The sequence below is a fragment of the Akebia trifoliata genome, chromosome 6, assembly GCF_017979445.1.
Source record: "Akebia trifoliata isolate Shusen 1 chromosome 6, ASM1797944v1, whole genome shotgun sequence".
NCBI lineage: Eukaryota > Viridiplantae > Streptophyta > Magnoliopsida > Ranunculales > Lardizabalaceae > Akebia > Akebia trifoliata.
In genome coordinates this window covers 23,352,517-23,424,605 of record NC_141380.1, presented here as the reverse complement: position 1 = coordinate 23,424,605, position 72,089 = coordinate 23,352,517, and the positions used below count along the sequence as shown (strand labels likewise).

The window sequence follows — 72,089 nt, the reverse complement described above, 5'->3', positions numbered from 1 at the left end:
TAGGTTTGTAGGCACTTCAAAAGCTTACTCATTCTATGATTCAAAAAGTTAGAGTCTCGTTTCTCGGACTCGAACTTAGGTTTATAGGCACTTCAAAAAGCCTATTCATTCTATGATTCAAAAAGTTGGAGTCTCGTTTCTCGGACTCGAACTTACTAAGTCACATTTCTCAGGCTTAGATTTATAGGAACTTAAACAATCCTATTAATTCATTCTTTGATTCAAAATCGAGCTCAAAGTTTGAAAGATCAGGCCTTTATTGACTTATCATGCATTTGGATTCGTAATTATCATTGGGCTTCGCCGGACTTTTAAGCTTTTGTATGATTTTCTTTTTATCATTGATGAGTGTCTCCAAACACTCAATTATAAGCACATTTTCCGGATATTTATCTTGATTTTTGTACCTATTTCTCTATATTAGGATAATAATCATGATAAGCCTCAAACCACCACGTTGCATGTTAATTAGGCTTAATTATATATAAATAAATTCATTTACTAGATAAATCTAATTACGTGTGTTTCTTGTGCAGAAAATCAACAATTTGGAATCAAAATCTCAAGGCAAAAGCATTTGGGCCCACTTTGGAATGCCCTAACACTTTGGAATGCCTTTTGGAATGCCCTAATCCTTTGGAATGCCCTAATCCTTAACTCATATTCTCCTCTTTTGTCTTTTTGTGCAAAGAAAAGTGGAGGCTACTTTTAGACTCTTCTACACACATTTTTCTCTATAAATAGAGCCTTCATTTCTAGAGAAAGGGTCCCATCTTGGTTCTCTTATCCAAGACTCCTTTAATCTAAGGCTCTTTGCCTATTCTCTTATTTTTTGTATTTTCATTTTCTAGTTATTTTCTTTTGGTTAACTAGTCTTGTAAGAAGTAGAAGAAGAAGAAGTTGTAATTTTCTCCATGAAATGAAGAAAAGTTCTTTCATCTCTTGTCTTCCCTCTCTTGCAATGACATTAGGCTAAGTTCCCCTCCATTGGAGAGTGGAAAAGCCTAGAGCAAGTTCTTGTGTTATTTCTAATTTTATGCCTTTCTTTTATTTAAAATGCTTATGAATTCTCTTTAAGTTTCTTGCACATTTTATTCTTAATATAGATACTTTATGCTTAGATTAGATCAAGATAAAGTATGCTTAAATTAGATAATTTGTAGTAAGAAGTTCTCAAGAAATTCTACTTTGTTTTTGTTCCTTTATTTCATTTTAATTGCAAAACTTTCCGATCTAAGGAGCTAACACCAAGCCCTTATGATTGAGTTATAAAAAGGCTAGAGACTAGAAATTGCTCATTAACATGTTTTAGGTAGATCCACCTCCAATGGTGTTTTAATTCATAAGTTTACTTGCTTTTAATTTCATTTACTTTAGTTTATTTTCTAGCAATTTTACATCTTCTTATAAGTTCAAAAATACAAAGAAAAACAGTTTTAATTCCTTTTAGTTAATTTGAATTTTATCTTCTTAGCTTAGCTCTATTCCTCCTTTCTCTTGGGTTCGATCCCCTACTTGCCCCACAAGTAAGGTAAAACTAAGATTATTATTAACTCCGGTGAGAAGAACAACGATAGTCTCATCAGAATTTTGGCGCCGCTGCCGGGGAAAGGTAAAGGTAGTAGTAGTAAGTTTTGATTTAAAATTTATTTTTTTTTTCATTTTTATTTTATTTTATTTTTTCTTTTGGTTTCTTTCTATAAGTTCAAGTGTTCTTGAGATTTTAAGAGAGAAGAAAGAAGAAAAAAAACATTAAAAAAAAAAAAAAGTCATTCTCGTTTTCTTTTTCACCCTTGACAGCAGAACTTAAACTGACTGTAACTTTCTACTCCGATCTCCGATTATCTATTAGTGTATATCGATTTGGGGTAGAACGAAATTTTCTATAAAATGTGACAAAGTCAGCAAGATAGCGGTAAGTCAGATTCTGTTTTTGAGTCCATTTACTATCATTTCTGCTAACATTTCTGTTTTGCTTCTTGTAGGTGAACATTTTTTTTTCTTTTTTTCTTCTTTTCTTTCAATTTCCTTTAATCTTTAGTTAGGTTTATTTTTCTGTTTTAGAAACTCTTGTATAGGATTTCTTGTAATTTTTATTAATTATCCAAGAAGGCTTGGATTGTAATAGACTAAGGAAGGACGACGGGTGGACAATACCGTCACGGCTCCTTAGGTTCGCACACCAAAATTGGAGTTGGTGGCCTAAGTCGACTCAAACGTCTTCACCCCGTCTAGCACGGGAGGTAATCCCGAAACACCCACGCCTCTCTTTGCTAGTGGGTTACTCCTTGCCTTTGTATGTTATTTTTCCAATTTGCACACACTTGGAATAGTTAATTAGGTAGTAAAGAGCACCCCTCTCCTAGGGATGGCATGATAAGATAAGGATTGGAAGTCATTACCAATTCCTTGCTCTAATTAGGATAATCAATTCACTAGTCATCCAATCAAATTAATTAAAATCAATTAGACTTGACTATAGGGCCCACGAGCTCAATAGGAGAAATTTCGCTTCAAGTTGTGCCAATTGCGCTTCTTGGTCATTTTTGTATCTAGTAAGATCTTGCCCTTTGAGGGGATAGACTCAGTCTATTCAAGAAAGGAAGGTATTTAAGCGTGCTCTTGCTTATGCATTATGCGCCTCCTCCGATCTGGAGATCCGAATGATTCAAACTTGATTTCATAGAACCGAGTTGGAAGGCTAGTTGCGCTATTTCTACCCAGTTAGGAGCTGTCTAGCTTTAGGCAACCTATCTAGGTCCAGTCTTTTCTTTTCGTGATTGTTTGATCGATTGTGTGATTTGTATGCTTGGTAGACGTTCACAAAATAACGTGTTAGAACCATTTGATCCTGAGATCGAACGTACCATCAGTAGGATACGCAAGACACCATCAGTAGTTATGATGGGTGATCGAGAGCGAACTCTCAATGAGCTCTTCGCTCCAGCTTCCGCATCTCCTCCCACATGCATTGTTTTACCATTGAACAATGCACCTCAGTTTGAAATTAGGGCTGCCACCATCAATATGCTCCCTAAGTTCCACGGTTTAGAGCGTGAACAACCTTACACCCATCTTAATCGATTCTTGACTATATGTCAAACTTTTAGAAATCAGAATCTAGATGAGGAGAGTATCAAGCTTATTCTGTTCCCGTTATCCTTGGAAGACCACGCAGCTGCGTGGTTGAACTCCCTAACACCCAATTCCATATCTACCTGGGATGTTCTATCCAAGAAATTTATGGCCAAATTCTACCCCGTGGCCAAAACTGAGAAAATGAAGGACTCTATTAGAAATTTTAGAGCCCGTCCTGATGATGAATTTTCCCAAACTTGGGAAAGATTCAATGATTTATTGGTCAAATGCCCACACCATGGCATTGACAAAGCACAGTTGGTGCAAAGTTTTTATAGAGGATTAACAATGAATCAACGTACCTTAGTTGAGTCAATGCATAAGGGTCAGTTCATGAACCAGACTCCCAACCAAGCGTATGATTTCCTCGTAGAGTTAGCTGAGAGTGCTCAAAATTGGAGCACTAACCAAGAAGAATTTGATAGAGACGATCCGGTTAGGAAGACAGGCATGTATGAGATGAAGGCAGACCCTGATCTCAAAAATGTCATGTGTAGTCTAGTAAGTGGGATGAATAATCTCACGAAGAAGTTAGATGCCTTTGCCATCTCAGCATCCAAACCTCACCTAGACCCTCGTACAATTTCGCAAGTGACTGTCGAACCGAGTTCTTTGTGTGTCATATGCGACGGCAACGACCATTTGGTCGAGTGTTGTCCCACCTTGCCTCAAATCAAAGCTGAACAAGCAAATGCGATTAATGGCTATAGTGCTTTTAGGAAGCCAACTCCAAACTCTTTTAGCCAAACGTATCACCCAGATAATAGGTTCCATCCTAATTTCTCATACAGACAGAATGAACCTATTCAATCTAGTGGTCCGTCAGGTTACAATAGGAGTTTTCCTAGGCAATCTGGTTCTTCCACAAACCAAGCTATTGTTCCTCAAGTCCCTTATCAACCCCAACAATCTACAGATTGCAGAGCCATCATACCAGATCCCATGACCAATTACCAGCAGCCTGCCCAACAACAGTCGTCCTTAGAATCTATGATTGCCGAGTTGATGAGACAGCAACAGCAGTTCATCCAAACTCAACAGCAAACCCATCAAAATCAAACTCAGATTAACCAGGTCACTGCGCAATCCATAGCTAAGATGGAAGTTCAGTTGGGGCAGTTAGCTCTCTCCTTGAGTGGGAGAGAGAAAGGTCAATTTCCTAGTCAGACTATCCCTAACCCTAGAGGTCAACCTTTGATTCCAAACGGATCGAAAGGTCAATACGAAGTAGGAAGCCATTCTGGAGCTCCACAAGACTCAGTCCAGGCTATCCACACCTTGCGTTCGGGAAAGAAGGTGGACAACAAGGTCCAACCTATTGACACGGGAGAAAAAGTCTTAGAAAAGGACAAAGTTCAAAAAGAAGCCATAGAGTCTCCAACAGAGAAGAAGAAAGATTTGGAAAATCCTCCTATCATTTTGCCAATTCCAAAAGCTCCATTTCCCCATCGCCTTAGAGATTCTAAAAAAGGTAAGCAGTTTGAGGGTGTCTTAGAAGTCTTCCAAAATGTGCATATCAATATCCCATTCCTAGATGCCATTAAGCAGATACCTTCTTATGCGAAATTCTTAAAGGATTTGACCACAGCTAAAAGGAAAACACCATTTCCTCGGGAAGCTATTATGGCAGCCCAAGCTTCGTCACTCATCCAACAAACGATTGCACCAAAATTTAAGGATCCTGGATGTCCGACAATTTCTATTCATATTGGAAATCAAGTGGTCGAAAAATGTCTCTTAGACTTAGGGGCCAGTGTGAACCTTTTACCATATTCGGTTTATAAACAATTAGGTTTGGGGGTTTTGAAACCCACAGATATCACGTTGAGTCTAGCCGATAGGTCCATAAAAATTCCAAAGGGTATAGTTGAGGACGTGATAGTTAAAGTCAAAGATTTCTATTTTCCTGTTGACTTTGTTGTCTTAGACACAGAGCCAGTCATCAATTCGAACAGTCATATTCCTATCATCTTAGGACGTCCATTCTTAGCCACGTCTGACGCAGTCATTCGTTGTAGAAACGGAATTATGACTTTAGCATTTGGGGATATGAAAGTGAAACTGAACGTCTTCCACAATTTCCAAGGAATTGATGTAGATGATGGTATGGAGGAAGTGAACATGATAGATACGCTAGTCAATCAAACGTATCAAGAATTAGGGTACTCTGATCCCCTAACGAAATGTTTGGCTCACTTTGGCCTTGACTTGGACGTAGAAGAGTCTATAAGCGAAGTCAATGCTTTGCTTGAATCCGTTCCACTCTTAGATTCTGTGCGGTGGCACGCAAAAGCTGAAAGTCTTCCTGTGCGCACATCCAATCTTGTTCCTTCTCATGTCGAGCCTCCAAAATTGAACTCAAGTCTCTTCCAGAGACCTTGAGATATGCATTTCTTGGCAAGAATCAAACCTTGCCTGTGATCATTTCCTCTCACCTCAATGAAGTCCAAGAGGGAAAGTTGTTAGGAGTATTAAGGGAACATCAAGAAGCTATTGGTTGGAGCATAGCTGACATCAAGGGAATTAGTCCATCTGTGGTGATGCACCACATTCGTTTAGAGGATTTTGCTAAACCTTCCTTAGAACCTCAGAGACGACTAAATCCTATCATGAAAGACGTGGTTCGGATGGAAGTGATGAAATTGCTAGATGCGGGTATTATCTATCCTATCTCTGACAGTCGTTGGGTGAGTCCTATACAAGTAGTTCCTAAGAAATCTGGTATCACTGTGGTAGTGAACCAAGACAATGAATTAATCCCCACTCGAGTCCAAAATGGATGGAGAGTGTGTATTGACTATAGGAAACTCAACTCGATGACTCCTAAGGATCATTTCCCCTTACCTTTCATTGATCAAATGTTAGAGCGTCTGGCAGGACATTCTTACTATTGCTTCTTAGATGGTTATTCCGGGTACAACCAGATACCGTTGCTCCAATCGATCAAGAGAAAACAACTTTCACCTGCCCTTTGGAACTTTCGCGTATCGTCGCATGCCTTTTGGATTGTGCAATGCACCCGCTACTTTTCAACGGTGCATGATGAGTATATTTTCCGACATGCTAGAAAAATATCTCGAAGTGTTCATGGACGATTTTTCAATTTTTGGATCAAGTTTTGAGGAATGTCTTCATCACTTGACTTTGGTCCTTGTACGTTGCAAAGAGGTCAATCTAGTCCTCAATTGGGAAAAATGCCATTTCATGGTAACATCGGGGATTGTGCTAGGGCACATTGTTTCTGCTAAGGGGATTGAGGTAGATAAGGCAAAGGTAGGTCTAATTGAAAAATTACCACCTCCTAGAACGGTCAAAGAAATTAGGTCATTCCTAGGCCATGCGGGTTTTTATCGTAGATTCATTAAAGATTTCGGGAAAATCTCGAAGCCTTTATGTGAGCTATTGGGAAAGGATGTTCCTTTCGACTTTTCAGAGTCATGTCTCTCTGCGTTCAACAAGCTCAAGTCCGAGTTAACCTCGGCACCCATTATTCAACCTCCAAACTGGAGCATTCCATTCGAAGTTATGTGCGACGCTTCAGATTATGCAATAGGCGCTGTTTTGGGTCAGCGAATTGAAAAACAACCTCATGTTATCCAATATGCTAGTAAAACCCTAAACGATGCTCAGCTTAATTACTCTACAACAGAGAAGGAAATGCTAGCAGTGGTCTATGCCATTGAAAAATTCCGCCCCTACCTCATAGGATCTAAAGTCGTGATCTACACAGACCACGCAGCATTGAAGTACCTTCTATCAAAGAAAGATGCTAAAGCAAGGTTAATCCGTTGGATTCTACTTCTACAAGAGTTTGATCTCGAGATCCGAGATAAAAAAGGGGCAGAAAATGTCGTAGCTGATCACTTGTCTAGGATAGTTAACAAGCCATCCGAGGAATCCTTACCCATCTCTGAATCCTTTCCCGATGAGCAACTTATGCAAATCTCTCAAGCCAATGTTCCATGGTATGCGGACATTGTCAACTACCTAGTTACAGGTCAATTCCCAATCGAAATGACTAGTCAAGAGAAACTTCGTCTTCTGTCAAAAACAAAATGGTATTTCTGGGATGAGCCATACTTATTTAAGTATTGTCCTGATCAAATCATTAGACGTTGTATTCCAACCTGTGAGCAAGTCAGTATCCTAGAGTTTTGCCATAATCATGCCTGCGGAGGGCACTTCAGTGGTAAGAAAACCGCCATGAAAATCCTACAATGCGGTTTTTTCTGGCCTAGTATTTTTCGTGATGCCCACGAGTTTAGCAAATCTTGTGATAGATGTCAGAGATTAGGAAAAATCTCTAAGAGAAATGAAATGCCTCAAAATCCTATACTGATCATCGAAATTTTTGACGTGTGGGGTATAGACTTCATGGGACCTTTTCCTATCTCCCAGGGTTATCAATACATCCTAGTTGCCGTTGACTATGTGTCAAAATGGGTCGAAGCTGTGGCATGTAGAACTAACGATCACAAGGTTGTGATAAAATTCATCAAGGAGACGATTTTTTCAAGATTTGGTACTCCGCGAGCTATCATAAGTGATGGTGGCTCGCATTTTTGCAACAAGATCTTTGCTGCGTTGATGAAGAAATACCTCATAACGCATAAGGTTGCCACACCTTACCACCCACAAACAAGTGGACAAGTGGAGATTTCTAACAGGGAAATAAAGACTATCTTAGAAAAAACAGTCAATCCTTCAAGGAAAGATTGGTCTTTGAGATTGAGTGATTCACTCTGGGCCTATAGGACTGCATTCAAGACACCCATAGGGATGTCTCCCTACCGGTTAGTTTTTGGCAAGGCCTGCCATCTCCCTGTAGAACTAGAACATCGTGCATATTGGGCGATCAAACGCCTCAACTTTGATTTTGATAAAGCCGGTGAGAAGCGAAAGTTACAACTAGACGAGTTAGAAGAGATTAGAAATGACTCGTATGATTGTGCCAAAAGGTACAAAGAGCGTACCAAATTCTTTCACGATAGGCACATTCTTAGGAGGAATTTCATTCCTAATCAAAAAGTTTTGTTGTATGATAATAGACTCCACCTTTTTCCTGGAAAACTTAAGTCTCGATGGACTGGCCCATATATTATCCAAACAGTTTACCCCCATGGTGCTGTTGAAGTCCTTAATCCTAAGGACGGATCCACTTTCAAAGTGAATGGCCAACGTCTCAAACCGTTTCTCGAGTATGTTCCGCAGGAGGAAGTTCTTTTTCTCGATGATCCCGTCTATCAAAATTAACTATGTTTTCGTCTAGCTAAAGACGTTAAACTTAGCGCTTCTGGGAGGCAATCCATGCACTTCAAGGGACATTGTGTTAAATATCAACAGGACTATAAGGTCTTTCTCAGGTGCTATCTAACCCACTTCATTTCATTTTGTCAATTTCAATTTTACCTTTGCATGTATTTGTTGAAATATTGAGGACAATATAATGTTTAAGTTTGGGGGTGTATGGGTTGGATTTCCACTTATTATTTTCTTCTTTTATACAAAAAAAAAAAAAAAAAAATTGAAAAATATTTGGTTGGCAACTTTGTTGTATTTTTCTCAAAGTCTTAGCTTGTATCTTTAAGCACTTAGTGAAAATATTTAATCAGTCTTTCATTGGAAGCTATGATCTGGAGTCCCCATTTATGTTTCTCTTAGGCAAAAATTAGAGCAAAGTTATCTTTTGGTTTATAGTCACTTCTAATAAGGTTACCAAGAGTCTAGATTGTATTAAAAGAGCTTGTTACCTTCTTTCTACCTAGAGTTTAAGGAAAAACTAGGTTTGATGAACTTTGACTTCCTTGTTCAATTGGTTGGTTGATTAGAAGAAAAACAGAACTGGATTGTATACACCTTGTACAGCAACCATTGAATTAGACTGGGTACCTTGAAAAGGGCTGCCTACTTTTCTTAGAAAAATAGTGAAGAAGTAATATAAAAAAAAAAAAAAAAAAAAAAAAAAAAAAGAAAAAAGTTAAAGATCCAAAAGTTTATGTAAAGTTTTAGTAGGGTGAAAGCCATCAAGTGTAAAAATGTGAGTATACTGGAATATCACAGATAAAGCCCCTTAGAGGTATTAAAGTGAATATCCACACTTCTCACTACCCCAGACAGGATGCTAAGTTTAGAATTAAACCCTAAGTTACTCCAGTTATTCTTGAGTAGTTAGAAGGTTGAAACTCATTTTGAGAAATCGAATCTCTTAAATTTCTAAGTTAGAATCACTATCGCTCAAAGGTCAATTTAAGTCTAAGTTTTGTCGTAGAGAAATAAGGGTTGGGACTCTATACCAAGCAGTACTTCTAATTGATTGACAAAATAAAATAAAAAAAAAGACTTGTGCTTTTCAATATAAGTTTTGATTTTGACTATTTTTACTTCAAAGTTGTTTTCAAATTTTGTGGGTATATTTTCTGCAAACCCTCACGAGTCAAACTCGTCCACTAGGGGTAACCTAGCGGTTCAAGGGCTTGCTGCATTCGCTAAATGCAGTCGAGGTGCCTGCGAAAGTGGCAATTTTATTTTCTAGGGACTAGAAAAAGTAAGTTTGGGGGTGTGATGAGTGTCTCCAAACACTCAATTATAAGCACATTTTCCGGATATTTATCTTGATTTTTGTACCTATTTCTCTATATTAGGATAATAATCATGATAAGCCTCAAACCACCACGTTGCATGTTAATTAGGCTTAATTATATATAAATAAATTCATTTACTAGATAAATCTAATTACGTGTGTTTCTTGTGCAGAAAATCAACAATTTGGAATCAAAATCTCAAGGCAAAAGCATTTGGGCCCACTTTGGAATGCCCTAACACTTTGGAATGCCCTAACACTTTGGAATGCCCTAATCCTTTGGAATGCCCTAATCCTTAACTCATATTCTCCTCTTTTGTCTTTTTGTGCAAAGAAAAGTGGAGGCTACTTTTAGACTCTTCTACACACATTTTTCTCTATAAATAGAGCCTTCATTTCTAGAGAAAGGGTCCCATCTTGGTTCTCTTATCCAAGACTCCTTTAATCTAAGGCTCTTTGCCTATTCTCTTATTTTTTGTATTTTCATTTTCTAGTTATTTTCTTTTGGTTAACTAGTCTTGTAAGAAGTAGAAGAAGAAGAAGTTGTAATTTTCTCCATGAAATGAAGAAAAGTTCTTTCATCTCTTGTCTTCCCTCTCTTGCAATGACATTAGGCTAAGTTCCCCTCCATTGGAGAGTGGAAAAGCCTAGAGCAAGTTCTTGTGTTATTTCTAATTTTATGCCTTTCTTTTATTTAAAATGCTTATGAATTCTCTTTAAGTTTCTTGCACATTTTATTCTTAATATAGATACTTTATGCTTAGATTAGATCAAGATAAAGTATGCTTAAATTAGATAATTTGTAGTAAGAAGTTCTCAAGAAATTCTACTTTGTTTTTGTTCTTTATTTCATTTTAATTGCAAAACTTTCCGATCTAAGGAGCTAACACCAAGCCCTTATGATTGAGTTATAAAAAGGCTAGAGACTAGAAATTGCTCATTAACATGTTTTAGGTAGATCCACCTCCAATGGTGTTTTAATTCATAAGTTTACTTGCTTTTAATTTCATTTACTTTAGTTTATTTTCTAGCAATTTTACATCTTCTTATAAGTTCAAAAATACAAAGAAAAACAGTTTTAATTCCTTTTAGTTAATTTGAATTTTATCTTCTTAGCTTAGCTCTATTCCTCCTTTCTCTTGGGTTCGATCCCCTACTTGCCCCACAAGTAAGGTACAACTAAGATTATTATTAACTCCGGTGAGAAGAACAACGATAGTCTCATCAATCATGTGATTAAGAACAAAAACTTTGGAATTAAATGACCTTAAATAATGTCCCTAAATTCAAGGTTGGCTTTAACTGGGACTTGACTACAAGATTGATGGAATGGATTAGACTTGAAAAATATGGACTCTGATGTATGATAGATAGAAAAACTGACATTCTCTTAAATTTAAGACTCTTAAGATTATCATATGTGCAATAAAGAATTGATCATTATTTTTGATAAATGCTTGAGCTGGACTTACAAAATCTTGATAAATATTAGAATAGAAGATCTTTCTCTTCAAAGTGGTTGATGATTCTACATCTTCCATTAACGAACACTTGAACAAGTAAACATACTTTTGAAGATCCTACAATATTCAAGATGATTTCTGATTTTTTTTTACTTCAACATTGTCTTCGTCGGATGTGAGCTCTTGGCTGAAAAACGAATATTATGACTTGAATGATTCTGTATTTTCTAGTTTCTGCACAAACTTCCTTTTGAATTTTTCTTCTTGATGGGACATTTCCTCCCGTTTGATAAATCCCTAATTTTTGCCTAAATCGCCTCTTTAGGTTTTCAATCTAGCGGACTTTATTTTTCTTTTTCTGATGATGCCTTGATTTTTGCCTAGGTCGCCTTTTCAGGTTTTCAACCTAACATGCTTTCTTTTTCATGGTTATGCCCTAAATTTTTCCTAAATTGTCTTTTTAGGTTTTCGACTTAGCAGGCTTCTATTTTTTTTCTTGATGATCTTTTATAACCAACTCGACAACTTCTCAGTTCCCTGCACCTTAACCGAGTCAATTAGCATTCAGGAGGACTTAATAAGTGGGCTTAGGATATGGTTTAGAAAGAAAAGATATAAGGCTCAACTTCCTAAAATGCCCCTACTTTGATATTCACTCTTTTCTGTTAATTATTTTGATTTTTCTAAATGCCCCTAGTTTGGCATTCTTTTCTTTTTATCAATTCTTTTGATTCTTTTTTCTAATGCCCTTAGTTTGGCATTCTTTTCTTTTGAACCTTTCAATAGGGGATTTTTCCTTTAGATGACACTTTTCTTAAGAGAATACACTTATTATTTGCGTGACTGGGCCTGAAGTAACTTCTCAGGTTGCCTACGTACCCCAAATATTTATTTTTCTTTTGGGATCAGGTCAAAATGTAGTTCATACTAAGATTCCCTCCCAAGGTTGGTCGGCATCGTTTAAAAAGAAGAGGCTATTGATTTTATTTTTCAAGGCTACGAGGGGCTAAAGAAGGTTGTCTTCTTCTTGGTAAGACAGGAAAATGGTTCGACCAATGAAGGACTCTTTTTGTGAAATACTACTCGATTTGGTCAAGATTTTAGAAACTCGATGTCTTGATTGCTCTATCAAGTAAGGTCTTCTTTTGAGAATGAGTAATCTTCAATCTTCTTCTGAGAAGGAATAATCTTCAATCTTTTTATGATAAAGAGAAATCTTCGATCATTTTTTTATAAAGTTGAGTGTGATTGACTTCTTTGTATTTGACGTTGACTCGTTCGATCCTTTTCAAACTTCGAAAAAAAATCTTATATTCTTTCGCGAATGAAAACTCTTCTTTCTTAAGTGAAAAACATGATGAATCCCTTCTTTGCAGATCTTAACACCTTTGTTGATGGTTTCAAATACATCATTCTTGATAATATTTGATTTTGAAGTTCACCCTCAACTTTAGGATTTGATCTATTTTGGTGCAATCTATCCATATATTCTCACGAGACCATGCAGGAACGTTGTTGAATTTTTCAAGTAAATTTATTATTCTTCTTATGTTCTTCTAAGGAACATGTAGTACCCATTTGCACTTTTTGAGTGTACTCTTTAATTCAAATATTTATCGAGTTTGATTAGTGAGCTCTAAGTCAATCCTCATATTAGATATTATGCTCAAATCATTATTAAACGCATGATAATCAGAAGCTTCTATATTTTATTGAAATTTAAAAACATAGATTGACAAACTCGACTAAAACTTGAAAATTGAAGAAAGACTAACATAACTGAAAGAACTAACTGGATTTAAAGACTGACAAAAACTGGATTGAAACTCAAAGAAAACTAGGGATAATTATCTACAAAGAGAGAAGGTCTTTCTGAGTAGATGGACTACTTGGATTTGACATTAGTACTTTGACTAAACGACTCTTTTAAAGGACCCAAAATGATACAGATGAGGGTTTAGAACGTTTAGTGACACCTATGATTAACCATCGATTTTGAAAGTTTGTCTCCTAACCACATAATTAAAATTTTGATATAAATTAGCCCTCCGGTGGGAAATATCGAATCCAAATGTACTAGAAATCTATATTAACTAAGAAAGTGAGAATGGTTAGATGCGGGTCTACTCCTGATTGAGATTAAACCTTTGATTAGACAAATTAATTTGATCCTAAGATCGAATCTTTCTATACAAAGTGGTCTGGATCTTTAAAAGTGAAACGAATTCCAACTGATTTGGTATTGATCAGTTTGATCCATTTGTCAATTGGGCCAATTGGTTCAAGTGGTTCAACTTAATCGGTACATTTCACCGATTGGGTCGGACCGATATTACGATTTTTGTTTGATCAGTCTAAATCAGTTCACCCACTTACCTGTTTGTTGGATTAAATTGAGCAACCCGGGAACAGCCATAGTCAGTTCAGGTCGTGACCTATAGGAAAGCTTCTAGACTCTAGGTTTACTACGTACAATGCAATTTATTTGGCTACCCTTGCCCAAGTACACCTATATACCTCTCGATACGTGGTGACTTGGTTTGATATACCGTATAGGTGATAATCTAAAACCTCAACTCACTTCTCTGAAGTCAAAAATAGCTAGTTTGATCTCCAGTTGAGAGGTGGCGCATGATGCTAAGCAAGGGCCACTTAAATACCTCTCGTCTAGAATAGACGTAGTCTATCCCCCTCGTACAGTAAGGTACAGTGGGGCAAGATCTTGCTTAAGCACCGATTTTAACCAAGAAGTGCAATTGATATACTTAGATTATCTTTTACATACCTATGGGTACAAGTCAAGAGTTGTAGCTTTCATAAATGGTTTGGCATCCCACGAGGAGACCGACCACGTACTAGTACTACATTGGCAATCGGGACATGTGACTGTGTGGCTCACAATAGGTCAAAGGCTAAGGTCGTTCCAGCCTAGGTGCACCAATATACTTCTTAGAATCACCTGCTCAGACACTATTGATGCCCCAGTTTGATATACCCTAAGGTACATGACTAGAGTTGTGGTTTTCATGAATGACGTCGCATCTCCGAAGAGACCGGACCACACACTAGTGCCACGCTATATAGGACGTGTAAGTGTGCAAAACAGTAAACGTGCATGTGACGTGTGCAAGGTAGGGTGGGGTGTGCCCGAGGTTTTTTTTTTATAGATAAATGGGCCTATAGGCCAGACCCAATCACAAGAGTATGAATTCCAATTATTGATCAAGAAATATACACAATATTCATAACATCAAGATCGAATCAAGGCATATACATCAAGGATATGTATATCAAGATCATAGCATGTTAGATAGGTAAAAACTTATATTAATATGTAAATTGGAAATAATCATAGTCCAATCACGGGTCCCTTTTAGACGATTCAAAATAAATTGAGATTTCTGTAAATATTGAATTGACGGTATATTGATAATTGTAGAGATTAAGAGTTATAATTAAATTTTTTTAAATGTTTTTTGATTATTTTAACACGTTTTCTTCAAAAAGTTTTTTTTATAATTTTTTTTAAATGTTTTTTTTAAATTTTCAAAAGTTTTTTTTTAACGTTTTTACTTAATTTTGATTTTTGATTATTTATTATTATTATTTTATATATTTATTAAAAAACAATATTTTTATTTTTTTAATAATTTTTTAATTTTCCTTAAATGGTTTTTTTAAAATTTTTTTAAAGTTTTCTTTTTAATTTTTTGAAACAATTTTTTTAATGTTTTATTTTTTTTACTTTTTTTTTTTAATTTTTTTTAAATGTTTTTTTTTTAATTTTAAAATTCTTTACAGTTTTTCTTCTTTTAACTTTTTGTAATGTTTTTTTTATTTATTTTTTTAAATGTTTTTTGTTTAAATGTCTTTTTTATTTATTTATTTTTATTTTTTAAAAATGTTTTTTTTTCATTTTTTAACGTTTTTTTTAATTTTTTTACGTTTTTTATTGTATATTTTTTTAACGTTTTTTTTTTCATTTTTTTATTTTTTAAAAACGTTTATTTGTTTTTTTTTAATGTTTTGTTTTTTAATTTGTTTTTAACATTTTAAATTTTTTAATTTTTAATTTTTTATCTTTTTTTCTTTAATTTTTTTTTTTTTTTAAAAACATTTTTTTGTTTTTTGTTTTTTGTTTTTGTTTTTTGTTTTCTGTTTTTTGTTTTTTTTAATTTTTATTTAACTTTTTTAAAATTTTTTAATTTTTTTTTAAAACATTGTTTTTTTTTAATTTTTTTAAGTTTTTTTTTTAACATTTTTAATATTTTTACTTTTTTTTAATGTTTTTTTTGTTGTTGTTTTTAATGTTTTTTTTTTTTTTTTTTTATTTTTTTATTTAAACATTTTTTATTTTTTTTAATGTTTTTTTAAATGTTTTTTTTTTTACCCCTTTTTTTTAACGTTTTTTTTTTGGTTGTTTTTTAATGTTTTTTATTTTATTTTTATTTTTATTTTTTTGTTTTTTTAACATTTTTTTATTTTAAATTTTTTTTTTTTTAGTTTTTTTAAAAGTTCTTTTTTAATTTTTTTTAAACGTTTTTTTTATTTTATTTTTAAACAGTTTTTGTTTTTTTAACGTTCATTTATTATTATTTTTAAATGTTATATTAATTTTTTCTTTAAAAAAAAAAAACGTTTTCTTCTTTTTTTGAATAGTTTTTTTTTAAAACAGTTTTTTTTTAAACATTTATTTATTTGTTTGTTTTTTTAAATGTTTTCTTTTTATAAAAAATTTTAAAAACATTTTCTTCTTTTTTTCCTTAAAATTTTTTTATTTTTATTTTTTGAATGTTTTATTTTTTCAAAACATTTTGTTTTTATTTTCTTTTTTTTTATAATAAAAAAAAAACTATCACCTCATATCTCATCAATTTACTGCTAACATTATCCAATCCTCAATTTATATGTCAATTTAAATCTTTTATTATTTAGGATCATCAAAAAGTGACCCTTAATTGAAACATAAAAAAAAGTGTCAAAACAAAGTATCCGAAATTGAACCATAAAAAAAATGCTAAAACTAAGTATCTAAAATTGAACCAAAAGATACTAATAAAGGATAATACAGATTTAAAAATAATTCAAATAAAAAAATGGGTCATTCCTCATATTATTAACCTTTGATATCCTACATTATTTAGGGTCATTCTGAATGTCCCCAAATAGAACCATAACAAAAATGTGCCAAACAAAAATATTTAACATCCCAATCAATGATAATCAATAGAGCCAAAAGAATATTTATAGATTTTTTAAAGAGTTGATTTAGATAGAATTAATGTTTGATTGTAATTCTTTTAGTTAGAGTTGTGTTTTAGTTAGACTTATTTTAGGTAGAGTTGTGTTTTAATTAGAATTTGTTTTAGATGGAGTTGTGTTTTAGTTAGAACTGTATTAGATAGAGTTATTATTTAATTAGAATTTTTTTATGATTTTGACTTTTGGTCTTAATTGATTGACTTTTAATATTTTGACTTTAGTCTTAATTGATTGATGTTTAATATCTTGACTTCAATCTTGCTTAATTGACTTTAATTTTGACTTTAGTCTCACTTGATTGACTTTAATATCTTGACCTTAGTCTTGCTTGATTGACTTTAATATTTTGGAGAACCCTCCTCTATTATATCTTTAATTCTTTGGACCCCCAAATGGAGGGGTCCTTAAAGAAATATCTCACGAACCCTCAACAATTTTTCGTGAGAGTCCGATTGATCGATTTTTTTAGTTCAAAATTTAAATTAATTTCATTAATGTTCACTTTAATTATTTAATGTTTTATTTTTATTTTTTTAATTTTTCATTTTTTTAATTATAAAAGTTATGAAATTATCGTTTTACCCCTGGAGAGGACTTTTCCCGTTTTAAGTCGATTTTTAATGTTTTAGGATGTTTTAGAATCGATTTTGCATAAGGAATTCAATGGAAATATTAGTTTGTGTCATTTATGAAGTTTTTTGTGTGAAATGATTGTGAACTTTATGAAGGGCATTTTCGTAATTTTGTCAAATTCTGTGAAAATTGGTGAAATGATTTATTTGGTTTCGATTTGTTGTTTTATGTGTTTGAATGAGTTTTCCTAATCGTAACGTAGGTCTTAGGATTATTTTGATGTTAGGGGTATTTTGATAATTTAGTCAATTTTTAGTAATTTTTATCGTGAAGCTTCTTTTTATCTGAAAAATGATGATTTCTATGTTTCTGGAGTCGTGTTTTCCTAGCGTAGTATAGTTTCTACAGTTTTGTCAGTTCGAGATATCTCATCCGGATTTCTGAAACATATCTGGTAACAAAATAAAGTATTGGAATAAACATCCATCATTGGGAATCGTTGCGATCAGGTTGACGAGTTGATTAATCAGGCGAGTGCAAAAATGGGGTGTCTACACACTTAAATAGCTCTCGTCTAGAATAGACGTAGTTTATCCCCCTCGTACAATAGGGTACAGTGGGGCAAGATCTCGCTTAGGCACCGATTTTGACCAAGAAGTGCAATTGATATACTTAAATTATCTTTTATATACCTATAGGTACGAGTCAAGAGTTGTAGTTTTCATAAATGATTTGGCATCCCACGAGAGGACCGACCATGTACTAGTACTATGTTGGCAATCGGGACATGTGACTGTGTGGCTCACAATAGGTCAAAGGCTCAGGTCACTCTAGCCTGGGTGCATCAATATACCTTTCAAATTCACCTGATCAGACGGTACTGATGTCCCAATTTGATATACCCTAAGATACGTGACTGGAGTTGTGGTTTTCATGAATGACGTCGCATCTCCGAAGAGATCGGGCCACGTACTAGTGCCAAGTTGGCTATATAGGACGTGTAAGTGTGCAAAATAGTAAACGTGCATGTGGTGTGTGCAAAACAGGGTGGGGTATGCCCTGGGCCTTTTTCAAACAAATGGGCCCATAGGCCAGATCACATCACTAAAATATGAATATTAGAAAAAATATGATCATAAAACATAACTATCCGAAACAATCAAGATCAAGATTTAGGCATGCATATCACAGGCATATCATACAAGCAACCAATCAAGATAGTACAAAAAAAAAAAATCAATATACCACAAAATAATATCAATCATCAATCAATCATTGAGGCACAAGAAAAATTCCCTTTTTTTTATGATTCGATCAAATATCACTTTGAACGACCCTAAACAAATCAAGATTCCACCAAATATTTGAATTGATGATAGAATGATACTTGTTGAGATAAGGAGCGATGAACACATTTTGTTTTTATTTTTTCTTTTTGAAAAACATACGTGGCAAACCTTTGGAGAACATAGGTTAACTTAAATAACTCATAAGGTTTCAAATTTAGCTAAGGGTCATTAAACCAACGTGTTTCATCATATTAGTAATCCAATGTCACAAATTTCTAGATTAAATAGAAAAATTTGGATTTAAAAGTAAAATTCACATTTTTTTTCTTTGATCCAATGTTTTGAAAATGAGCGATTACAAAATCTCAAATCGAAAATAAAAATTAGTGATTTTCTTGAAGATTTTCTTTTGAAAATTCTTAAAATTTCGGTTTCCATAATCCTATGGCATTGGATGATGATTTCAAGTGACACACGATGAGTTCAACGACTCTTAATAACAAAGAAGCCTTACTAAGTTAGTTAGGCTAGCCCCATCCAAAAAACTTATTAAACAAAAGCTTTTTTTATGTTGGTGTCAGCAACATTCACAACCCATCACTTTTAAACGCACAAAATTTTTTTTTTAAAACAATGCTACCACCAATGCAAAATTTTTTTTTTTTTTTAAATGCTGCCCCAATGCACTCAATTAAAAATTTTCTTTTATACCTTGCTGCAGCACGCAACACCACTCACACCATTATTTGATTTTTCTTGTTTTTGTTTGGCTGCTGCCAACACACAAACTTCCAAATTTTTTTTTTACTCCAAGGACACACAACTCACGCACATAACTCACTTGCTGTTTTTTCTTTATGTTGCTGCCAGCAACATTCACAACCTCCTCTTTTGGCCCAGATACCTTGCATAGCCACTGCTGCAACAAGTTATCATCCACACTCTGATCGACTGTAATTGAATAGAAGTCAATCATCGAAAAGCCCAGATTCATACTGCACCTCATATATCATTCTTTCATTTGATTGCACCAACTTCGATCGCCCCAACTTCTCATTAGGTTTGTTTCGAGCTGATTGTTCTACAATTGCTCGCCATTCTGTTCTTGCAAGTTGAGAAGAAGACGAAAATGAAGAAGGTAGAGGCAGCAATTTGCCGTGACCAGCCTCACGAAATCTTACTTTCAGATTTCTTAGATGAATCTCGAATTTAAGATCAATATAGAATCATTGTTGGGTTTCTTCCTTTTTTGACAAATTTGAAACCTTTTCTTATAAAAGATAGACGATCGTATGGCCTACTAATCAATTTCACAAGTTTTGCAAAAAATCAAATCTTTCCGAATTCACTTAACAATTTTTATCATGTTTAGGAAACAGAATGTTATATTTCCAATAGGAATAGAACAAACCCATTAAAACATGAGTAAAATCGAATTTTTTTTGCAGGATTAGATGAAAACAGTTGCAAACAATGATTACCAACTACAGCACCATATAGTCCATACTAGATTTCACCAACCAGTCACCATTACATGAATGATTTGTTGACGATTCACTTTTTTTTCAATTAAATTTCTTGAGAAATTCCACCAGCGTTTGATCTTCATCGCGTCGTCGTAAAGAAAGAGAGAGAGAGAGAGAGATGAAAGAGAGAAACGTCTCTCTTTCCTGGTTTTTTATTTTTTAATGTTTTTTTTTGAAGTGTGAAGAAGAAGATGAAAGAAGTAAAAATCAAGTTTTTTTATTGCACACCAGCAACTTTTCTTTTTGTGAAACGTTGCTGCCTAGGCATTAACAGCATATTAAAAAAAAAAATCTTTTTTAAAACGTTGGTGCCATTACACTCTTAAAACATATGCCATGTGTTTTTTCAAAAAAACCAACGCTGCTGCCCAGAGAGATCGAACGGGGAAAAGAGAAGTTTTTTTACTTCTTTATTTTTTTTTTTTTTAATCAATTTTACTGTTCAAAGGACAGCCATACGCTTAAAGAAATCTATAAATGGACCCACACCTAATTAACAAAATTAAAAATAAAATAAATAAAAATTAAAAAAAAAATGAAAATTTTGAGTAAGAAAATAATATTGTCTGAGGGCAGATCGGCACACCTTAAAAAAATAAAATAAAAAAAAAAATCTACACACGTGATGACCAAAAACAAAAAAACAACAAAAAAAAAAAAAAAAACCATAATTCATGTTCCAACCAACATTATCCCTTTCTCAATTTATGTCAACTTGAATATTTCATTATCTGGGGTCGTTCTAAATGACCCTCGATTGAACCAAATCAAAATTATATGTCAAGCCAAATGATGTTAATAGAGGATAATATAGACCCAAAAATAATAACCAAAATAAACTATGGATCAACAACCATTATTTTAGATCACTTCCCTCTTGAAATTCTACATGATTTAAGGTCATTCCGAATGACCCCAGATAATCCATAAAAAAGTACCAAAACAAAGTATTCAACATCCAAACCAGGGATCAATAATTGAGCCAAAAAGAATGATAAAAAATAAAATAAACAAATACTGACTCTAAACGGATAAAAAACAATCTACCATAGAAAAATTGAATCCGGGGATCACATTATGGGGTTGGAAGGTGTTAGGCACCAACCCCGCCCGGCCAATGCCGGTCTCTACTTATCCTAAATAAGACTACATTGATAATGACAAAAAACAAAATAAACAAATAACTAAAAATAAAAAATAAAAAATAAAAAACTAGGTCCTACTAGCAATGTTTCCCATACTTGGGATTTTTCAAATTTGATCCTCAATTATCCCCAGTGGAGTCGTCATTGAAAACGCCTTCGATCTGTTAGGTACGCGGATCCGCTTTTGACCTTTGAGGTTTGAGAGTCACCACCTAGTTATTACGGTCTAGGAACCAAATATTGACTCTAAACGGATAAAAAATTAATCTACTATAGAAAAACTGAATCCGGAGATCACATTATGGGGTTGGAAGGTGTTAGGCACCAACCCCTCCCGGCCAATGCCGGTCTCTACTTATCCCAAATAAGACTACATTGCTAATGACAAAACCTAGATAAAAAATAACAAAAATTTTACTTTCGATACGCAAAGATTCTATTCCCTCAGATCTGATAAAACTGCTCCTTGTACCGTACTTCTTGATTCGTTCTGTCTCCGAATTTGATTTTTAATCTCCGAGGCAAGGTATCTCCTTCTTGGATATAGATTCTTCGAATTTGTTATGAATTTTGAAGTGTTTTTTAAGGGTTTTTAGGTGTTTTTCAAGCTAAAATTGAAGTATGGGTGTTAGGTAAGGAGTTGGGACTTCAAAATTAAGGTTTTGGAAAGGTTGTGGCGGCTTCTTAACGTAATTTTTCTAGGTTTTTTCTTTGATACGAAAATAGGATGTGGAGGCTCCTATTTATAAAGTTTTTTAGAAGAATTAAGGTTTAATTAGGGTTTCTTTTAGGGTTTTAATTAGGATTTTGACTTTAGTCTTGTGAAATTGACTTAGTCTTTAGGGTTTTAATTTAGGATTTTGACTTTAGTCTTATGAGATTGACTTGATTAGTTTAGATTATGATTTTGATTTAGGGTTTTGACTTTAGTCTTATGAGATTGACTTAATTAGTTTATATTAGGGTTTTGACTTTAGTCTTATGAGATTGACTTTAATACTTTGACTTTAGTCTTTCTTGATTGACTTTTAATACCTTAACTTTAGCCTTACTTGATTGACTTTAGTCTTACTTGATTGACTTTAATTTTTGGAGAACCCCCTTTTATTATATCTTTAATTCTTTGGGCCCCCAGATGGAAGGGTCATTGAATAAATATCCTGTCAACCATCAACAATTTTGCCTGAAAGCCTGATTGATCGATTTTTTTGGTCAAAATTTTAAATTAATTTTATTAATGTTTCACTTTACATTATTTAATGGTTTATTTATTAATTTCAAAATTTTTAATTATTAAAATTGTAAAATTATCGTTTTGCCATCGGAGAGGATTTTTTACATTTTAAGTCGTTTTTCAATATTCCAGGTTGTTTTGGAATCAGTTTTTCATAAGGAATTCAATGGGAATGTTGGTTTTTGTCACTTATGAAGTTTTTTGTATGAAATTGTCATGAACTTTATGAGGGGTATTCTCGTGATTTTATCGAATTCTGTGAAAATTGGCAAAATGATTTATTTGGTTTCGATTTGTTATTTTATGTGTTTGAATGAGTTTTCCTAAGCGTAACGTAGGCTCTAAGGATATTTTAAGGTTAGGGGTATTTTGGTAATTTGGTCATTTTTTAGTGATTTTTATCGTAAAGCTTCTTTTTGTCTGCAAGATGATGATTTCTATGTTTCTAGGATCATATTTTCCTAGCGTAGTGTAGTTTCTAAGGTTTTGTTAGTTCGAGATACCTCATCCGGATTTCTGAAACATATCTGGTAACAAAATAAAGCAATGGAATAAACATCCATCATTGGGAACCGTTGCAATCGGGTTGACGAGTTAATTAATCAGGCGAGTGCAAAAATGGGGTGTCTACACTCACTTTTACCTAAGGGAGGATAGAATAAATTGGAAAAGTCTACCTAGTGAACTAGGGGTGCCCCATTGGGCTTACAACTTGGGCTTCGATGCCCGACCATAATAATTGCATACAACATTACTTTGGGAGTCGATGTAACATTAAATTTATGTCCTAACCATCTAGTCGGGCACATGCATGAGTTTAATAGGTGGCTTCACGGCTATCCAATCTTCAAACCTCGATGTATATCGAAATACACACGTCGTTAGTTGGTGATCGGGTTTGATGTATTCATTCCCGACACTTGAAATAACGATTTCAAGCCGTAGAACTACTAAGCATCGGGGCTATGTATATTGAGGGTGGGATGGCTCGGATGTGAGGCTATGCTCGCGAGTGCACATGTGCATTTTTATTCATTATTTTTCATTGACCCCTTATAAATATGTAATAAAATAACAAAAGTAAGTAAATATTACATTTTGGACATTTGAAAAATAGAAAATAAGAAGCAAACAACAAACAACGATGTTAGTAAACAATTTTTTTTTCTTTTCCAAAGATAACCGAGTTGTCACGAAGGATGAGCCATGTCCCCAGCGGAGTCGTTAGTTGTAGATACGTGATTTTCGTCATTACGATAGCCACATCTACTAAGGTTTGGAGCCGCCACCATTCATGTTGTAAATGGGTGTAAATGGTCACCCGATGTACATTTTCCAAAAAAAGTGACATTTTTGGCATTAGTGACTCGCGATGGATAAGGAACTAATCGAACCTAAGGATTTGAGGTAAACGGCTCGGTTGGAGAAAAGGGAAGGTGTTAGGCACCATTTTCTTCCCGCTAAGTGGCGGTAACCTCAAAGAACTCGGTCATTTTGATTTAAAAAATTAAAAAATAACATGTCACGTGTCGTGCATTTGTACCCTAGATAAGGGTTACTTTTGGCTTGATCATAAGGTCATTTCATTGATGGAAATGACCCTTTTAGACATTTAGCCTTGAGGTTCATTCATGCTAAGTCTTCTAAAATAAAATGAAGAGGAGGGGGATAATAGAAGAAGGATGAGGAGAGGGTGTAAAAGAGAAGGGGGTTATTCTTATTGTACCCACCTTGTATTCTTGATCTTATTTTCTTCTTCTTTTTCTTCTTCTTGACTCCTCTTGAGTTCTTAATAGGCTATGAGAGAGTATGTATATATTTTTTAAGGTTATTGTGAGAGTAGTAGAGTAGAGGAGAGATTGAGATTATATTTCTTTTTTTTTCTAGTAAGACTTGGTAACCATTTTTGGAAGGAGGGGAGATGTATTTATAATTTTTTAGGGGAGGTTTGGGGGTATAATGGGGTGGAAGTTTGAAAGGAGAGATAATGGCATAGGTTTTAGAGGTGGAAGTTATGAAATTTAGAATGACAGTGAAGGTATTTGTGTAAAGGATAAAAGTGGGTGAGGTTTGGATCCTACCCAAATCCATTTGGGTAAAGTGTTTGGTAGGATGAGATGAGTGATGGTTGATGGGGGGAGTGGGGGGTGTAAGAGGGTTGTTTGGAGAAAGAGTGTTAGGTTGGTTGAAGATGTAAGGTGTTTGGATTTAGGAGAATGGGTTGTGTAAGAGGTTGGAAGTTTGATTTTTGGGATGAGGAAGGGGATGATGCCATGTAGCGTATGTGATGAGAGAATGAGGTGATGAGATTGGTTGATTGGTTGATGGTGGTTGTTTGATTAGAGAGAAGAGTATGGGTTGGTTAGTTGATGATGAAGGGGGTATGGGTTGAAATGATTTCATTGGAGTATTTTAAGGAAAATGATGGGTATAGATGTGGGTAGTTGTTGATATTAGAGAATAATGATATGTTAGGTGTGTTGAGTATGGGTTGTGATGTGGTTGGTTAGAGAATGGGGATAGGTTAGGTTAGGGTAGGGTAGGGTATGGGTTGAGGTAATTTTGGAAGGAAGTGATGTGGGTTAGATGGATTATTTAGAGAATGGTGATGGGGGTAGGTGATTAGATGAGGGAGGTGAAGGGTGGTGATGACATGTTCATTTTTTGATGTAGAAAGGGTGATTGGTTGATGTAAGTAAGGGTTAATGGGTTAGGGTTGTGGGTTGGATAATGAATTGGGTAAGGATAGTGGTTTGTTGATCTTTGATATATTAGGCTTGGGCGTTTAGAGGGTTGTAGGTTATTTTAGCTTGGATGGGGTTTGATTTGAATGGGATTTTTGAAGGTGGGTTCATTCTATGGTTTAGGTAACATGGGATTAATTTTAGGTTGGGGTTAAGATGGGAAATTTGGAAAAAGATTTAGGGTTTGTGGGCTTTGGAGTTTTTAAGGTGTTTGCGGATTCGGAGGTGGAACGGTGGAAGGTAGATGAAAGGTAGGTATCCCAAGTCTCACATTTTTCCATTTTTTATCTTTTTAGGATTTTTAGAAATTATTAAATTGATTAAAATGCCATGTGTTGGCGAATAGAGCCTTTTAGGCCCGTTGGATAATTTCATCGAGCGTTTGATTTTTCTTGGATATAAAGGAGGTGAGGTTGGACGCGTGTAGGTGGGTCACAACCCTTTTGTAGGTCTCCTAGACCATTGGGAGGTCTTAGGGGCCTTGGTTCAATCAGATTACCATTTTTAGTCATTTAGGCCCTAGAGCCCGTTGGCCAATTTCGTTGTAAAATCGATATTTTGAATGGAGCGGGGTAGATGGGAACATGTCGGATCTTTCCATGTGGGCCCGTTAGACTCTCAAGGGGTCTTAGGGGCTTCGATTTGATAAAAATGTCATATTTTAACGATTCAGGCTTTTGTGGCCCGTTGGCCAAGTTTATTGAAAAAATACTATTTTTAAACCCTTTCAAGTAAGGGCCCGTTCAAATTAGGGTGTCTACACCCTATCTATTCAAATTGACGGCACCCCCACACCTTGGTCTGAATCAAGGAGAAAATGACACGTGGCCTATAATTAATTAGAACCGAACTCACAAAATCTTATCTGTAAAAAATGGTTTGAAGTTCCAATCTTGGAATTCTTTTGGTCAATTGAAATCCAAGACAAATCCATAACATAACATTCCCATCAGCTTGAGAACAAGATATCTTTGGATGATAAATTATGAGAATAAACTATACTTTGAACCATGACTAATCATTTTGATCATAAAAATGGGAAAAATGAAAATACATAACACCATTGGCCACAACATATTTTAAGATAGTGAAAAGTTGACTTCAATTGGCTCGCCGCCCCTCTTATGTTGAGATTTTTCATGGTTGTGTAAAAAGGTAAAAAAACAGTAAACTAGTTTTTCTTAGTAATTGATGGTGAGACAGAAATAAAATGAGATTTAGATTTTCATATTTTCCTAAGGTTTTATTTAGGAAGAAAAGGAAAAGATTGCTATATAAGAGTAGAGAGGGAGATCCAACGTTAAGGAGAGAAATCACAAAGAGGAAACTTTTTTTTTCTTTAGAAGATAGTTTTTTTCGAATTCTATTTCTCTCCCTCTTTTTTAGGAAGCAGTTACTAAAAGAAAATAAATCTTTGAAGACCCACGATTTATTATATTAGTGTAGGTTAACCTCTAGTTAAACAGAATACACGTATAACATTTTCATTGTTTCGGCTCTGGTAACCTTTTTCTTATATATATATATTCTCTTTCTATTACTTAAATCATGATAGTGTTAAGAAACTAAGTGCAATCGAACCAAAAAAGCGATTTGAACAATAAACACAAAACAAGATGAAATCACACAAAGAAGCAGAAAATTTTTATGTAATTCCTTCAAGATTGAGGTACATCTACAGGTCACACTGATTCCACTATGAAGAGAAAACTTGCAGTTACAGATTATAACATTTCTCCAAAATCGTGTTCCACTATGAAGAGAAAACTAGCAATTATAGATTACAATCTTTCACCAAAAACATGAAATATAAATACCCCAGAAAACTTAACTAGGTTTTTTACATAATATTAGTGAAATTATGAAAATACCTTTGAAAAAAAAAATTCAGGGGTCGCTGCCCCCCTCACACCCCCCATCAAGCTTAGCTTCGAGCTCGACCAACGTGAACGTGTGGCTTGATTTACAGTACCTCCTTTTTTGCTAATCATTACAGTTAGAAGTATGACTAATATAGACTTAGGCTCAACATATCATGAGATTGTAGGCTTACCATAACTAATTGACATATTGAACCAAATGAAGGAGCTTGAACCAATATTAACAAACTCTTATCTTGACTTCGGTTTAATGCTTTTATGAATAGGCAGGGGGATATGTATAGTGTCTGGTCTAATGGGGCTTAGTAAATAAAGGCTCATTAAATAGATAATTCATGAAAGGCCAACCGTTTTAAACTCCCAGTGAAGGTTGAAACAAACCGAAACCATTTGCTCTTTCCTTCCTTAATGGAAGAAACATATGAATTCACAGTCGTTCATTGTGACTGCAGATGATGAATCTCAAACTCAGATACATGATCACATAGATAACGACAAATAGTTTTAGAGGTTGAGACCCTTGGAATAAAACCGGGTATCGGAGCTTGCGAATTTGATTCAATGAAATAAAGAAGTTGATTATCTTACAAACTGTAAGTGGTACATTTCCTTCAACAAAAACTACAAACGGGAATGTCACGATGTGCTTAAACGTCATTTCTACTAGAAAATTTATTAGGATAAACACATCTCAAAGGAACATACATGGAGCTTAGACCCAATTTTAAGATCATTTTCTTCACACATGTTTCATTGACAGGTATAATTGATTTTGATCAAAACCTTTAAAAACCCCACAACCAATCTCCCAATATCCCATTTGATATATGTTTTCAATATCATATAAGCCCCATAAAAGAATGTAAGTGTAGTAATACAATCTTTGTTTTAGACTCTATAATTATGCTGATTTACAATCCCGACTTAATCATTATAATTTGAGACTTCTTGTCACCTGAATGCATTATCGAAGAGGATGCAAGTTTCTGATTGTAAAAGAAAAAAAAAAATATAGAGCAAATGAAATAAAGGCACTGTTCCAAGCAAACAAAAAATTCTTTAAACTTCGGAAATTTTGTAAAGAATGGAATAATTCTTTTGCAGTAAAAGAATTTTTTTTCCAAACTTCCATATAGAGAGCTGAAGATTGTTAATAGAGGAAGGAAAGAGCAGGATGATGGACTTCAATCCCCTCATGCATTTGCTACTTATATAGCAAATTAAATGACAAACCAAGCATTTTACTCATAATGATTACATTAATAGTTGTCAAACCTTGTTTGGAGAAGAAGAATGATCGTGGCTCTCTCTATAGTGTTGAGTCCCATAGCCCTTGAGACCTACAAATGAGTTTGATCTATGTATGAACAACAATATAGAGAAAATACGTAAATAATAGTTGGGCTCTTGGCATTCATGAAGGAATAGTTACAATTATTCAATCAAGTCAATTTTTTGAGAAGAAGAAGTGAGTTTCTTGTTTGATGGGTTGTGGAGAGTAATTCGATGAAGGTATTAATGTAATTTCTTCTCTTTTGAAATGTCTTCACCATTTGTTTAGAGAGTTGCTATTGGCTGTTGGATATTATTTTGATTCTGGTTTGTTGAAACAATGAATTATAAGCAATATTATAATGTAAATAATTCGAGAAAATTGGAAGAATTTATCGGTGACTGAGGCACGGAGAAATCGATGTCCTTAAAACCAATTTCGCCTCCTTAGGATTGAATCCTCAGTGCAGTCGGTTTCAGGCTGCAGTCCCACAGTGCCTTGGGCCCCCATGTGGGCGCGAGGCCCAGTCTCTATCTCTCTCACACTCAAGCATTAAAGAGAGAGGGATCATAAATAAGTTGAGAACTTTCCTTGTATTTACCCGATGTGGAACTAAAGAAAGAAGAGATGTTTTTACAACTTTCAAAACCAATAAAGTAAAGTAAAACAAAAAAGGAAAAAGAAAAGAGTTCTTTTATATTTCACCAAAAAGGGAAAGTACTATTTTTTACAATAAAACACTCAAGAGGTCTTAAGTTCAAAACTTATTCTCAACAATAAATTAATGAAATATTATATGAAAATTAAACTATGAATTTTACAAAATTGGCATCCCAACTTTAACTTATGGTGCTGTAATTAAAAAGGGTTGGGATCTGTAAAATGACTCACGAAAAAAACACATAATCCTAATCCTTTAAATACAAAATTTAATGATTGAGATTTATGAGTATCTTGATAACACAAATATCAAAAAATACTTATAGTAGGTACCAGGATTTTGCATTTAAAAGGCTAGGATCATGTGTTTTTTTCACAAGTCATTCTTAGGAGTCAAGGGATAGGACCCATTAAAAATATAGAAAATGTGAATTTTTCTCAAAACTTATGTCCAAATTCTGATTTTGGTACACTGTTCATTTTAATTTCCGAAACATGCATTTCGAGTGAATTCGTCACTTTTATAATCAATGAATTCATTGGTCTATATACAAATTCATAGATATTAAAAGTGGCGAAGTCATGAGTTCATAGGTTATAAAAATGACGAATGCATGTTTTGGGAATTAAAATGAATAGTGTATTGAATTCGGAATTGTCATATTCAGCACATGAAATGGAGATTCACCTGAAAAAATAAGTAAATGGTTGAGAAGAAGTAAAATTGGGGGTGTCAATAGAAACTCTCCTTTTTTTGTTAGATTTCTGTATTTTCTATTTAAGATTTTATATGAGGATTTTCCCCAAAATGTGTCCAGCGTATATGTTCAAATTCTGGTTTTCATACATTCTTCATTTTAATTTCCAAAACATGTTTTCCCAGTGAATTTGTCACCTTAATAATCAACGAATTTGTAAAAGTTAGGGTGCCAGTAGTCGCTCTCTCTTTTTTTATCCTGAAATCGAACTGAAAACTCAAATATAAAGCTTTGATGTAGCCCTTCAACATGTGTGGTCCGCGTGAGTATTGTAAATTCCAGATGCCTTCAACACATGTGGACCAATAGCAATGTAGGGGTCTCCAAAATGCAGGTCACAATCCAATTAGTTAAAGGGCTTTGATGCTGTAAATGGAGTTTTAAATGCAAAACCATTTTGAAGTCGGTCCATTAAATGATGGTTCTTCGAAGACCAAATCAGATACTCAGATTGGGTGAGTCATCAAGATTGTAGAAAGCATATCTAGTGAGGTTCATCATCACATTGATAGGAGAGGATTCATCAAATATTTTGAAAATGTTAATCAAGTTTATTAAAACTTGGCAACTTGCCTGAGCCCATCGACTTTAATGTTTTCTTATATCGATCATAAATTTCTAATAATATAAAAAAAATTATATTTTATGATAGAACTTCTATAAATCAAGCTTATTTTATTTCAAATTTAAATATTTATAAAAATTTATTTACACTCATTTTTCAAGGGATGACATCTCGTAAGATTGAACTCAGTCTCAATGAGTTCCTAGTAGGATTCATAATGAATTAGATAATGCCTGTTTACCCAACTCATCCAACTTGAGTTATTCATGGTACGGGTACACTTTTTTTATTTATTTGATTACAAACTCAGGTGAAACTAACAAAAATTATTTAATCTGAATTTTTTTAAGGTTGGACACCGACATGCATCATATCTGATCTGAATATCAATTTATCTGAGTTTAAAATAGTAAATTCAAACTTAAGTATACACATAAACCAAAGTTAGAGTTCCTCCATCATCTTCACAATGAGGAATATATATATATATATATATATATAGATTAGATATCCGCTTGAAATTTAGGTTCGAATTAAATATGTGTGTCCTTTAAAAAGTCGGGTAAATAATTGGATAAGGATATGGATATCTTTAACAAAATTGAATAACAAATCAGATATGAATATCAGGATACATATATATTCTTCATCTGATTCTCACCCAACCCGTTATGGTTGTCGTTAGGGGTGCCTAGCAATTTAGCTAGGACACTCCTACCATACCCAAAGTTTTTTTTATGGTCTTATATGGGTTAGCAGTTTCAGAATGATTTTTTATGGTCTCGCCAAATATCAGCTCATTTCGAAACTTTTAATCCCATCAAAAGTAGTTTACAAAGAAATGAACAGTCCACGCTTCTTCAAATTATTTTGATGGAGTTAAGAATTTCAGAATGAAATTAATACTATATAAAGAAGTAGAGATCATCCTCACAAAAAAAATCAAATAGAAACTTTTACATAGTTGCTATTGCCACACCAATTTTTATTAACGCCACACTAACCGTGTGCAAGCTAGTTGGGATTTATATGGGAATTGGTGTGGTATTAGTATAAGTTGATGTGGCAATAGTAACTCTAAACTTTTAACCCCTATACGACAAAAAGATAGGTATATGGTGTGGGTGCCCTTAAGAACTGGGGTGCCTTTAACAACGACCACCCGTTGTTCTCTGGTTCATCAATTAAGCAAAGATTGATCGATCCCTCTCGATTCTATGGTCGAGAGTTTCATCAAATCTTATTTGCTTATTAGCTGGTAATTCCTTGATTTAATCTAAATTCCTTTTACTAGGGTCTTTATCAATCCGAACCAATCTAAACCAAAGTTGGTTTGGATTGGTTCGATTCTAAATTTGTAGAACCGATCATGTTTGGTTCGGTTTCGATTTTATCACATATCCGAATCAATTCGAATCATGTGCACCCTTACTTAGTATGCAGTTAAGTGCGCGGCTGACGAGAAAAAAATACAAAACCATAGATTACTTTCATCGGGATACACTGAAAAAAGATGTTTGGTTCTATGCCCTTGCTAAGTCAATCATGTACCATTACCGCATGCATTCATCATTATTCTTCTTTATATTGTATCTACTTCCCAATCTTCATTTCAAATAACACCACAATTTTGCGAGTCGTGAAAGAGAGAATTTTGAGTGGAAAAATAAATGATTTTCTACTTAGTGGATTATATAATGGGAAATGTTCAGCACCCTAAGTTTTACCACACACTTTAACAAACATTTTTTGTCCTACATGGGTTAGAAGTTTTGGAATGGGCTGATTTTTGGTGAGGATGATCTCTATGATTAGAAGATCATTCTCCCCAAAAATCAGCCCATTCCGAAACGTTTAACCCCATGTTTATACGTTGAAAAATCGTGGACCATCCATTTTTTGTAAACTATTTTTGATGGGGTTAAAAGTTTTAGAATGAGCTGATTTTTGGTGAGGATGATCTCCTCACCACAGAGATCATCCTCACCAAAAATCAGCCCATTCCAAAACTTCTAACCTATGTAAGACAAAACACATTTGTTAAAGTGTGTGGTAAAGCTTAGGGTGCTGAACGGGACCCATAATGGGAAATGTTCAGCACCCTAAGTTTTACTACACATGTCAAAATCCTACGAAGACTTTGAGGCTGAGCCGAGTGGGGTTCAGATAGGCTAAGCCCATGGTACCTCTTGAATGAAAAAGCTTTGACCCAATCCATCCCTTTCCGAGCCAAACAAAAAAAAGGTTGACCGTTGATTTTGCACTGGTTGACCTAATCCAAGAGTCCTTCCTACATTAGAATACTTCCCCATTTACAATGGCGTTACTGAATCCAATATTCATGGAATGGGTAGGGCTTGAAATGGGTCGGACCTAGGCTAGATCTAAGTATATCCATATTCAAATCTGATTTTTTTTTTCTAGATTCCAATCCATATTCAAATACGACTCGGATCCTTCTAGATAAATCATATGTAGATCCTGTTGACTACACTTAATTGGAATATGAATCCAACCCAAACGATTTTGCTTGAATCAGGTTGGGCTGAATAATTTCAAACCACTCAACATTTTTGTCTTTTACTTCGTTGTTAATTGCTATATTATTTTACCATTATAATCCATTTATTTTATAAAAATTCATGTTATATTAAAGTTGTAGAAAATGATATTTTGAAAACCCTAAAAAATATAACTTTAAAATCAATGTATCATTCCGGTCTAGGCGTATATATAGGATCCCTATCCTCCTCAAGAGACATAGGAAGAAAAAATTTACATTACTCCCTAAATTCCTTGAAAATTACAAATAACTTTTTAATTAATTCATAAATAACAGAAAAGGGCCCTAATTAACTAATGGATCCCGACCTCCATTTTGGGCTCATTTTCTGAAAATGGCCTTTTTATAGGTTTGGACTGGGTTTTCACATATACAATTCAAAGTTCCTAATTTGTCAAAGTGATCAATATTAGATCCAGGGCCCACATACCCATAAGTTAAGGTTATTTGTGATCAAACCTTGAAAACCCACCAAATGGGTTGTTCAAATCGCTTAACATCTTGATCTTTTAGCCCAATAATCAGAAAGATTAGACCAGTGTCATTAAGACATTTCAATAATTACCTAAATTGGAAAGAAACAATTTTGACTTTTAGACCAATTTACTTAAACCCTTTAAGTTGGGGGTATAATTGAAAAATCACCCTTACCTAATTTTATAAATATGAAAGTCTAGGCATTCAAAAAAGCTTAGATCATTTCTCTAAATGAAAAGAAATTAAATCATTTTTGTCCAAAGAAAATAAACAGATCATTTTCTCTCAAAGAGAATTTTCATTTCCAAAGAAGAAGAAGCTCACAAGCCTTCATCTAGAGAAGCATCAAAGATCTGCAACACTTGGACTCTAACATCCATAGAAGATCTAGCTTGAAGTGTTCTCAAAATACAAGATCATCATTCTCAGTCGATAAAACTTGAAGAGAAGAAAATTTCACATCGTCATCTTCAAAAAATCGGAATGTTAATCAAAAGAGAACTCTCTCTAGTGCATATATTGAGAATTGTACCACCATCATTTTCATCAAAATCAATTAAATCATTTGTCATCTTTTATTTTTCACATCTCGAGGAAGGAAAACGAAATTAGCTATCGATAGAGACATCAAACCATATTCGACCCATTTTTTTTTATCCTTACTCTAAGGATCCAAACTTGGTAAATTTGGATTTAACATAAAATTTGACACATTTTATGCCATTAGGATGGAATATTTCCATATCCCATGAATAAGGGAGTAGATTATGTGATTGGTGAAAGGAAATCCACCTACAAATGGGGGAGAAAGATGACAAGGAAGACACCATATTCACCAAGTGAGATATAAACCTGAGTGTCAGATGATTTTTGATAGATACAACATCGGTGCACAAACTTTGCAGAAGGAGGATCCAGTATTAAAGCTGCAACTCGAGGTGCAAGAAGGTTGCTCAGAAAAAAGGACCCCTACATGGATCATGCTGGGGTTGAATATGATAGATTGAAATTGAAATAATGTACATTAGAGGCTGAAGAACTTGAAGAAGACATATATGCGAGAAGAAAATGTAGGATTTTTGGTTGTAGGTTGAAGATGAGGATGTTTAGGTCATTTTTATTATAATTGATACTAGAATCACTAGGTGTCATGTCATCAATTTGAATAATGGGGGTGTTTCAAATATTTATCAAAGAGAATACTAAATTCCCCCTGCATGCGATGAGGTGAGGGTTTGGACAGAACCATATATGTTTTTCCTCGAGATATAAGTGTTGTACATTCAAGGAAAATCAATGGTTCTATGCACAAACAATGCTATAGAAAGTGTTGTAGGATGTCACTGTAGTACCATTCTTTACCAACATGGAAGGGTATGTCTAAATCATCCTAGAAAAAAAAAAAAAGATATATAAATAGGAAGAATGGAATTGGTGTTATTAAAAGGCAGTGATGCTTCTCCCTTGTGTGGGATTGATGGTAAGTCTATTATTTAATGAGCTTTACTTGGCCAATTGAAACCAGATACACTAGTGATTTTTGACCATTGGATTTGCGCTTTTTCCAACAGGGTTTTATGAACATGCCCATACATTCCAATTTCCAGTCCCAATAATAGCAGTTTAGGCAATACATGAAAGAAGCCCATATTCAACGGCCCAAGACTGTCGTATTTCATAAATTCGAAAGACCAAAGCATCAAAATTTTCATTGTCAGTTTTTTTTTTTTTTTTTCGATGGGCCGAAATCATCAAATTAAGGAGGATGAGAGAAATTCGATGGTTCTAAAAAATTTCAATGGCCCTGCAATGTCAAAATCTGGTTTCTAAAATTTGTGTGGCTTGGCCTGTTGAATTTTCTTTTCAAATTTTAAAGTTTTCACTTAGAGAGGCCCTCCATCAGCATGACTGTTGAGATGTAAGGATTCTCAAAAATGTATCTCTAGGAAAAAAAAATGTATTATTGAAACTAATAACCAGGAAATCTGCATTTTTCCTCCTATCTTTGTAAAATAACTAATAAAACATAACAAGATAATGCACCTTGTAAATGTCCCATGCTTGGTTAATTGACTAGCATTACTTCTTCAAGATAATTAAACACCCATGGCTATTTGGTTCAATTTCCTCCAATATCTCTTGTTTGTCTGTTACTTAAAATAATGTAAAAATGAATCAAACACATTTTGAAGTAGGTGACGACTTTCAACCCCTAAAGCATTATATAACAAATGAAACAAAAAAAAAAAGGCAAGTTTTTTACTCAAACGAAACAATTGGATTGAACTATTTATGAACAAGAATATATGGAGTTCCATTCAATGGATGGCCTCTTAGGAAAAAATGGCATTGTGTATGTTTTTGGTTATACTCAATCAAGTCAGGACATCAAATATATGTAAGGTTTCCATTACAAAATCTTTAAATCGGGTATGTTTTATAACTCCAAAAGTTGGATCTTAAAACACTCTATAAAATGCATTAGTTGAACTGAATTATGCTGTTGGTCGAGCCTCTTGGAAGCATTAGTATCTGTTTTGAAATCTTCAGTTTCTTCTTTAGATTTGTTGATAAATGACTACAACAAGTTACAGTCATCATCTTCAAAACCTTGGCATTCTTCAAGAAGTATTTTAAAGCATAGAACCCGGTTTCCTTCCCACCAAAATTCATAAATTGAACTGTCTTGAGGTGTAACAACAAACATTGAGGCACCTTTTCATATTCCCAACATTCTTTCTGAACCTCAAAATCCTGAATGAAAATCAAAATATAAAACTTTAGCTATAATTGCAACAAAAGATCGATCAATGACGCAAAATGGAAATGTTAAGTGGCATAATGACTTACATCAAGAAGTACAAGAGAATCTAGATTAGGTGAGACATGGAGTAATTCCATCAGAGCTCTTCCATTTGGAAAACGAAGGCCCGTATTCACATTTAAATGGGTCAAATTATTAAATGCAGGAAGATGGGTGAAGAGATCTTTCGCATTGGAGAAAATCTTGTCACAGGGCACAATAAAACATTAACATTGAGTCAGATAAAACTTCAGAGAAACAAAACATCAGTATCTGCATATTGAAGTCAAGTTTTCGATAGATGCCTTCAATATTACTAGTAGTGATTAACTAAATAAGATCAATAATATAATAAGGAAGCAAGCATACCTCGAAGCTTTCACCCCATATATCTAAAGATTGAATATTAGAGAGGCTTCCAAGAAACTTTCTTGCACAATATCCTAGTTCTTCAGAATTCCTTCCCCAACTTTCAGTTGCAAAACAAATACAAGCATTAGTTAATGATGGAAAGTTGCATGGAATAAAATCTTTTGGTAAATTACACAAATAATTCAGATCTACGAGGTTCGGTGCATCGATCTTGAGTACACAATCTCTTAAACCAAGATCCTCCCCTTCTACGTGTTCTTGAATTGTTAATCTCTTTAGTGCACGTCCTGAAATGTTCATATCCTTCCATTGACATATATCTAATATCAACTCTTCAAGGACTGGGAAGTTGGAAAAAAGTTGTTCGGTTGAGTTGTAATACACCGATTTAAGATGAAGGACTTTGAGATGCGGAAAACAAGTGGAGTCAGCTGGAAGCTTGAGAACACAATTTCCCATTTCTAGTTTCAACTTCACTAGTGATTCGCAATTTAAAAGATCCCGGGGACATACAAAGGGTTGTTTTACATCCACAATGAGTGTAAGCTCCCGAACCTTATGTCTTATAAGTTTCAAGACCCATCCAATAAAAATGGATTCATCAACTACGTCTTCAAAATCGAGGCTGAATTTCTGTATGTTCATGTCATGGTGTCGTAAAACTTTATCCACAAAATTTATGAACTTCGTCGGAGATATTGGGTTGGGATAATATTTGTAATGGAGATCAGGGTTGTGGTCCCAAATCACCAAGTTACTCCTATGTAAAAAATCGAGAACAGGCATTGAAGTCCACAAGTATCTCCATCTTGTTGATAAAATACTTGTAGTAACAGCTTGCTCTGTTGGAAGTAGAGAGAGGATGTCATGAAGAAGGGAATCAGGTAACTCACTAATCCTATCTACTCCTCTCCTCCACTTGCATGCTCCTTTTGGAAACATTTTCCTTTTCACATCCAGTGGTTTCCTAGAAAAGGAAAAATTATTCATCAAAAAATAACTTATATTTAGGAAAAAAAAAAAAAACGTAAACACACACACAACTTTAGAATGCAGAATTAAAATATTTGGCAGCTTCTATATTCAATGTTTTGTTATGCCATTCTAATACATGTGGTAGATGAAATTTTTTTCACTCAACCAAAAGAAAATTCCAATCTGGGGTTTCTATAGAATCTCGGATCAACCGATCACACGAATCCACGTGCAGGGTGGATTTACATTGGGGGCAAGTCTAGAATTGTCAATATCAAAGAATTTATGAGTTATTGGGACATTAATAGCAGTGGATTGCCTCCACAATTGTTTTTTCTACCCTTAGTTGCCCCCACAAAGAAAAAACATCTCTTAGTTGAACTCACAAATATTTTTTCACACTTAATTGCCCCCACATGGGAAAAATCCTGGCTCCGCCCCTGCTCACGTGTATTGAGGGCATTGTCAATTTACAAAATTACTTGGTTGTGAGCAAAAAATTCTCTCTTTGTAGACCTTTAATAAAATATCAAAAAATGAGGCTAATGTGAAAGATTTAAAATCATGTGGATTGTTATATTAGTAAAATAACTTATCAGCCATCTATTTAGTGTCCTAAATCACATTTATTAAAAAAATTAAGAAAAAATATATTCTTTTTAGGCTTGATCCAAGGCTATGAAAATGCACAGCTACCTGTCCAACAAACTCCCAAATTTAAAATTAAAATTGAAAGATTTCTTTTTTTATTGTTAAAATTTTGAGATTTGCATACTTGCAACTGATCATATTTTGGCTTAGACCTTAATTTGTAAGTGTTGAAACACTTTTTGTAAGGAATATTTCTTGACCCAATTCATGTGAATCCAACCAGATAATCAGATATCACAAGGATGTGGTGTGGAGCACAAAATTTTAAAAGATTAAAAAAAAATTGTGTCGTTGGATTTTAATTTTAGATTTGGGGGCTCCTTGATTTAAGGCTTAAAATGGGTTGGACTCTACTTGGATTTGTGTTAGTCCATATTCAGATCTAAATTTCTTTGTTTGGATTCGAATCCAAATCTAGACCGAACTGCTTGATTCGAGTTTGACCAGGACAAATAATTTCGAATAGTTTAATTTTTTTTTTTTTTCTACCATATTTGTTTGTTAATTTCTATACTATTATATTTTACCATTATAATCATTTTATTTTATAAGTATTTATGTTATATTAAATTAAAGTAGTGGAGAAAGATATTTTGAAAAATCTAAAAATATTATTTCAGAGCAATGTATAATTCAAATCATATAGATGGATCTAGATCCGGCTCAGATCTGACTCAAATCATGGGACATCTAACTAGGGGTGTACATTCGAGTACCCAAAACTGAACCCGGCCAGATTTTTCGGGTGCAAGTCAGGTATACACGAAACCAGAATGATTCCATTAATTTTCATGTATGGGTAAAGATCAAAAGGGTATACGCGTACCCTACCCAAACCTGATTTTTTGGGTATTTTACGGGTACAAGTTTGGGTTTGGGCATATGTTAAAAATTAAAAAAATTTAACTTAAAATTTGATTTATTTACATAATTTAATTTAATTTTAAAATTTAAATCTATATTAAAGTTGAAATTTATAAATATATAAATCTTCCTGCATTAGAAAAAATTTATAAAAGATAGAGTATATGCAAAATATATAAGATATTTCTAAATATTTTTAACTTAAAAATCTAAATATTTTATGGGTGTCGGGTATGAACACGGGTGTAAGGTATTTTATGGATCAATGATGAGTTCGGGCCAGTTCTAGGTCATAGAAACTGTAACCAAACCGAACCACGTAAGGTTCAGGTATTTTTCGGGTTCGGATCAGAAAACTTGGATCATGACCTCTAAAAGGATCTACGCCTTGAAGCATGACCTCTAAAAGGAATTCTTATTCAGTCAACATGACAGAATGGCCACGCTATCACAATTATAAAATATAACTTCAAAAATATGAATAAAAAGATTACTCTTAAGAAAATCACAGAAAGAAAAATATTAAGAAATAAGAAAAAAACTTACAAATTACGAATTCCTTCTGGGATTTTTCGTCCTTACTCTTTAAGATAAAATACGAATTCTTTCAGGGATTTATGATTTTATAAGGTTTAGGGTTGTATAATTGTATCTTGTACAGTTAATAAGTAAAAAGGATTCCCAGTTTGATTCGACTTCAAACATTGATATTTGTATCTTATACAGTTAATAAGTAAAAAAGGATTCCAAGTTTGATTCGACTTGAAACATCGATATTTGTATCTCATACAGTTAATAAGTAAAAAAGGATTCCCAGTTTGATTCGACTTCAAACATCGATCTTTGTATCTTATACAGTTAATAAGTAAAAAAGGATTCCCCAGTTTGATTCGACTTCAAACATCAATATTGATGTTTGCCTTGGGTTTATTTCAGGCGCAGAGCCCCCCCTCAACTTTTTTAGTAACTTAAAAATAAAATTTTAGATTTATAATCACTGTTGAGGAACAGGGCATCTATTAAAGATAAAATTAGAAGACAGAATTTAAAAAAAAATTAAAAAAATTAAAAAAAATTACAAAACAGAAATGAAATCGAATAACTAGAGATCTTCTGCATACCTCCATTTGGAAGGGATGAGAGGGAACTCTGTATGTGCATGCGTGCGACTGTGAGAGAGAGAGAGAGAGAGAGAGAGAGAGAGAATAGGGGAGGGAGAAAGAAAAAGGGGAAAAAAAAAGGTTATGACTTGACATTCTTCCTGTCTCGTTTACTTTGATAGAAGGATTTTGTTAACGTGGCCCCCGAGTGCACACGTTATTGGAAATTGGAATCCGAAGGTATTTCGGTATAAAAAATTAGGGCCTCACACATTTATCAATAATCATTTAACGCATTAAAATGAATTTTTTATCAAGATTTTAATTTAACACTTTAGATTTGATAAATTCACTCAAAATTTTTCTAGAACGTGAGTTTCGAATTAATTCAAAAGATATGATTTTCTTATTCAATCTCCAATCAGTGTCTATGTAATGGCAAGTCAGGCAAACATAATTGAATTCTTGATGCTCAGATGTCCATAGATCTGTTGTCAGACTACATCGAGAAGATAGTTGATCAAGAAAGTCTTATAACCCAATTTTTATCTCGTTGTAAACTTTCATTAAATCAGTCCGTCTTGTATTTCTAGAATAGAATTTAACCATGGGATTAATGCCATTAACAAATAACTGAAAATACTCGTGCTCACCCATACCAAAGGAATAATCATGCTTCGCAAAATTCATTCTACTTTTTTCAAGATCATACTTCTAATTTTGTCAATTTTGTGGGTTTTCTACTAGATTTTGTAACAGACAACAATTGTTGTTTAACATATTTATTTGATCTTCTCATACAAGTCTTTGTATGATTCATCAAATGTGTAGTTCCTTTTGAACTAGAACCGTCAAATGCCCTCTTACAATGTACACAAATTGCTTAAATGCTCCCATCCCCTAATTTCTTTTCATCAAATTTTAACTATACTTTTAACTTCATTTTCTAACTTTTAGTTTCTAAGGATATTTCATATATAGTATCAGTTAATGGAACTATATCATTTGTATGGTCATTATCATTACACCCATCACCAATCACAGGAGAAGGGGCAGATGCAACATTAGGAGCTGTATTAGCTAATGGATCAGACTGAGACATTTTCTTTATAACCTACAAAATACTAACAACATATATCTTACTTAACTATTTAGATTACTAATTGAATTATCAAACAAAAGATAATAATATTCAAGAAAGTGATCAAAAGCTCAAAAATAAAATACCCCCACCTAATCATCTTCAAAGAAAAATCAATTTTACTTATTAGGTGGCTTGTGACTATCATCTCTAAATTATAAACTACTTTAATGGAACTTAACCGCTAGATTAATCTCAACATTTGTGAACTCTTAAAGACTAAGAAAAATAAATAATTGGTGTTCTAATTTTTAAACATAAGCTTATTCCTACTAAATTATATATAAATTTCGCTCGGATGCTTCCCAAATCGAAATGACTCTCTAGAGTTAGTCTCGTCCGAGATTTATAACTACACATCAAACAGACAAGACAACTAGGAATTAAAAAAACCCTTGTTCTCAATTTATAACCACATATCAAACAAGATTCGTTATTGATCTCTTCGATCAGTTTTACGAAAAAAAATAAACTAAAAAATAAATAATTTGACAAGAATTAGATCTCTTTACTTGTTTTCCTTCTCGATCTTTGAAATTCCTTCCTCTCTCGAATTTGAGATTACAAATCTATTAAATAAAAATAAAATTAAAAAATCAAAAGGGATAAATAAAACTAAAGACAAACTCGATCTCTGAAATTCCTTCCTCTCTCGAATTTGAGATTACAAATCTATTAAATAAAAATAAAATTAAAAAATTAAAGGGGATAAATAAAACTAAAGACAAGTCAAGAGGGAAGGAATAGAACGAATCCCAATTTTTTATTTTTATTGACGTCCGAGATTGTTCTCTTTCTGTTTTTAAAACCACACAAACTTTTTTGTTTGTGTCACCTGTCAATGCCGAAGGTGAGCCGTTGAGAGAGATTCCAACGGTGACTAGTGTTATTAGTTGAGGGTTGAAAACGACGAGGGCTGTCGGATTGAAGACGATGGGATTTAAAGACAATGAGGGCTATCGGATTGATGATGATGACTGTTGAAGGGGTTGAAGACGATGAGAGTAGAGGGCCATCCGTTGTCGGATTGAAGAAGATGAAGGTCGAAGACGATTAGAGCTGAGTTATCAACTGAGGGTTGAAGACGATGGGGGTTGAAGACGATGAGGGCTGTCGAAGACGATTTGGTTAAAGACGATGAGGATTGTCGGATTGAAGATGATGACGGTTGAAGGGGTTGAAGACAATGAGGGCAGAGGGCCGTCCGTTGTTGGATTGAAGAAGATGAAGGTCAAAGATGATTAGGGCTGAGTTCTGTTCAACAGAATTTCAAAGTTCGACTTCTAACCTAAAAGAAAAAATATATAAAAAAATATTTACTTATTATTATTTTCGAATCGAATTCGAATCACTTATATCCGAATTCGTATCCGAAATACTATCGAATATTAAAAATTAACCGAATCTGAATTCGATATCCAAAAATTTCGGATAATATCCTAATTTTTGAATTCGAATTCGGAATTCGACTATCCATTGACAGGCCTAAAAGTACTTACTATTTTATAGAATAGGAAAATGTTTTTACTAGTTTGGTAAAATATTTTAATTCCAAAAATGGTAAATTTTCCAATTTACTCCACCATTTTGGTACCGTAGTAATGCCATTGCCCACATCAGATCACTACAAAGGTAGCTAAGAGGTGCCCAATTATTTTGTAATCAAAGCTCTTGAAGTTTTAGCTTGTATTTCATCTCTATGTTAGGGATTGGTTAAAGCCCATGCTTCCTTATAGTCTGCATTTAAAAAAAAAAACAAACATTTGAACTTTGACACAAAGTAACGTTCTCCTGATTTTGGGCTTATGATTTCTTACTCAAATTCATTTACTTCCTCCTTTTTTTCACACAAATTTCAAATAAGAAGAACACCAACATTAAAACTAGATTCATCACTTAATTTGCAAATTACGTGCATATGACCATCAACATAATTCATATAAAAATATAGTAGTAATCGACATGCATATCATCAGGAAGTAAAATGATCAATATTTTGATGATATTGATAAAATACTCCTTCCCTATTCCAGTGATGTTGAGATAGACTAATTTATTGATATAAGTATTGTATAATTTTATTAATTTTTATAAATATAATAACTATTGTTTATTTTGTTATAAATATAATAATTATTTATAATTTAATTATCAAATTTATTTTATTATGTTTTCTATATTTTTACTTAATCTCTTTTGTTATTTTGTGAAAGTTGTGGGATTTAAATATGATATCTTTAAAATTTCCTCATAAATAATAGGGATTTCTTTGGGCTTAGACCCATAGCTCAGTTGGTTTGACATATTGCAAAAAATTTCGAGATCGCGGGTTCAAGTCCAACTTACCTATTAAAAAAATGATTTTTTTTCTTTATCGTTTTTAGGAGTTTAAGTTACAATTAGTAGGGGTAACATTATCTTTCTCTTTCTTTTGCTATTTGGTTATGATATATATGTAGACACCCAATTTTTGCATCCGCCTTATTAATCAACTCGTCAACCCGATTGCAACGGTTCCCAATGATAGATGTTTATTCCAGTGCTTTATTTGTTACTCGATATGTTTTAGAAATCCAAATGAGGTATTTCGAACTGACAAAACTGTAGAAACCGCACTATGACAGGAAACTATAACCCCAAAAGCTTAGAAATCATCATTTTTCAGATAAAAAGAAGTTTCACGATAAAAATCACTAAAAAATGATCAAATTACTAAAATACCCCTAACCTTAAAATATCCCTAGAGCCTACGTAATGCTTAGGAAAATCCATTCAAACACATAAAACAACAAATCGAAATCAAATAAATCATTTCACCAATTTTCACAGAATTTGATAAAATTACGAAAATATCCCTCATAAAGTTCACGACCATTCCACACAAAAACTTCATAAATGATAAAAACCAACATTCCCATTGAATTCCTTACGAAAAATTGATTCTAAAATATCTTAGAACATCAAAAATCGACTTGAAACACAAAAAGTCCTTTTCGAGGGTAAAACGATAATTTTACAATTTTTATAATTAAAATTTTTGAAATTAATAAATAAAATATTAAATAATTAAAGTGAAACATTAATAAAATTAATTTAAAATTTTGAATCAAAAAAATCGATCAATTAGGTTCTCAGGCAAAATTATTGATGGTTACCAAGATATTTATTCAAGGACCCCTTCATTTGGGGGTCCAAAGAATTAAATATATAATAGAGGGGGGTTCTCCAAAAAATTAAATTCAATCAAGTAAGATTAAAGTCAAGATATTAAAGTCAATCAAGTAAGACTAAAGTCAAAATTAAAGTCAATCAAATAAGACCAAAGTCAAGATATTAAAGTCAATCAAGTAAGACTAAAGTCAAAATCTTAAAGTCAATCAAATAAGATGAAAAATCAAAATCCTAACAAATTTCTAATTAAATAATAACTTTATTTAATAGAATTCTAACTAAAATATAACTCTACCTAAAATAATTCTAATTAAAATACAACTCTACCTAATAAAATTCTAATTAAAATACAACTCTAACTAAAAGAATTATAATTAAACACTAATTCTATCTAAACAAACCCTTAAAAAAATCTATAAATAGGGGTCCTCACACCCTATTTTCGTATCAAATAATAAATCCTAAGAGAAGTAGGTCAAAAAGCTTCCCTAGCCTCCCATAAACCCTAATTTTGAAGCTCCAACTCCTTACCTAACACCTATACTTCGATTTTAGCTTTAAAAATACTTAGAAGCTCTTTAAAAACACCCCAAAATTCATAATAAATTCGAAGGATCTAAATCAAAGAAAGAGATACCTTGCCTCGGAGATTAGAAATCAAATCCGGAGAGAGAACGAAGCAAGGAGTATGGTACAAGGAGCGATTTTATCAGATCTGAGGGAATATAATCTTTGCGCATCGAAGGTAAAATTTCTTTTATTTTTTTATTTATATTTTTTGTTAGCAATGTAGTCTTATTTGGGATAAGTAGAGACTGGCATTGGCCGGGCAGGTTTGGTACCTAACACCTTCCAACCCCGTAATGTGATCCCCGGATTCAGTTTTTCTTCAATAAATTAGTTTTTTTATCCGTTTAGAGTCAGTATTCGGTTCCTAGACTGTAATAACTAGGTGGCGACTCCCAAACCTCAAAAATCAAAAGCAAATCTGCGCACCTCGCGGAATGAGGGCGCTTTTAGTGGTGACTCCGCTGGGGACATTGAGTATCAGACTTGAAAAATCCCAAGTATGGGAACGTTGCCAGGATGACCTAGTTTCTTTTTTATTTTTTAGTTCAATTTATGTTGTTTGTTTATTTGTTTATTTATTATTGTTCGATTATTGATTGTGCGTTTGGACTTTGAATATCTGATATTTTGGTATATTATTCTTATGGTTCTATCAAACATTATATTTGTGGTTCAAACGAGCTTTGTTTAGGGTGATCCTAAATGACGCAAAATTTTAAAAGTTGGTGTTATTAAGAACGGATGTTGAAGTAGGGAGATTGCCATTTTTTGCGATGATTTATCCTTGGACGGTTTTTCTTAAAAATTTTTTTTTTTTTTGTAGGTGTGTAACCTTTTTTTATTTTTTATAATCAATTTGTTTTTCCAAAAGAACTGTTCTGTCCGTTGACAGCAAGAAATTTTTTTTTTAAATAAAAAATAATAATAAAAAAAATCAAAAAAATTCGGTGTGCTGTTGGCAACAGCAATGGTTAAAACAATGGGAATGGGGTGCATTGAGTAAAAAATTTTCTTTTATCTTAAACCCTATTTTAAAATAAGCTTTTTTTTTTGTTTTACTTTTCCTCTGTTAAACTAATCTTCTTCAACCGAACCAAATCAGAGACCGATCGGTTTTGGCCTTTCAATCCAGTCGATATTGATCAACTCGATCAGTTTCCTCCAATGGAGAGGTATGGAGCTACAAATCAACGACCATCTCGAAATCTAATCGGCTTTGAAAGATTTCCCATGAAAATCAATGTTGTTCTCAGCTGTAGAGTGTAGAGTTTGTGCTGATTTGGATTGGCAAGAATTCTTAAGGACATGATTGGATCTTGTAAGATCGAGGCATGTAGATCGGTTCTCTCTTTAAAAGGAGTTTTTTTTTTTTTTTTTACAGAAATTTTCAAGTTTTTTGCTCTCTGATCAGATAATTTTAAAAATCTTCCGATTTTTCATGAGAGTTTCGATTTCTTTTGATTTAAAGATGGGTAGATTAATTTAAAACCAAAAACCAGGATCATAACGTATATGGAACATTCGAACATGAACCCAGCGCCAAACATAGAAGTGTTGAATTTTTGGGTTTTGTTTTTCTTTTGGTTGTTTTTAAACAATTTTTTGGAGAGACGCAGGAGATTTATTGGATATGAAATAGATTGATCTTAATGGATATGTTTTCATGGAATTAGATTCTGGAATTTTTGAACTCTTAGAATTTGCAAAGAATCTCGAATCTCTTGTTGAAGGTGTTGACGATAGAGAGGATGACAGAAATATTTCTTGTCGCTGATTCAGCATCATCAAAATTAATCCGGTTGATTTGGTGATTGGAAATCGAGGATGATGATGTATTGTCCATCAAGACCTTTATATTTTCTTGTTCCCACTTTTCGATCAATTGAACCTTCATAGAAATTTTTTCTTGAGTTTCTTATATCAGATATCAGATTTGTAAACCATTCAGGGTTGGTTTGATTTAAGGATCACTTAAATAGAAAGACTTTGGAGTTTGGACTCTTCTCATTTTTTTTAATGTTTCGAAATTTCTAAGGGTAAAAATCAGGGGATCATAAGAGAAATCACGATTAAGTAAGTACATTTTTATGTAATATTTGCTTAACTTAATTAGTGAAAATCGTGGCTATCCGGTTCATCTCAAGCTATTATTAACACACCAATGTTCATTTGTGACATACCAATCCATATACGAACGATTATTTATTCCCCAAAAAGTATTGGTGTGTTATAAGTAAACATTGGGTTGATAGTAATATCAATTTTTGTCTCATTTGTTTTAAAGGACTAATAGTTGTAAATTCTTTCTTCGATAACAAAGCAACAGGTTTTTGGGTAATTTTTAATAATTTTTTTTTAGTAATAGTTTTTTTTCAAAATTTTTTTTTTGTGTAAGTTTCCTTTTGTTTTAAAAAAAAAATCGATTTAAAAAAAAAAATATATATATATATATATATATATAATTTCAATTTGTTTAAGGATGATCATGGTTTTCTATTTCAACAATTATCATCCCCATTCTTAGTACAATATTATTTGGAATCTCAATTTGCTTAGGGTCACCCAAAGTAACCTTTGATTGGACCATAAAAGCTGTAAACAAAATTGTGCCTATTGCAATATTGGGATCTGATCAACTATTATATGCCATATTCATTATTGATTTGCCACAATTCTAAATTGATATATGCAGGAGATGTGCGCTTTGATATCGAATTGAACCATATGGATGGTTTTTCTTGTTCATTATATGCATTTATTTGTATGGTTTAATACCTTTGCTTATATGGACCCATGTGTTTGAAAAAGGCCCCGGGCACACCCCACCCTGTCTTGCACACAACACATGCACGTTTACTGTTTTGCACGCTTGCATATCCCATATAACCAACATGGCACTAATGCGTTGCCCGATCTCTTCGGAGATGCGACATTATTCATGAAAATCACAACTCCAGTCACATACATTAGGGTATATCAAACTGGGGCATCAGTACCATCTGATTAGGTGACTCTGAAAGGTATATCGATGTACCCAAGCTGAAGCGACCTGAGCCTTTGGCCTATTGTGAGCCACACAGTCACATGTCCCGATTGTCAATGTAGTATTAATACGTGGTCGGTCCCCTTGTGAGATGTCAAACCATTTATGAAAGCTATAACCCTTGACTCGTACCCATAGGTATATAAAAAGATAATCCAAGTATATCAATTGCACTTCTTTGTCAAAATCGATGCGTAAGCGAGATCCTGCCCCGCTGTACCCTACTATACAAGGGGGATAGACTACGTCTATTCTAGACGAGAGGTATATAAGTGGGCCCTTACTCAGCATCGTGCACCACCTCTCAACTGGGGATCAAACTGGCTATTTTTGGCTTCAGAGAAGTGAGTTGAAGTTTTAGATTATCACCTATACGGTATATCAAACTAAGTCACCACGTATCGAAAGGTATATAGTGTATTTGGGGCAAGGGTGACTAGATAAAATGCATTGCACGTAGTAAGCTTAGAGTCTAGAAACCTTCCCTGTAAGTCACGACTTGAACTTATCGTGGGTGTTCCCGGATTGTTTATTAAATGAAACCTTATGATTAATAATTGTATGTAAATGTTGTGAATGATGAGATCAGCGTGTTTGATTGTCCTCAAAGATCAAAAATTTTGTTTTAGAAATAAAAACGGGTGCACAGACCCAATAAAGAATCCATTTCTTGCAAAAATTCAATAATGACCCAGTCCATCTCGATCCAACAATCATGATGGACCGGGCCATTTAAATCAAAATGGAAATCAAATTTTCAAAGAAGAAAAATAGTTTACAAAAGGAAAATATTTTTCAAAAAAGAATGTTTTCCAAAAGAAGTATTATCTATAAAAAATATTTTCCAAGAAAAAACGTTGTCAAGAAAATGTTTTCCATAAGAACAGGATTTTTCAAATGAAAAATAAAAGTAATTTTACATGGACCTTGGAAGTGTACTAAAATACCCTTTTGTGTCAAACTAGGATGTTAGTCGTTAGCAATAACCCGATCGACCAGTTAGTCAAAACAACCGTCATAGGGATGCATCTTGTAGAGAAGATCAATTTTGGGAAATTCATGTTGAGGAGTGCTCTCTACTTCCACGAGTTTGAGATAAGACTAGAACCTCTTAAGTGCTCTAGCTAAGCGCTAGAACCCCTACCTTCACATATTCCATATTGGGCATATGCACTTATGCCCCACTCACGAGGATTATTGTGGCATCATGGGAATATCCACTTCAGGACCTCTAGTCAGACCCTCATTGAAGATCGGATATTCTGGTGACCTCGCCACAGGATTTAACATTTCCAAGGAAGAAGCCAAGGCCTTAGTTCATAACGGGAGATTGGACTTAGTACCTTTACTAGGCTCATATCGCTCACGCAGTCATCCTGTCAATGTAAAACCAGAAGCCTAATGTGCCACTAGAGACTATCGATTATGCCTAGGAATTCTAGCTTAATACATACTAACCTCTAATAGTGATGGCCAAACTATCCCTGAATCCTTCATAGATATAGCTTCTCAACTCTCAAAGAAAGCCAATCTAGTACTCTCATCCTAGTTGAAACTTTCTCAAGTCTAGATGCCATAAAAAATGGTGAGCGGGAAAGCTTCAAAGGAAAGCCACACCTACTTTATATGTGGCTTTGTGACCATCTCAAAATTGTAAATGTTCCTTCAAACCTCGAGTATGGGCCATAACACTTTTCCAAAAGAAATCTGTTAGTGCGTTATAACTCAATCAAGGCTTGAAGCAAATGGTTAGACTCTCACCTTGCCCTTCATATCGGTTTAAGATGCCCTTGGTGGATGACTGATCCCCCTGTTCTAGGAACCAAAGGATCCTACTATGTTTGTCTGATCGGTTTAGAAGAAATATCTTTTTACAATCCTAATTTGATCTCAGAGCAGTACGACGTACCCATAGAGTTATCTTTACCTCAACACAAAGCTTTCTTTCCCCCCGAGCCTTTGACTGAAAAGTTAGTGCATCTCATTAAGAAGACTTGAAACAAGCGCACCTTAGGGTATCCAGACGGACCAACATAATTCAAAGAGTTAGTTGTTAGAACTAAGAGGATCAAGCCTAACAACAATCCTGATGACCATCAAGACAGAGCTAAGCGTCCATGTAAAAATAGTTCAAGTCAAATTTATTGAAAGATGTTTTAATAAGAACATGTCTTTGTCAATCATTTTCAATAAAACTATTTTTTCTTTTGAATAAATATTTATTTCTTTTTTGAATGTTCATTGTGTGAATGGATTAATTAATGGATTGGTGCACAAACCTCAATAAAATGATTCCTTAAAATGTTATCAAGGGGGTAATATTGAAATTGACTAAATCTACCTTCGATGGGGTCATATAGGATTATCATTGTGCCCAAACTCAAGCGTTCACCTCCTAGTTGGAATCGTAAGTCCAATCGATTAGAACGAGCTACAATATCAAGTCAACAAGCAGAGATGGCTTCAGAATCTGAGCTCACAGAGATCCGTAAGATCTTGGCAGCCTTTGCCTATGATATCAATAGTATAAAAGGCAAAGTGGAAGTGTTAGAACAAACCTCGGAATCAACGGGAAATCCCCTAGATGACCTAAAGGGAAAGAAGGTAGAAAAGAAGCATCCACGTGAAGTCTTCGAACTTGACAGAGACGAAGAGTATGTTGAGGAAAATCCAGCGTTATCTAATAGAATGTCTCAATTGGAGTCAGTTATGAAAAGTATAAAGGGTATCGATGAAATTACAGCAGGCATTGAAGCTTTGAACCGCATCCCTAGAATCTATTTACCAGAGAAGTTTATGATGCCTGAAATGGACAAGTCCAGTGGTATAGGGTGTGCAAAAACACATCTTAAGGTATATATTACTAACATGCACATTATGGGGCTCAACGACGAACAGATGACGTTATTGTTTCAGAGAACTTTGTCAGGATCAGCATTACGTTGGGTGATATCTCAAGATCTAGTTACTGTGGGTACATGGGAGAACATGTCAAAGGCTTTCTAGCATCAGTATAAGTACAGTACCAAGATTGAGACCTCAAGAAGGGATTTAGAGGCAACTAAATAGAAAAATGGAGAGACATTTATTGATTTAATTGGTCGTTGGAAGGCCAAGGCTGCCCAAATATGGGATAGACCTTCGGAGAAAGAATAAGTAGCGATTATCCTAAAGAACCTCTCACAAGGATATGCTCAGCACCTAGTGGCCCAATATGTCCCTATTTTTGAGTCCTTGGTACAAGCTGGAAGCCAACTTGATGATGCTTTTGCCTTTGGGGTTCTTTCTAACCCCTCGGATAACAAATCTAAGAAATCCTATATTCCTAAACCTAGTCCCAACCATGTCTACATAGCCAACATGTCAGCCACCCCAGCTCAACCCCCAGCCCCGACTAATAACCAGGTTCACCCAAGTCAACCTCGAACTCCGCGTCAATTTACCAATCTAGGGATGAGTCTCACTATGGCTCTTCACAAATTGATTTGAAAAAAAAACTTCTTACCCCTATCCAACTACGACCTTTATCTAATCCCTTGCCAGTTGGACACAATTCTAATTCTAACTTGTTCTGCAAGTTCCATCAAAATTTTGGCCATCACATGGATCGATGTATCACCTTGCACCATGCCATTCAAAACCTTATTGACAACAAAAAGGTCACAATCCCTAACCCACCAAATGTCACCACTAATCAACTACCTACCTATCAACCTCCACCAACCCTGAATACGGTTTTCCATACTGTAGACACCCCATTTTTGCATCCACCTGATTAATCAACTCGTCAAACCGATCGCAATGATTCCCAATGATGGATGTGTATTCCATTGCTTTATTTTGTTACCAGATGTGTTTTAGAAATCCGGATGAGGTATCTCAAACTAACAAAACCTTAGAAACCACGCTACGCTAGGAAAATACGACCTTAGAAACATAGAAATCATCATCTTACAAACCAAAAAGAAGCTTCACGATAAAAATCACTAAAAATTGACCAAATTACCAAAATACCCTTAATCTCAAAACAACGTTAGAGCCTACGCTACGCTTAGGAAAACCCATTCGAACATATAAAATGACAAATCGGAATCAAATAAATCATTTCACCAATTAAAAAAAAAATTGACAAAATTACGAAAATGCCCCTCATAAAGTTCACAATCATTTCACATAAAAATTTTCATAAATGACACAAACCAACATTCTCATTGAACTCCTTACAAAAAATCGATTCTAAAACATCCTAGAACATTAAAAACCGACTTGAAACGTGAAAAGTCCTCTCCGGGGGTAAAATGGTAATTTCACAATTTTCATAATTAAAAAATTTGAAATTAATAAATAAAATATAAATAATTAAAGTGAAACATTGATGAAATTAATTTAAAATTTTGAACCTAAAAAATCGATCAATCGGACTTTCGGGTAAAATTGTTGAGGGTTCGTGGGATATTTCTTTAAGGACCCCTCCATTTGGGGGTCCAAAGAATTAAAAAAATAATGGAAGGGAATTCTCCAAAAATTAAAAGTAAATCAAGCAAGACTGAAGTCAAGGTATTAAAGTCAATTAAGTGAGACTGAAGTCAAAATTAAAGTCAATTAAGCAAGACTGAAGTCAAGATATTAAAAGTCAATCAATTAAGACTAAAGTCAAAACATTAAAAGTCAATCAAATAAGACCAAAAGTCATAATAGAATTCTAATTAAATAATAACTCTATCTAATAGAGTTCTAACTTAAAAACAATTCTACCTAAAACAATTCTAATTAAAACACAATTCTACCTAAAACACAACTCTAATTAAAAGATCTCTAATTAAACACTAACTCTATCCAAATCAACCCTAAAAAACATCTATAAATAGAGGTGCTCACACCCTATTTTCGTATAAAATCATAAACCCTAAGAGAAGTAGGTCTAGAAGCCCCCTTGGCCTCCCATAAACCCTAGTTTTGGAGCCCCAACTCCTTACCTAACATCCCTCCTTCGATTTTAGCCTAAAGAACACCCAAAAGCCTTCCAAAAACATCCCAAAATCCGTAACAAACTTGAAGATTTCAGATCCAAAAATAAGGAGATACCTTGTCTTGGAGATCCGAAATCAAATCCGAAAATAGAACGAAGCAAGGGAGTACGGTACAAGGACCTCTTTTTGTCAGATCTGAGGGAACAAAATCCTTGCAATCGGAAAGGTATCAGATTTTTTATTTTTATTTCTATCTAGGTTTTTAGCAATGTGATTTACTTGGAAAATTAGTAGAGACCGGCTTTGGCCGGGCGGGGTTGGTGCCTAAAACCTTCCAACCCCGTAACGTGATCCCCGGACTCTTTTTCTCTATCGTAGATTAATTTGCCTCTTTTTAGAGTCAGTTTGGTTCCTAGACCTTAACAACTAGGTGGCGACTCCCAAACCTCAAGGGTCAAAAGCGGATCCGCGCACCCCGCGGATCGAGGGCGCTTTCAGTGGCGACTCTGCTGGGGACTATTGAGGATCAAACTTGAAAAACCCCAAGTATGGGAGCATTGCCAAGACGACTTAGATTTTTTTTTATTATTTAGTTGGATTTATTTTATTTATTTTTTCTATTTATTTATTTTTTGTCTTGATTGTAGATGATTTTGGGTATTGCATTTTTTTTAAGGATCACTTTTTGATGACCCCTAAATAATGAAAGATTCAATTTGACCTATGAAAATGATGGAATGATGGAGGTTGGACAGAAATATTAAAACGTTTTTAGAGAATATTCTAGCGAGAATTAAGTCTGGGAGCCTCTTAATAAAATATAGATCTCGTCAACTAGATTAATTTAGAATCTGAGTTCACTCAATTTCGTTATCGGAAGCCTTAGATATCATCGATGCAAGTTCAATCTGTAAATCTGAAATTATTTCTGAATGAAAGTTGGGACAGCAACGTTAAAACTTTTTTACAGAATATTCTAGTGAGAATTAAGTCTGGGAACCTATTAATAAAATGTAGATCTCGTCGAGTAGATTAATTTAGAATCTGAGTTCACTCAATTTCGTTATCGGAAGCCTTAGATATCATCGATGTAAGTTCAATCTTTAAATCTGGAATTATTTCTGAATGAAAGTTTGGACAGCAACGTTAAAACGTTTTTAAAGAACATTCTGGTGAGAACTAAGTCTGGACACCTATTAATAAAATGTAGATCTCATCGAGTAGATTAATTTAGAACTTGAGTTCACTCGATTTCGTTATCGGGAGTCTTAGATATTATCGATGCAAGTTCAGATTGTATTTTCCTAATTCACAGAAAATCTGAATTTATCTAATGTTGGCACAATTAATGTTCTTGAGAGTGAGCTCATCTCAACCATTGTCATTCTATCATCAATGTAACACCTATTGGAATCTCGATTTATTTTGGATCACCCAAAAGTGATCATTGATTGGACCTTAAAAATTATAAATTATGCCTATTGCAATGTTTGTTTGATCATTATCATATGCCATATTTATTGATTAATTTACCATGATCTTGCTTAAAATACATGATTGATGTTGATCGTAATGTTAATGTGCTTATGTGATGGGAATAATGTGATCTTAATTGAATATTCATATGATTTGAATGATTTTGGTTTTGATTAAATGTATGATTGGTTTGATTGGATCCATGGGCCCATTTGTTTGAAAAAGGTCCCGGGCACACCCCACCCTGTTTTGCACACACCACCTGCACGTTTACTGTTTTACTCACTTACACGTCCCATTTAGCCAACATGGCACTAGTGCGTGGCCCGGTCTCTTCGGAGATGCGACGTCATTCATGAAACCCACAACTCCAGTCACGTACCTTAGGGTATATCAAACTGGGGGCATCAATACCATCTGATCAGGTAATTCTGAGAAGTATGTTGATGCACCCAGGCTGGAGCGACCTAAGCCTTTAACCTATTGTAAGCCACACAGTCACATGTCCCGATTGCCAACGTAGTACTAGTACGTGGTCGGTCCCCTCGTGGGATGCCAAACCATTTATGAAAGTTACAACTCTTGACTCGTACCCATAGGTATATAAAAGATAATCCAAGTATATCAATTGCACTTCTTGGTCAAAACCGGTGCCTAAGCAAGATCTTGCCCCGATGTACCCTACTGTACGAGGGGGATAGACTACGTCTATTCTAGACGAGAGGTATTTAAGTGGGCCCTTGCTCAACATTGTGCGCCACCTCTCAACTGGAGATCAAACTGGCTGTTTTTGGCTTCAGAGAAGTGAGTTGAGGTTTTAGATTATCACCTATACGGTATATCAAACAAAGTCACCACGTATCGAGAGGTATATAGGTGTGCTTGGGCAAGGGTGGCTAGATAAAAATGCATTGCACGTAGTAAACCTAGAGTCTAGAAGCATTCCTATAGGTCACGACCCGAATTGACTATGGGTGTTCCCGGGTTGCTTTATTCAATCCAACCAACAGGTAGGTGGGCAGACCGATCCAGAATAATCAAACAAAACCCACAATATCGGTCCGACCCAATCGGTGAAATGTACCGATTAATTTGAACCACTTAAACCAGTTGACCCAATGGACAAATGGATCAAACTGATCGATACCAAATCAGTTGGACTAATTGGTTTCACTTTTAAAGATCCAGACCACTTTATCTAGAAAGATTCGATCTTAAGATCAAATTAATTTATCTGATCAAAGGTTCAATCCCAATCAGGGGTAGACCCGCATCTAACATTTCTCACTTTCTTGGTCACTATAGACTTATGGTGCATTTGGATTCGATTTTCCGCCAGAGGGCTAATTTATATCAAAATTTTAATCATGTGGTTAAGAGTGAAACCTTCAGAATCAATGATTAATCTTAGGTGCCCCTAAATGTTCTAAATCGTCATCTGTGTTATTTTGGATCTGTCAAAAGAGTTATCTAGTCAAAGTACCAGTGTTAAGTCCAAGTAGTCCATCCACCCAGAAGGACCTTCTCTCTTTGTAGATAATTGTCCCTGTTTTTCTTTGAGTTTCAATCCAGTTTTTGTCAGTCTTTAAATCCAGTAGTCGAGTTTGTCAATCAATGTTTTTCAATTCCAATAAAATATAGAAGCTTCTGATTATCATACGTGTAATAATGATTTGAGCATAATATCTAACATGAGAAATGACTTAAAGCTCACTAACCAAATTTGATAAATATTGGAATTAAAGAGTACACTCAAGAAGTGCAAATTGGTGATACATTATCCTCAAGAGAACATGAGAGAATAGTAAACTTACTTGAGAAATTCAACAATATTTCTTGCATGATCTCATAAGGATATATGGATGAATTACACAAAAACATAGATCAAGTCAAGAGTGATTTCAAAGTCAAAGATTATCGGTCAAAGATGATATAGCTGAAAGCATCAACAAAGATGCTAAGACTTACAAGTGGATCTACCATATTTCTCACTCAAAAGAAAGAAGAGTTCTCATTCGCAAAAGAATATAAGATTTTTTTTGAAGTTTGGAAAATGTTGAACAAGTCAACGTCAAATACAAAAAAGTCAATCACACTCAACTTTGTGAAAGAAGACTAAAGATTTCTCTTTATCAGAAAAAGACTGAAGATTATTCATTCTCAGAAGAAGATTGAAGACTCATTTTCAAAAGAAGACCTTACTCGATAGAGCAATCAAGACATTGAGTTTCTAAAACCTTGACCAAATCGACTAGTATTTCACAAAAGGAGGCCTTCATTGGTCGAACCATTTTCCTGTCTTACCAAGAAAAAGACAACCTTCTTTAGCCCCTCGCAGCCTTGAAAAATAAAATCAATAGCCTCTTCTTTCTAAACCACGCCAACCAACCCTGGGAGGGAATCTAGGTATGAACTACGTTTTGACCTGATCCCAAAAGGAAAAAAAGAAATATTTGGGGTACGTAGGCAACCTGAGAAGTTACTTCAGGCCCGGTCATTAAAAGAAAAATGTATTCTCTTAAGGAAAGTGTCATCCAAAAGAACAATCTACTATTAAAATGTTCAAAAGAAAAGAATGCCAAACTAAGGGCATTAGAAAAAATAATCAAAAGAATTGATAAAAAGAAAAGAATGCCAAACTAGGGGCATTTAGAAGAAAAATCAAAATAATTGATAGAAAAGAGAGAATATCAAACTAGGGGCATTTTGGGAAGTTGAGCCTTATATCTTTTCTTTCTAAACCATATCCTAAGCCCACCTATTAAGTCCTCCTGAAGGTTAATTGACTTGGTTAAGGTGCAGGGAACTGAGAAATTGTCGAGTTGGTTATACAAGATCATCAAGAAAAAAAAGAGAAGCCCGCTAAGTCGAAAACCTAAAAAGGCGGCTTAGGCAAAATTTAGGGCATAACCATAAAAAAGAAAGCTTGCTAGGTTGAAAACCTGAAAAGGCGACCTAGGCAAAAATTAAGGCATCATCAGAAAAGAAAAAACAAAGCCCGCTAGATTGAAAACCTAAAGAGGCGATCTAGGCAAAAATTAGGGCATCATCAAATGGGAGGAAAGGTCCCGTCAAGAAGAAAAATTCAGAAGGAAGCTTGTGCAGAAACTGCAGAACCATTCAAGCCACGATATTTGTCTTTTAGCCAAGAGCTCACATCCGACAAAGACAATATTGAAGTTGAAAAAAATCAGAAGTCATCTTGAACATTGTAGGATCTTCAAAAGTATGTTTACTTGTTCAAGTGTTCACTAATGGAAGATGTAGAATCATCAACCACTTTGAAGAGGAAGATCTTTTATTCTAATATTTATCAAGATTTTAAAAGTCCAGCTCAAGCATTTTTCAAAAGAAATTCGAAAGAAAATGATCAATTCTTTATTGCACATATGATAATCTTAAGAGTCTTAAATTTAAGAGAATGTCAGTTCTTCTATCTATCATATATCAGAGTCCATATTTTTCAAGCGTAATCCATTCCATCAGTCTCGTAGTCAAGTCTCAGTTAAAGCCAACCTTGAAACTAGGGGCATTTTTGATGGTCATTTAATTCCAAAGTTTTTGTTCTTAATCACATGATAAAAAGAAAATCATACAAAAGTTTAAAAGTCCGGCGAAGCCCAACGATAATTACGAATCCAGATACATGATAAGCCAATAAAGGCCTGATCTTTCAAACTTTGAGCTCAATTTTGAATCATAGAATGAATTAATAGGATTGTTTAAGTTCTTATAAATCTATGCTCGAGAAACGTGGCTTAGTAAGTTCGAGTCTGAGAAGCGAGATTCCAACTTTTTGAATCATAGAATGAATAGGCTTTTTGAAGTGCTTACGAACCTAAGTTCGAGTCCGAGAAACGAGACTCCAACTTGTTGAATCATAGAATGAATAGGCCTTTTGAAGTGCCTACAAACCCAAGTTCGAGTCCGAGAAACGAGACTCAAACTTTTTGAATCATAGAATGAATAGGCATTTTGAAGTGCCAACAAACCTAAATTCGAGTCCGAGAAATGAGACTCCAACTTTTTGAATCATAGAATGAATAGGCTTTTTGAAGTGCCTACAAACCTAAGTTCGAGTCCGAGAAACGAGACTCCAACATTTTGAATCATAGAATGAATAGGCTTTTTGAAGTGCCTATAAACCTAAGTTCGAGTCCGAGAAACGAGACTCCAACTTTTTGAATCATAGAATGAATGAATAGGCTTTTTGAAGTGCCTATAAATCTAAGTTCGAGTCCGAGAAACGAAACGACTCCAACTTTTTGAATAATATATAGGTTTTTTGAAGTGCCTATAAACCTAAGTTCGAGTCCGAGAAACGAGACTCCAACGTTTTGAATCATAGGCTTTTTGAAGTGCCTGCAAACCTTAGCTCAAGTCCGAGAAACGAGACTCCATATTTAATAGGATTGTTTAAGTTCCTGTAAACCTTATCTAGAGTCCGAGAAACGAGACTCCAGCTTTGTTTGAATCATATTGAATTAACAGGATTGTTAGCGTGGCTACAATAGGTTCGAGTCCTATAAACGAGACTCATACCTTTTCGTGCTCTAAAAAAGAATTTCAAATATGATTTAACGAAGTTCCTACATTGTTATGACTCCAATTACTTTATTGTTCAACCTTGCCATGATTGCTTTCGTTGCATAAGCACATTTCAATTTTGAATCATTATTGTTACTGAGAGAAGATCTCTGGGACCTGGCACATTTTTACTCAGTTTCACACAGTACACACACTCACACTTGCACTTTTTAGTTAAGGAGAATTCTTTAAAATTCAAGGATCTGACACTGTCAGTGAAAGCTCACGCTTGAGGACCTGACAACCTTTTAGTTCGGGGAGAGTTTTTCGTTCAAGGATCCGAACATCCTGACGAATTGTTAAATTAGGTTGCAAAATGAACTGTCACTAGCTTTGGCATTCGGATATCGCACTATCTACCAAAATAGATTTGCTATCTAGTTTGCTTCAACCCTCTGCCAAAGAGGGGCATCTGTAGACACCCCATTTTTGCATCCACCTGATTAATCAACTCGTCAACCCGATCGCAATGATTCCCAATGATGGATGTGTATTCCATTGCTTTATTTTGTTACCAGATGTGTTTTAGAAATCCGGATGAGGTATCTCAAACTAACAAAATCTTAGAAACCACGCTATGCTAGGAAAATACGACCCTAGAAACATAGAAATCATCATCTTACAAATCAAAAAGAAGCTTCACGATAAAAATCACTAAAAATTGACCAAATTACCAAAATACCCTTAACCTCAAAACAACGTTAGAGCCTACGCTACGCTTAGGAAAACCCATTCGAACATATAAAATGACAAATCAGAATCAAATAAATCATTTCACCAATTTTAACAGAATTTGACAAAATTACGAAAATGCCCCTCATAAAGTTCACAATCATTTCACATAAAAATTTTCATAAATGACACAAACCAACATTCTCATTGAATTCCTTACGAAAAATCGATTCTAAAACATCCTAGAACATTAAAAACCGACTTGAAACGTGAAAAGTCCTCTCCGGGGGCAAAACGGTAATTTCACAATTTTCATAATTAAAAAATTCGAAATTAATAAATAAAATATTAAATAATTAAGGTGAAACATTGATGAAATTAATTTAAAATTTTGAACCTAAAAAATCGATCAATCGGACTTTCGGGTAAAATTGTTAAGGGTTCGTGGGATATTTCTTTAAGGACCCCTCCATTTGGGGGTCCAAAGAATTAAAAAAATAATGGAAGGGAATTCTCCAAAAATTAAAAGTAAATCAAACAAGACTGAAGTCAAGGTATTAAAGTCAATTAAGTGAGACTGAAGTCAAAATTAAAGTCAATTAAGCAAGACTGAAGTCAAGATATTAAAAGTCAATCAATTAAGACTAAAGTCAAAACATTAAAAGTCAATCAAATAAGACCAAAAGTCATAATAGAATTCTAATTAAATAATAACTCTATCTAATAGAGTTCTAACTTAAAAACAATTCTACCTAAAACAATTCTAATTAAAACACAATTCTACCTAAAACAATTTTACCTAAAACACAACTCTAATTAAAAGATCTCTAATTAAACACTAACTCTATCCAAATCAACCCTAAAAAACATCTATAAATAGAGGTGCTCACACCCTATTTTCGTATAAAATCATAAACCCTAAGAGAAGTAGGTCTAGAAGTCCCCTTAGCCTCCCATAAACCCTAGTTTTGGAGCCCCAACTCCTTACCTAACATCCCTCCTTCGATTTTAGCCTAAAGAACACCCAAAAGCCTTCCAAAAACATCCCAAAATCCGCAACAAACTTGAAGAGTTCAGATCCAAAAATAAGGAGATACCTTGTCTCGGAGATCCGAAATCAAATCCGAAAATAGAACGAAGCAAGGGAGTACGGTACAAGGACCTCTTTTTGTCAGATCTGAGGGAACAAAATCCTTGCAATCGGAAAGGTATCAGATTTTTTATTTTTATTTCTATCTAGGTTTTTCGCAATGTGATTTACTTGGAAAGTTAGTAGAGACCGGCTTTGGCCGGGCGGGGTTGGTGCCTAACACCTTCCAACCCCGTAACGTGATCCCCGGACTCTTTTTCTCTTTCGTAGATTAATTTGCCTCTTTTTAGAGTCAGTTTGGTTCCTAGACCTTAACAACTAGGTGGCGACTCCCAAACCTCAAGGGTCAAAAGCGGATCCGCGCACCCCGCGGATCGAGGGCGCTTTCACATACCCCATTACTATTCGATCCCATCTCTCTTATCCATCCAGTCCAAGTCAAACCGCCTAGTTACCCCCTTGTCGAAATAACTTTCACTGATGAGGTTTTCACTATGAACTATGAACCAGTTGATCTAACCTCGGATGATACATATTGTTTATCCCCGCCTCGCTACAGTAGTCCCACATTCACTAGTTACCTATTGGCTCAAATGAACCTGAAAAGCCTTATATCTTTGACAAATGAAGATCCATACTTGTTGACTCAAGAAGATGAACCTTTCTCCCTCTCCTATGATGAAGTTAGACATATGACTCGAGGGGGAAGAGTTTTTAAGTCACAAGAACTCTGTGTTGATAATCCTGAATCTTGGCAAGAAAAGAAGGAGAAGATCCCATCAAAGAAAGCATCGAAGAATATAACTTTGTGATCAAGCAGTTGAAGAAATCAGGGATCAATATCTCAGTATGGGGTTTACTCATGGCTTTCACTGCTCATAGGGAGGTTGTTCTTAAAGCACTAAACACAACCCAAGTCTCCCTTGATACTTTTTCAGATCAGCTGGCCAGTATAGTAGGGGCAACTTACATGGAGAATATCCTATCCTTCTCGGACTCAGATCTCCCAAAAGAAGGGGCAAGCCATACTAAGCCATTGTATATCACAGTTGACTGTAACGGGATGAGGGTACCTCTGATTTTGATTGATAACGGGAATACACTGAATGTCTACCCGTTGAAGACGGCTACTTGTCTCGGGTTTAAGGCTGAAGACCTCAAACCCACTAATCAAGGTGTTAGGGCCTATGATAACACCAAGAGGGATGTAATGGGAATTTTGCACCTTCGATTGTCCATAGGCATAGCAGAATTTCCTATGGAATTTTAAGTTATTGATATCTAGTATTCTTTCAATTTACTGTTAGGGAGACCATGGTTACACCAGATCAATGCCATCCCTTCCACGATACACTAGAAAGTCAAGTTTATCAAGGATAGGCTAGTGATTACTCTTCATGGAGATGCTGAAATTGTAGGAATTGAAAATAGTACTGAGGACAAGAATGAGCCACTACTTGAGATTCGACTGGAACAACAAGGAATAGAACTTAGCGGGTTCAAATTCGAGAAGATCTGCTCAGTTCAATGAGATCACTCGGTGAAAGAATATTTTCTTATTGAGAACACCTCTAACTGCTATATGGCCAATATGTTAAAAAAATGAGATTTTTCCTGGGCATGGGCCTAGGTCGCAAGCAACAAGGTATTAAAGAGGCACAGATGATTAAAGAATTCATTGGCACATTCGGGCTAGGATATAAGCCTACTAAGGAAGATTGGACCCAATACTGGAACACAAAGCGAGACAAGGCAATTGCAAAAAGGTAAAGACGCACCACGGATCTCATTAAAATGAAGCCCTATCGTAAGGCCCTTAATGGTTATTTTGTGAAAAGAAGGAGAAGACTTCCGTTATTGTGAGTTCCTAGAGCCGTTCATTGATCACATCACGGGTACTTATCTGTCAGGATTTGAAATCTTCTTTGGCATGGAATGGCCTGAAAATGAAGCAAGCACAAGAGTTAAAGAGAAGGAAGTTGAAGACTGGTAGCTCAATCTGGACTCCCTCAATATTGATCAGCTCTTCATTGAAGATCACAATGTCCTAGTGTTGTCAGTTGAGAAGGGGATCCCAAATTCTCAGTCTGTAATCAAACCTGTTGTTGGGTATCTCTCTAACTATCATGTAATTAGTCTTATGTTGCACGTCAAAGCTGGGTTTATCAGTCCCATTAGTCATGTTCAGTCTGAGATGCTAGTTGAGTCATTTATTTCTGTTGAGTCGAGTAAATTAGTTGTTTCTGCTGAGTCTATTATTTCTAGTGAGTCTGTTTTTCATGCTGAGTCTGTCAAGTTTGCAATGAGTCCTGTTACCCCATCTCTTTTTGATGAAATGAAAGAAATTTTTTATTACTCCGAACGCAATAATAATTTAACTAATAATCTGGCTTCGGAGAGAGAGTCTTCTGACGAAGAACCTCCCCCTGAAATAATCAAATTACTTGAACAAGAAGATGAATGCCGGGCTCAACCTCTAATAGAGGAAGTAGAGGTTATCAACCTTAGAACAAAAGAAAGTCCTCAAGAAATTCGGATTGAGGTCACTTTATCTCTCGATGAACGTAAAGGGATAGTAGACTTGCTCAGAAAATTCAAAGACGTGTTCGCTTGGTCTTATGAGGATATGTCGGAGATAAGCACAGACATTGTTTAATATCGAATTCCGTTATATCCCGATGCTCGACCAATCAACAGAAACTTCGATGTATGAAGTCAGAATGGACTCTAAAAATTAAAGAAGAAGTTACAAAGTAGATTAACGCTGGATTCTTGGAAGTAGTAGAATACCCTGAGTGGATTGTCAATGTCGTCCCGGTGCCAAAAAAGGATGAAAAAGTCAGAATGTGTGTGGACTTTAGAGACCTAAACAAAGCAAGCTCAAAAGATAGTTTTCCTTTACTACACATAGATGTTCTAGTAGATAGCACAGCAGGGCACGCTTTGTTGTCCTTCATGGATGGTTTTTCAGGATACAATAGATAAAAATGGATCCTCAAGATATGCAAAAAATGTCGTTCATCACACAGTGGGAAACCTTTTGCTACAAAGTTATGCCTTTTGGTTTGAAGAACACGGGAGCCACCTATCAATGAGCAGTCACGACTTTACTACATGACATGATACACAAGGAAGTTGAAATCTATGTAGATGATATGATAGTAAAATCTAAGAAACGATTGAGGCACGTTACTGCGTTAGAAAAGTTTCTCACAAGGATCCAAAAGTACAAACTCTGCCTCAACCCGTAGAAATGCGTATTTAGAGTAATTTCTAGAAAATTATTAGGATTTGTGGTCAGTCAAAGAGGGATCGAAGTAGACCCTGTGAAGATTAAAGCTATCCAAGAGATGCCACCGCCTGAGACTAAAAAATAAATTCTAGGTTTACTGGGTAGAATCCAGTATGTTAGCAGATTCATCGCTCAACTCACCAACATCTATGAACCTATTTTCAAGCTTTTCAAGAAGAATGAACCAACAGTTTGGAATGAGCAATGTCAAAAAGCTTTCGACCAAGTCAACGAGTATCTCTTAAACCCACCTATTTTGGCTCCACCTACACCGGGTGAACCACTTCTTCTTTATTTGTCAATCACAGAAGAAGCTATGGGATGCATGCTTGCACAGTATGACAAAGATACTACAAAGAAAGGGTTATATACTACATTAGCAAAAAGATGTTAGAGTTTGAACGAAAGTATTCGGCCCTCGAAAAAACTTACTTAGCACTGGTATGGGCTACTCAGAGACTCCAGCACTATATGATATCTCATTCAATTATCCTGTTATCTCAGATGGATCCTCTCAAGTATCTCTTCGAGAAACCGACGTTGACAGGGAGAACCGCGTATTGGTTATTGTTGTTATCAGAGTTTGACATCACGCATATTACACAGAAATCTATCAAGGGGAGAGCTGTGACAGAATACTTGGTAGATCACCCTATAGTAGAAGGAATAAGGCCTGTTGATCAATTCCCACATGAGAACATCTTGCATGTTGAAGAAGAATCGCAGAATCAAACATGGTAGCTGTACTTTGATGGAGCCGTCAATCAGAATGGGTATGGGATAGGGGCAGTTCTGTTTTCGCCAAAAAGATGCCACATTCCGATCGCTATTAAGTTAGCATTCTCTAACACCAATAACACAGCTAAATATGAGGCATGCATCGTGGGACTCGAAGCTGCTTTGAACCTGGGCATTACAAAAATTAAATTTTTTAGGGATTTAGCCTTGGTCATACATCAGTCATTGGAAGAATGGAAGACTAGGGATGAAAAGTTGAAGCCTTATCATGAGTATCTATTAAACTTAGTGAGTAAGTTTAAAGCTATCATATTCCAACACTTGTCAAGGGAAGATAATAGATTTGCTGACTCTTTAGTCATTCTATTTTCAATGATTCATTTGCCCCTGGCATGCAATTAAGGCCGATCACTGTCGAAGTCAAAGATAAACCCGCATATTGCCATTAGATCAACATTGCTACTCGACTACCCGATGGAAAGTCATGGTACACATATATAAAAAGAGTATTGAAAAAATAAGAATTCTCGGAAGAAGCATTGAGGAAGGAACGACAAACCCTAATAAAATTAGCATCTCAATTCATTCTGTGTATAGGAATTTTATACAAAAGGTCTTATGATGGGATTCATTTTCGTGTGTTGATGAAGATCAAGCTGAACAATAATGGTTGAACTACATTCAGGAGAATGTAGCCCTCACATGAGTGGGAAAATATTAGCTAAGAAAATTATGAGACAAGGGTATTACTAGCCCATGATGGAAACAGATTGTCACCACATGGTCAAGACCTATTATAAATGCCAAATACATGTGAACCTTATACGTGTGTCACCATCTCAATTAGTTGGTCTGACTTCACCTTGGCCATTCGCAGTTTGGGGAATTGACATTATTGGTAAAATATCGCCTAAGGCATCAAATGGGCATTAATACATTCTAGTTGCTATCAATTATTTTACTAAGTGGGTCGAAGCTACCTCTTATGTTGTCCTCACTGCGTCTCGAGTTGCAAAGTTTATCCAAACAAACATCATCAGTCGATACGGGGTACTTTCGGAGTTGATTTCTAATAACGGGTCACACTTTAAAGCTGAGGTTATTACATTGTGTTCAAAATCTCACACCACAAATCATCTCCTTACCACCCTCAGACTAATAGAGCAGTCGAAGCAGCTAATAAGAATCTTAAGACTATCATTAGGAAAATGTGTCAATCACATCGAGATTGGTTAAAAAGACTACAATTTGCATTATGGGCATATTGAACTTCAATTCGATCCTCTACTGGAGCTACTCCCTACTCTTTAGTGTATGGCATGGAAGCAGTCTTGCCAGTTGAAATGGAAATTTCATCTCTCAGGGTCTTGTTGGAAAGTCAGTTGTCAAAAGTAGATTGGGTTCGTCAACGGTATGAATAATTAAGTTTGATCGAAGAAAAACGACTAAGAGCTTTGTATCACGTGCAAACTTATCAAAGAAGAGTTGCCCGTGCGTTTGATAAAAAGATCAAGGCCCGTCACTTACAAGTCGGGGATTTAGTACTCAAAGAGAATCGAGCACCTATCTTTGACCCTAGAAGGAAGTTCAAACCAAATTGGGGAGGGCCGTTCATCATCAAGGAAATATTACCAGGAAAAGCTGTCAGGCTTCAAGATCATGATGGAATCGAATTACCAGAACCAACCAACCATAACCAAATCAAATGGTATTAAGGAGGCCATCTTTGACCGAATCAATCCTCATATTACCCAGTTCAACATATCCTTTCTCAACCCCTTTGCAATCTTTTCAAAAAGAAAAATTATACATTTTTCTTTCTAAGCCCAATCACCTAACCTAGGGAAGGGGAGATTCGAGCTACATTTTGGTCTAATCCCAAAATTATGGGGTACGTAGGCAACCTGAGAAGTTACTTCAGGCCCGACCACATAAAAAAAATCTATTTCCCCACACATCAAAACAAAAAAAAATATAGAAAAATCTAAAAAGAAAAAAAGAAATATCTTTAAAATGAGTAAAAAAATTCAAGGCAAAATAAAAGAAATGCCACACTAGGGGTATTTTTTTGGGATTTTGAACCATATATCCTTTCTTTCTAAACCCTCCTAAGCCCACCTAAAAAGTCCTCTTGGGTATTACGTAAAATGGTCAAGGGAAGTTTGTGCTATCGCTAATAAGGATCTCTTAATGAAGAAAAGTAAAAGCCTACTAAGTTGAAAATCTGTAAGGGTGACTTAGGCAAAAGTCAAGGCAAAAAGAAAAAAAATCAAAGCTCATTAGGTTGAAAATCTGAAAGGAAGATCTAAGAAAAAAGAAGAGCATATAAAAAATAATAAAAATAAAAATAAAATTCCTAACCTGCTAGATTGAAAACCCAGAAGGGCAATTTAGGCAAAAGTTAATGCACCATCAAAGAAAAATCCGAGAGGAGAATCTAAAAAACTTCCTTCAAGGCTCGTGCCATAGTAGAAAGATCAGACGAAGGACAATATCAAAGTCAAAATTGATAAAAACTCAGAAGACATCGAAATCATCTTTGATTTTCAAAGGAATGTTCATCTGATTAAATGATCTGAAAGGGAGAAAGACAGATTTATTTCTAACTTAGAAAGAAAAATCCAAACTTTCAATATTCATCAAATTTTGAATTTTTCAAATAATGTTCATCTATTCAAAGTTGCACATATGATGCTCTTAAGAGTCTCAAAATTTCAAAGGATGAGATCATTTGAGTCAAGTATGTTCGTCTATTCTTTGTTATCTCTTAATAACGGCATTTTTTTATCTCAGTCGTAGAAGTTCTTGTTATGTGTTCAAGGTGTATGCTGAGCAATCTTGACCTAATAAAAATTGACCATCTCAATAAATTCAGATATTGTCAAATCAGGTTTATCTAAAAGAAAGAAATTATGATTTAAAGATTGATTTGGAACATATGCCCAAAGAGAATGAGATACCTAATATATTTTGAACAGAAGTTTTCAAGGTTTTCTTTTTTTAAACTTTCTTTTCATTAGTGTTTATTCAATTTTTTGTTTAGGGATAAAAGTATTGTCAAACTTGTTGATTATTTCCCAGAGGTTTTCTTAACCTTCAAGTTTTATTCTACTCAAATTTTTTCCAAATTCATTCATTCTTTCCCTAATTTATTCATTGTTTCCCTAATTTATTCCCAGATTCATTCATTATTTTCCTTATTCTTTCCAGATTCATTAATTATTTCCCAAATTCAGTCATTCTTTTCTAGATTCATTTTTTTTCTAGATTTATTCATTTCCAGATTCAATCCTTCTTTTTCAAATTCATTTTTAATCATTCTTCCCCAGATCTATTTACCCCCATATTCAACCATCATTTTCCAAATTCATTTTCAATCATTTTTTTTAGATTTATTGTCAATTGTTCTTTTTAGATTTATTGTCAATCATTCTTTCATAGATTCATTCATTCCTTCCCAGTTTTACTCAGCCAGATGTCGCCGAGGGTTTTCTCGAAATTATGCTCAATTACTACTGAGGATTTTCTCGGAATTATGCTCAGATGCTACCGAGGGTTTTCTCAGAATTATGCTCAGTTATCGCCGAGGGTTTTCTCAGAACTATGCTCAGATGTCGCTGAGGGCTTGCTAGGAATTATGCTTAGGTACCATCGAGGGTTTTCTCAGAATTATGCTCAGTTACCACCGAGGGTTTTCTCGGAATTATGCTCAGTTACCGTCGAGGGTTTTCTCGAAACTATGCTCAGATGCCATCGAGGGCTTGCTCGGAATTATGCTTAGGTACCGCTGAGGGTTTTCTCGAAATTATGCTCAGTTACCACCGAGGGTTTTCTCGGAATTATGCTTAGATGCCGCCAAGGGTTTTATAGGAATTATGCTCAGTTACCGCCGAGGGTTTTCTTGGAACTATGCTCAGATGCCGTTGAGGGCTTGCTCAGAATTATGCTCAGGACCATCGAGGGTTTTCTCAGAATTATGCTCAGTTACCACCGAGGGTTTTCTCAGAATTATGCTCAGTTACCACTGAGGGTTTTCTCAGAATTATGCTCAGATGCCGCCGAGGGTTTTCTCGGAACTATGTTCAGATGCTGCCGAGAACTTGCTCGGAATTATGCTCAGGTACCACCGAGGGTTTTCTCAGAATTATGCTCAGTTACCGCAAAGGGTTTTCTTGGAATTATGCTCAGTTTATATTCAGGCTATGCTTAGATTATGCTCAGTTTATGCCTAGTTTATGCTCAGATTATGCTCAGTTTATGCTCAATTTATATTCACTTTGTGCTCAGATTTTACTCAAATACTTTGAAATTTATCTCAGATTTTAAGTCCACACACTTGTACAGTTGTTATATTAGTCAAGGAGAATTTTCTAAAATTCAAGGATCTGACACTGTCAGTGAGAGTTCTCGCTTAATGACCTGATAACCTTTTAGTTCGGGGAGAGTTTTACGCTCAAGGATCTGAACATCCCGATGAATTGCTAAATCAGGCTACAAAATCAATTGTCACTAGCTTTGGCATTCAAAAATCACACTATCTACCAAAATAGATTTGCTATCTAATTTGCTTCAACCCTTTGTTAAAGAGGGGCATCTATAGACACCCAATTTTTGCATCCACCTGAGTAATCAACTTGTCAACCCGATTGCAACGATTTCCAATAATAGATGTTTATTCCAATACTTTATTTGTTACTAGATATGTTTCAAAAATCCGGATGAGGTATTTCGAACTGACAAAACTGTAGAAACCGCGCTACGATAGGAAAATATAACCCCAAAAGCTTAGAAATCATCATTTTTCATATAAAAAGAAGTTTCACGATAAAAATCACTAAAAAATGACCAAATTACTAAAATATCCCTAGAGCCTACGTAACGCTTAGGAAAACCCATTCAAACACATAAAATAATAAATCGAAACCAAATAAATCATTTCACCAATTTTCACAGAATTCGACAAAATTATGAAAATGCCCCTCATAAAGTTCACTACCATTCCACACAAAAAACTTCATAAATGATAAAAACCAACATTTCCATTGAATTCCTTATGAAAAATCGATTCTAAAACATCCTAGAACATTAAAAATCGACTTGAAACACAAAAAGTCCTCTCCGATGGCAAAATGGTAATTTTATAATTTTTGTAATTAAAAATTTTGAAATTAATAAATAAAACATTAAATAATTAAAGTGAAACATTAATAAAATTAATTTAAAATTTTGAACAAAAAAATCGATCAATCAGGCTCTTAGGCAAAATTGTTGATGAGTGCCAAGATATTTAGTCATGGACCCCTCCATTTGGGGGTCCAAAGAATTAAATATATAATAGACGGGGATTCTTGAAATCACCTCGACCTATCTTTACTAAATAGTGGATAAGGGTCCGATTTGTAAAATGGGGGATTTTGAAATATGGGAGTCACCACCTAGTTTAGGTCTAGGAACCAAAATTAACTCCAAATGGATATGGGTCGATCCATGGATCAGAGAGATGGGTAAGGGGTCAGATTATGGGTTTCGGAAGGTGTTAGGTACCGAACCCGCTCGATCAAGATGATCAGTCTCTACCACAATCCAAAATCATCCTATGGTCAACATACAGAGAATACGGTCAAGGTCACAGTCCAATCATCATCATCAACTTATGTTGGGTTTACCAAACAAATCCTATGACTAAAATTGTCCCAATTATTACATGATCATTCTTTGAATTCCATAAAATATGGAAGGATTTGAAAAAGCCCTGATTAGCTCCATGATCTAAAATCAATTAAGAAATTTCACCTGCAAGTATTTCCCAAACTGTCCAAAATAGAAACTATTAAATTAGAACTTAGGATCTCCAAATTGGAATATGAAGTTTCCCAAATTAGAATTCAAAAAAAGTATTTGTTGAATTCCCAAATTAAAATTTTCAAAAGATACATTTTTCAAAATAAAAAGTTTCAAAAATGTAAACTTCCGAATTAGAAATTCTCAAATTTTCATATGAATGTGAACCTTCTAAATATAAAAAATGCAGAATCTTCTAAATTGAGAAATTGTCAAAATATGAGATTTCTAAATTAGAAACCTATGAATATATTCTCCCAACCTAGAAAACTATGCAATCCCATATTAGAAAGTTTCCAAATATGAATTTTCTATGATCCACAAATAATTTTCAAAAAGGAGAATTATATAAACATGAAGTCCCAAATTAGAAATTTACCAAACAACAAAGAATCCAGGATATCATACTTACCAAATCAGAGATTGACAAATATCATTGCATAAAATTTTCAAATTTAAAAGAAAATCCACAAGAAAATTTTCATGTTCATCGAATCCTTAAACTAACCAGACGAACATGCATAGATGATTTTCAATTTTGTCAAAATAGCTATCACTCAATGACATGCACATTTTTCAAGTCAAAGGGTACACTAACATATGGGAAAAATCTCAAAATAATATGAAGAGCCTAAATATCATCACAAATCATGAAAATCCAATTCAAGCATAATGATCATAATATATATAAAAAAACTCTAATACTATTAACATGCAAAGATAAAAATAAAATAAAAATAAAAATAAAAAATAAAAATGAACAAAAAAGAAGCATAAAACCTAAACATTCTCCTATTCCTATTAATGTGCAAAAATAAATATAAAGAAACCCCTAGCCCTATCAATATACAAAAATGAATAAAACCTAAAAAAACATTTTATATATATATATATATTGCCCTCATCAATATGCCAAGACAAATAATAAAAAAAAATCATAAACAAGCATATAAAAAATATATTCTCCTAACCCTATTGAGACACACAACAAATAAAAACACAAAGAAATATTATATAAAAAAAGCTCTCCTAATCCTACCAATATGCAAAAATAATAAATAAAAAACGTAAACTAAATATTCTCCTAACCTATCGATATACAAAAAAAATTTAAAAAAAATAAAAAAAAATAAACTTTCCTATAGAGGGATGATGGGATCCGATTCCTTCAGGTACGACCTCCAAAGCTTGTGAGTATCCACGGGTTGCGAAGAGGATTGTGGTTGAAGGAGTTGGCTGTTGCAACAAGATGAAGAGGAAAGGAGATGGGTTGGAAAAATGTTGGGCAGCTGTAGACACCCCATTTTTGCACTCGCCTGATTAATCAACTCGTCAATCCGATTGCAATGATTCCCAATGATGGATGTGTATTCCATTGCTTTATTTTGTTACCAGATATGTTTCAGAAATCCGGATGAGGTATCTCGAATTGACAAAATCTTAGAAACCACGCTACGCTAGGAAAATACAATCCCAGAAATATAGAAATCATCATCTTTCAGACAAAAAGAAGCTTTACGATAAAAATCACTAAAAAATTACCAAATTATCAAAATACCCCTAACCTCAAAATAACCCTAGAGCCTACGTTATGCTTAGGAAA

The 72,089-nt window shown here is 34.5% G+C and overlaps 1 protein-coding gene across 1 annotated transcript; it reads right to left on the bottom strand.

Annotated features, from left to right (window-relative positions):
• Positions 1 to 35,415: 35,415 nt before the first annotated feature.
• Positions 35,416 to 40,063, bottom strand: LOC147400439 (F-box/LRR-repeat protein At4g14103-like). The gene is made up of 4 exons (XM_086446134.1): positions 39,917 to 40,063; positions 36,303 to 37,272; positions 35,981 to 36,136; positions 35,416 to 35,884 (listed from the first exon to the last, which is right to left on the bottom strand). The coding sequence occupies exons 2-4, from the start codon at positions 37,245 to 37,247 to the stop codon at positions 35,612 to 35,614; spliced, it is 1,374 nt and encodes a 457-aa protein (XP_086302260.1). The 5' UTR covers positions 37,248 to 37,272; positions 39,917 to 40,063; the 3' UTR covers positions 35,416 to 35,611.
• Positions 40,064 to 72,089: the final 32,026 nt, after the last annotated feature.

Coding starts and splice junctions, on each gene's coding strand:
- LOC147400439 (XM_086446134.1), bottom strand. CDS start 37,247: ATGTTTCCAAAAGGAGCATGCAAGTGGAGGAGAGGAGTAGATAGGATT. Junction 36,137..36,302: donor TATGGGGTGAAAGCTTCGAG/GTATGCTTGCTT, acceptor CCCTGTGACAAG/ATTTTCTCCAATGCGAAAGA. Junction 35,885..35,980: donor ATTCTCTTGTACTTCTTGAT/GTAAGTCATTAT, acceptor ATTTTCATTCAG/GATTTTGAGGTTCAGAAAGA.